This window comes from Salvelinus fontinalis, chromosome 30 (genome assembly GCF_029448725.1).
Source record: "Salvelinus fontinalis isolate EN_2023a chromosome 30, ASM2944872v1, whole genome shotgun sequence".
Taxonomy (NCBI): domain Eukaryota; kingdom Metazoa; phylum Chordata; class Actinopteri; order Salmoniformes; family Salmonidae; genus Salvelinus; species Salvelinus fontinalis.
In genome coordinates, this window is record NC_074694.1 from 35,848,830 (window position 1) to 35,902,619 (window position 53,790).

A 53,790-nucleotide genomic window follows, 5' to 3' on the forward strand; every position below is an offset into this window, starting at 1 on the left:
AGGGTTAAGGGTTAAGAGGGTGTGAACAATGCTGAATGGGGGCGCTCCAATAGTAGAACCAAAACATTGAAAGACAGTTCTCAAAAGTGAGTTTACAAATTGATCAACTTTCAAAGAAGAATTATGTTCCCATTGTTTCTTCAAATGCAGTATATGATATACAATTTTGTAGCTCTGAGTCTCTATTTTTATCCAATGTAAAACACTGAAATTAAAATGTTGCTACATAAGACCGAATCCCGGTGGTGAGTCACAAATGTGACTATAAAACAGCTTAAACAAATGCAAAAGCAGCTACTTTGCTGTTATTCTGGCTAAACTTCTTGACGTTACTGTAAATTAGCCGTAGTTGGCTAGCTAGCAAGCAAGGGATAAGACCGCTGCCAGCCAGTATGGCAATGGAACATTTAGAACGAACTACTGGGTCACGTCCATATATACAGAACAAAAAGACTGAACGACTTGGTCGCGTCTCTAGCAACCCTAGATTTGTGTCTGGACTTTAAGTCCAGACACAAAGTAAACTACCTGCTACTCAGGCCCAGAAGCTAGGATATGCATATTATTATTAGTTTTGGATAGAAACACTCTGAAGTTTCTAAAACTGTTTGAATGATGTCTGTGAGTATAACAGAACTTATTTGGCAGGCAAAACCCCAAAGACAAACCATCCAGGATTTATTTATTTTTTAGGTCACTCTCTTTTCAATGGGCTTTCAATGGGAATCTAGAATTCTAAGGCAGTTGCTTGCAGTTCCTATCCCTTCCACTGGATGTCAACAGTCTTTAGAAATTGGTTGATGTTTTTCCTTTGAGAAATAAAGAAGCATCCCTGTTCAGAACGAGGGTCGAGTGAAGTGTACTGTTAGATAGAGGCGCGTGACCTGAAAAGCACGCTCCACTTTGTTTTCCTCCGGTATTGAACGCAGTTTATTCCGTCTTAAATTTGATTGATTATTTACGTTTAAAAATACCTAAAGTTGGATTAGGAAAGTTGTTTGAAATGTTTGGTTTAAGTTTACAGGTAACTAATTAGATAATGTATAGTCATGTTGCACGAGTTGGAACCGGTGTATTTTCTGAATCATACACGCCAAATAAATGGACATTTTGGATATATAACGGCAGAATTTATCGAACAAAAGGACCATTTGTGATGTTTAATGGAGATATTGGAGTGCCAACAGAAGAAGATATTCAAAGGTAAGGCATGCATTATATGTTATTTCCGACTTTTGTGTTGTGCCTGGTGGTTTGAATTATGATTTTCATATGTATGTTTGCTGGGGTGCTGTCCTCAGATAATAGCATGGTTTGCTTTCGCCGTAAAGTTGTTTTGAAATCTGACACTGTGGCTGGATTAACAAGAAGTTAATCTTTAAACCGGTGTATAACACTTGTATGATTTATGAATTATTATTATTAAGAGTATTTCTGTTTTTGAATTTGGCTCACTGCTATTTCACTGGGTGATGTCAAACAGGATTGGCACGCGAAGGGATCACTAAGAGGATATCTTGTGTAAGGATGAAATAGTATGAAGAAATGTATCAAAATAACATTTATGAAAATATGTCAATCATTATTTGAATATGTTGGTAACCCAATGTAAAAAAGTGATAATGCCCGAGAAGCCGGTGTCCTGGAGGATATATTTGCACGGGTGTTACGAAGTCGAGTATTGCATTGCATAGACCAGCAAATTTGTGTCTGATGACTGCGGAGTTGTATTGTTCCTTCTTCTGTTCGAGAATCCCCAATTACTTCTGGGAAATTGTCCATCTCAGGAAGTGTTTCTTCTCCCTTTTTAGAGGTTTTAGCAACTTCATGTTTATTTTGAGGTTCGGAGTGTGGATGGGGGGGGGAGTCAGGGTTGATTACTGCAGTTTTATAAGAAGTGGACTTTATTCTGTACTTCCCTCATGGGGAAATCAGGAAATGTCTGCATCCTGTCACCAGGGTATTTTGGCACAACTTTAACCTAATTCTAGTAACATTGGAAAGGGCCTAATTAACATGGATACTATTGTCCATATCAGTTGCCACCCGTCATTCAGGGAAGGTGGGACAGAGACACATATTTAGCAACAAAAAAATGTTTGGATGCTTAACATTTTTTAATTCAATATCTTTGTTTTGCATGTTCATTGATTAATTAATCGATCTTATGCTACCCAAATATAAATAACTGTTACCCAAATAATAATCTGTTACTTGGTCTTGTTGCTCCCGTTACTGAAATGGTTGTTCCAGTTTAGATGGTTTCGGTCAGCAATTCTCAACTGGTGGGTCGAGAGGTTTTGAATGGGTCGGGAGTGTCTAAGTAAAAATATATATTTTCTGTTTTTATTTTTTGTATATGATTGTCTTTTATGAAAAATATTCCAGAAACTGTGTAGAAATAATGATGAATCTATATATATTTTTTAAATTTAGCCTAAAAAAAATTCAATCGCAGCAAATTTTCAATATAGATTTCTTAGAAGTGCTCTTTAGTGGATTTGGTTGATTTCGTGGTCTCAAGCCAGTTTGTCACGATCGTCATAGTGATGAGACCAAGGTGCAGCGTGATTAGAATACATTCTTCCTTTTAATAATGAAGAACACTTAACAAACAATACAAAATAACAAAACCGAACGTGACCGCTATAAAACTGAGTGCAAACATGCAACATCAACATAGACAATCACCCACGAAATACTCAAGGCATATGGCTGCCTAAATATGGTTCCCAATCAGAGACAACGACAAACAGCTGCCTCTAATTGAGAACCAATCTAGGTAACCATAGACATACAAAACACCTAGACCAGTAACAACCCCATAAACATACAAGAACCCTAGACAGGACAAAAAACATATATCACCCTTGTCACACCCTGACCTAACCAAAAATAATAAAGAAAAAAAAGAATACTAAGGTCAGGGCGTGACACAGTGAGCTTAACATTCTTTACCAAGAATATGGGCAAAATTGAATTATTGACAATGAAAAAGGTGGGATTGCTGTTTCCTCGTACATTTACTACCACTATTAGTCTTCCCAATCTGAAAGTCATTCTGAATTCAGGTTGTGGCTGAATAAAAATTCCAAGTGTTGGATATCCCCACTCTGGCTGGATTCCAAAAGAAATTCCACATTACTTTGCAAGCTAACATAATGTGACTTGCAGGCCTGAAGTAGTCTGAAAACCACGAGTTTCAGGCCACTGTATTAGGATGAAACTAGACACACAGAATAAGGCCTTATGAAATAGTTGTTTTATTGGGTCATTTAATTTGAACAAAAAATATTTGCTTAGGATCTCACTTAATCAAGGCCACATGACTGAAAGTGGATGGTTGCAACTCTACAATTCACTCGAAAGGCAAGGCACTTTGGGAAATATGTCAATAAGGCTTTAGTTTACGCTAACCAGTGTGTTAACTTAACACTGAAAAGTGTGGAACCATATAGACACTGGACTAGTGTTAAACTTAAAACTCTAAGTGTAAATTTAACACGGGAGAATTTGCTGTGTAGTGAAAGAGGAAAGATTTATACACCGTAAAATATCTCTAGCAAAGATTAACCACACAACTCTCAAACTTTTCTTGTAGAATTTAAGAATTCAAAGGCAAGCCTCTGGCTGTATGGTTCTCATGGGTGTTTTCTCTTCTTCCAAATGTCTTCAGGAAGATGTGTCGTCAAATATCTCAGAACACTTGAACTTGAGCTTACAATTAAATGATCATGCCCAATAAGCCGATGTTTGGAGGATATATTGGCACGGGTGTGTTAGGCAAACCCTGCCAATATATCCTCCAAACACTGGATCCGAGGGCATTATCACTTTTATACAACAGGTTACCAACATATTCAAATAATGATTGACATATTTTAATTAAAAACATTATTTTGATTAATTTATTTCCATTTCCATACTGGCTGGCAACGTTTCTATCCCTTGCTTGCTAGCTAGCCAACTACGGTTAACTTACTGTCACGTCCAAAAGTGCAGCCAGAATAACAGCAAAGTAGCTACATTTGCATTTGTTTAAGCTGTTTTCTAGTGACATTTATTTGGATACAACCATAACAATGAGCTAATGAGGCGTAATTTTGCCTGGCATAGAAAATTTGCTTACTCGCCAGGACACTGTTATTCAAAGAAGCTAGCCAACAACACAGCTACAGTAAAACAATCACTTCAAACTGAAGCTGGAAAGACAGCAAATTAGCTCAATTTCGTTTTACCTTTTTCAATTTACATTTTTTTGTATATATCCATAAAAATGATGCCAGCTGATTTACGATTTCGACTGGCTGAGGAATGCGGCCTGCCTACCTGCTTGTCTGTCTCGTCCCGACTCCCGACACGTTCATTACTATGGGAAAGCAGGAGAGTGAGGCAGGTGTGCCTAGTGGTTAGAGCGTTGGGCCAATAACTGAAAGGTTGCTAGATCGAATCCCCGAACTGACAAGGTAAAAATATGTCATTATGCCCCTGAACAAAGCAGTTAACCCACTGTTCCTTGGCTGTCATTATAAATAAAAAATGGTAATTAACTGACTTGCCTGGTTAAATTAAAATAAGTAGTGGAGATTATGTTTGCTAAGTTTACATACACTTAGGTTGGAGTCATTAAAACTCGTTTTTCAACCACTCCATACATTTCTTGTTAACGAACTATAGTTTTGGCAAGTCTACTTTGTGCAGGACACAAGTAATTTTTACAACAATTGTTTACAGACAGATTATTTCACTTATAATTCACTGTATCACAATTCCATTGGGTCAGAAGTTTACATACATGAAGTTGACAGTGCCTTTAAACAGCTTGAACAATTCCATAAAATGATGTCATGGCTTTAGAAGCTTCTGAAGGGCTAATTGACATCATTTGAGTCCATTGGAGGTGTACCTGTGGATGTATTTCAAGGCCTACCTTCAAACTCAGTGCCTCTTTGCTTGACATCATGGGAAAATAAAAATAAATCAGCCAAGACCTCAGAAAACAATTTGTAGACCTCCACATGTCTGGTTCATCCTTGGGAGCAATTTCCAAATGCCTGAAGGTACAACGTTCATCTGTACAAACAATAGCACACAAGTATAAACACCATGGGATCACGCAGCCGTCATAACGCTTAGGCAGGAGACGCGTTCTGTCTCCTAGAGATGAACGTACTTTGGTGAGAAAAGTGCAAATCAATCCCAGAACAACAGCAAAGGACCTTGTGAAGATGCAGGAGGAAATAGGCACAAAATAATCTATATCCACAGTAAAACGAGTCCTATATCAAAATAACCTGAAAGGCTGCTTAGCAAGGAAGAAGCCACTGCTCCAAAACCACCATAAAAAAGCCAGAATACGGTTAGAACTGCACATGAGGACAAAGATCGTACTTTTTGAAGACATATCCTCTGCTCTGATGAAACAAAAATAGAACTGTTTGGCCATAATGCCCATCGTTATGTTTGGAGGAAAAAGTGGGATGCTTGCAAGCTGAAAAACACCATCCCAACCGTGGCAGCATCATGTTGTGGGGGTGCTTTGCTGCAGGAGGGACTGGTGCACGTCACAAAATAGATGGCATCATGAGGCAGGAAAATGATGTGGATGTATTGAAGCAACATCTCAAAACATCAGTCAGGAAGTTAAAGCTCGGTCGCAAATGGGTCTTCCAAATGGACAATGACCTCACGCATACTTCAAAAGTTCTGGCAAAATGGCTTAAGGACAACAAAGTCAAGGTATTGGAGTGGCCATTACAAAGCCCTGACCTCAATCCCATAGAAAATGTGTGGGCAGAACTGATAAATCTTGTGCGAGCAAGGAGGCCTACAAACCTGAGTCAGTTAAACCAGCTCTGTCAGGAGGAATGGGCCCATATTCACCCAACTTATTGTGGGAAGCTTGTGGAATGCTCCCCGAAACGTTTGAACAATTGAAAGGCAATGCTACCAGATACTAATTGAGTGTATGTAAACTTCTGACCCACTGGGAATGTAATGAAATAAATAAATGCTGAAATAAATCATTCTCTCTACTATTATTCTGACATTTCACATTCTTAAAATAAAGTGGTGATCCTAACTGACCTAAAACAGGGAATTTTTTACCCTGATGAAATGCCAGGAATTGTGAAAAACTGAGTTTAAATGTGTTTGGCTAAGGTGTATGTATACTTCCGACTTCAACTGTAAATGACCTGGCTGGACTGATTTGACAGTGGATTGTGAAGTCAGAAGGAACAGAGTAAATAGACATTGTAACGTTGTAGATTTAGTCGGTGGACACTTGTGGAATAGACAACGGCTGGAATTCGGTTTTAACCAATCAGCAATAACTATAAATGAACATCCTTACACTTCATGGTCTTGAGAAATTCCTGCAAGATACATGAATACATGAGGTTCATTGGCTCAAGAAGCATCAATGTTTCGGGAGTCAATTGACCTTTGTTTGCATGTAAAACAATATTTTTTAGGAATGTGTTTAAAATGAGAGAAATAGGTCATGAGTGGTACAGCAGTCTAAAGCACTGCATCTCAGTGCTAGAGGCGTCACTACAGATACCCTGGTTCGAATCCAGGCTGTATCACAACCGTCCATGATTGGGAGTTCCATAGGGCAGTGCACAATTGGCCCAGCGTCGTCCGGGTTTGACTGGTGTAGGCCATCATTGTAAATAAGAATTTGTTCTTAACTGACTTGCCTAATTAAATAAAGGTTACATTTAAATTCAAATAAAAAAGATTTCCCTGAGGAACCTTTAATATTGGTCTCTGGTGATCTCAGAAAGGATAAATCGCATGCAGGCAGATTTACTATATATACACTAAAATGTACAGGACATATTTGACAGTGTACAGTAAAAACTGCTGACAGATAATGTTAGTCTTGGAGTACATCAAGACCAGGCAAATTCAAATCTAAACCAATTCCTTAAACTGTGTGAAATGTGAATACAAAGAAGTCTTTTCATTGAAGTATGACTCACACCAACCCACACAAACTATGATAAATCCGAGCAGTAGTCAATCATTATTCGCACCATTCTCTATCATTCATATCATCTGCCTAGTACTTTCACAACAATACCCTGCTGTTGCAATGCCTATTACCTTAAAACAGATATTGTGTTGAAATGCATTTTTATGTAATGCTGTTGTTGTAATGCTGAGAAGCTCAAAAACCTCAATGACCCAAACCTTTACAAACCTTTTCTATTTCAAAGGTTTTGACACAGTACCCAACACATTATTCACATTCACTAAAAGCTGTTTGGATCTGTATGTAAAACACATACAGTAATGACTTACAGTAGACACATTGTTTAATTGCATGCATATATAATACTGTGTTCTTCCTCTACTCAGCATATATTCTGCTATATTACGCTGCTTGGTTCTGGATTGGTGGGTGATTCTGTAACGGCTATCCTCCTCTTCTTCATCAGAAGAGGAGGAGTAGTGATCGAACCAAGGCGCAGCGTAGTGAAATGACATGATTTATTGAACACGACGGAAAAACAAACTAAACTTGCATAAACAAACAAAACAAATAAACGATGCAGACAGACCTGAACGACGAACTTACATATAACGTGAAGAACGCAATGAACAGGAACAGACTACATAAAACGAACAAACCGTAAACAGTCCCGTATGGTGCAAACATATACACAGACACAGGAGACAATCACCCACAACGAACACTGTGAAACCACCTACCTAAATATGACTCCTAATTAGAGGAACGCCAAACACCTGCCTCTAATTAAGAGCCATACCAGGCAACCCAATAAACCAACATAGAAACAGAAAACATAGAAATGCCCACCCAACTCACGTCCTGACCAAATAACACATAAAACTAACAGAAAACAGGTCAGGAACGTGACATAACCCCCCCCCTCAAGGTGCGAACTCCGGGCGCACCAGCAGAAAGTCTAGGGGAGGGTCTGGGTGGGCATCTGACCACGGTGGTGGCTTAGGCTCTGGACGAGGTCCCCACCCCACCATAGTCAATCCCAGCTTACGTTTACCCCTTATCATGACCACCCTCTTATTTCCCCCACCTAATTTAAGGGGCAACACCAAGATAAAGTACAGCTCCGGGACAAGGTAGCTCAGGACAGAGAAATAGCTCAGGACAGAAGGATAGCTCAAGATAGAGAGGTAGCTGAGGATAAAGAGGTAGCTTAGGATAGAGGGGCAACTCCGGACTGAAGGGCAGCTCCGGACAGAGAGACAGCTCTGGACTGAGGGGCAGTTCTGGATTACTAGCCGCTTCTGGCTGAGGGGCAGCTCATGGCTGACTGACGGCTCTGGACGCTCATGGCAGGCCGACGGCTCTGGACGCTCATGGCAGGCCGACGGCTCTGGACGCTCATGGCAGGCCGACGGCTCTGGACGCTCATGGCAGGCCGACGGCTCTGGACGCTCATGGCAGGCCGACGGCTCTGGACGCTCATGGCAGGCCGACGGCTCTGGACGCTCATGGCAGGCCGACGGCTCTGGACGCTCATGGCAGGCCGACGGCTCTGGACGCTCATGGCAGGCCGACGGCTCTGGACGCTCATGGCAGGCCGACGGCTCTGGACGCTCATGGCTCGCTGGCGGCTCTGGCAGATCCTGTCTGGTTGGCGGCTCTGGCGGATCCTGTCTGGTTGGCGGCTCTGGCGGATCCTGTCTGGTTGGCGGCTCTGGCGGATCCTGTCTGGTTGGCGGCTCTGGCGGATCCTGTCTGGTTGGCGGCTCTGGCGGATCCTGTCTGGTTGGCGGCTCTGGCGGATCCTGTCTGGTTGGCGGCCCTGGCGGATCCTGTCTGACGGACGGCTCTAGCGGCTCCTGTCTGGCGGGCGGCTCTGTAGGCTCATGGCAGACGGGCGGCTTTGCAGGCTCATTGCAGACGGATGGCTCAGACGGCGCTGGGGAGACGGATGGCTCAGATGGCGCTGGGGAGACGGATGGCTCAGATGGCGCTGGGGAGACGGATGGCTCAGATGGCGCTGGGGAGACGGATGGCTCAGATGGCGCCGGGGAGACGGATGGCTCAGATGGCGCTGGGGAGACGGATGGCTCTGGCCGGATAAGGCGCACTGTAGACCTGGTGCGTGGTGCCGGAACTGGAGGCACCGGGCTAAGGACACGCACCTTCATGCTAGTGCGGGGAGCAGGGACAGGGCACACTGGACTCTCAAAGTGTACTCTATACCTGGTGCGTGGTACCGGCACTGGTGGCACCGGGCTGAGGGCAAGCACATCAGGATTAGTACGGGGAGAAGAAACAGTGTGTACAGGGCTCTGGAGACGCACAGGTGGCTTAGTGCGTGGTGCCGGAACTGGAGGCACCGAACTGGATACACGCACTACAGGGAGAGTGCGTGGAGGAGGAACAGGGCTCTGGAAACGCACTGGTAGCCTAGTGCGTAGTGTAGGCACTGTAGGTACTAGGCTGGGGCGGGGAGGTGGCACCGGAAATACCGGACCGTGCAGGCGTACTGGCTCTCTTGAGCATTGAGCCTGCCCAACCTTACCTGGTTGAATGCTCCCGGTCACCCGACCAGTGCGGGGAGGTGGAATAACCCGCACTGGGCTATGTAGGCGAACCGGGGAAACCATGCGTAAGGCAGGTGCCATGTATGCCGGCCCGAGGAGACGCACTGGAGACCAGACGGGTTGAGCCGGCCTCATGACACCTGGCTCAATGCCCAATCTAGCCCTACCAGTGCGGGGAGGTGGAATAACCCGCACCGGGCTATGCACACGTACAGGAGACACCCTGCGCTCTACTGCGTAACATGGTGTCTGCCCATACTCCCGCTCTCCACGGTTAGCCTGAGAAGTGGGCGCAGGTCTCCTACCTGCCCTTGGCCCACTACCTCTTAGCCCCCCCCCCAAGAAATTTTTGGGTGTTACTCACGGGCTTTTTGGGCTTCCGTGCAAGACGAGTCCCCTCATAACACTGGTTCCTCTCTCTCTTCTCCTCCGCTCTCCGAACTGCCTCCAGCTGTTCCCATGGACGGTGATTCACTTTAGCCCATGGTCCTTCTCCGTTAAATACCTGCTCCCAACTCCACAAGTCCTGTATACTCTCCCGTTGCTCGACATTACGCTGCTTGGTTCTGGATTGGTGGGTGATTCTGTAACGGCTATCCTCCTCTTCTTCATCAGAAGAGGAGGAGTAGTGATCGAACCAAGGCGCAGCGTAGGGAAATGACATGATTTATTGAACACGACGGAAAAACAAACTCAACTTGCATAAACAAACAAAACAAATAAACGATGCAGACAGACCTGAATGACGAACTTACATATAACGTGAAGAACGCAATGAACAGGAACAGACTACATAAAACGAACAAACCGTAAACAGTCCCGTATGGTGCAAGCATATACACAGACACAGGAGACAATCACCCACAACGAACACTGTGAAACCACCTACCTAAATATGACTCCTAATTAGAGGAACGCCAAACACCTGCCTCTAATTAAGAGCCATACCAGGCAACCCAATAAACCAACATAGAAACAGAAAACATAGAAATGCCCACCCAACTCACGTCCTGACCAAATAACACATAAAACTAACAGAAAACAGGTCAGGAACGTGACATAATCATTTTTATGTCAACGATAAAGATAAGTGTTATTGCGCAATGGCAAGGTGTCATGCAGAATTTCATTTCTGCACAGGGGTGGCGTCAGGGTGCTTGGTTTTGGCAAGATGATCAGTATTATCCTTTTGAAAGGCTTCAGGGAAAATAAAGAGGTTGATTGTAACATCTTTGTTTTAGGTCAATGGGCAAAGGAACATTGTTGTCTTACATGAATTTTATCCTATCACTTTTTTATGTTTTTTAGATCACTGTCTGAATTTGCATCTTGTGAGTGTGAGCATCAGTGTATGTGTGTGTGTAAGTGTGTGTGCACGTTGTGTGTGCAATTACACTACTGTATGTTATATATTTTTCTTTGAAATTGATGTTCTCATTTTTTCTGTTTGGAAGGAAAAGTGACAGTATTTGATGTACCAACCAGGTGGAGATAATAAATGACCCTTTCCTCCACTTAATAACTCTACGACGTGTGTTTATGTTCGTAATTTGACTGCTATTATTGGCAGCGTGTCTAATCCTTTAATGTTCCCGCATTAGAGGAATCTGCATATGTCGGCTCAATCGGAAATGACTTAAATGTGACTGGTGCTATAATGCGGATTATAAACGCTACGGATTGAATTCAGACCTTATTTCTGAGCTTTTCTCAGGACATGTTCTTCCAAATTCCAGGAAATGTTGCTAAACTATGGATGTCTTGAAGACAAGCATCAGTTTTATTATTTTCAGATTTAACAATACCAAAACAATGGCAGAGGTCTAGCTACCATCTGTGTTCCATTTTAGTGTTTGTCTGAAGATATTATCGCAAGAGATAAAATTCACATTATTTGTATACAGATTTGTTTGGGGTGGTGGGAAAATGTTGGGGAAAATAGAGAATCTCTTTTTCCTTGTTCAAACATGTGTGTTGATGTAGAAAGTCATGTTTGCTGTCTCGTGGTGGATAAGTGTTTGCGGGATTGGCCATAGGCCACTTGTGTATGGGGAGAGACTGAGTAAGAGAATTGAAAACTGGAAAGCAGTCAACCTCAGACATGTTTGGATCTGTGGTCAATACTAATGCGATCGGGCATTCAGAATATTTCGAACAGTAGTTATATTTTCGCTCTCCTAGTCCACTAATACAGATGTAGGATCTTAATTTGAGCTAGTTTGCTACATCAGGACAATAATCCTACAGCAACAGAAAATGTGAATTATTATGTGGATTATAATTAATGGTCAATCTTTGTAGGGGAAGATACATTTTACGTTAGGGCAATTAGAAATGTACAACTTCAGAAGCCTTTTTAATCCTTGAATACACTACACTTTCGTATATCCTGCACTACAGGAAAATAATTTTCAGCAAAAGAGTGATCAAAATAAGATCCTATATCTGCAAGACTCATCTCAGCCTGAGTACTCACCATCATAGCAAAACCTAAACACCATCATTCTCAGGTATTACCCATTAGCAATGTTGTTCAGATTTGTTTTAGAAAGAGAGAGAGGATCTTAGGATACATCGCACTTCTAGTTGTCTTTAAAAGTGAACCATGGATAGCAAACACGAAATAATAAAATATTCTCAATCTGTGTGGTATTGCTTCAAACAGTGGTTCACCACTTTGTGAGTTCCCCTGTGACTCAGTGATTAAACAAAGCCAGTGCCTCTTCTAACCCCAAAACAGGCTTGACCACAACCCATGGGCCAGTGGCGACCCCCAGTGGGCTGCAAACCACTATCTTGAAAACACTGCTCTAAACGCTATCATAACATTCACAAAGAATCCTACATGTTCACAAAGATATCATCAGAAAATGTCATAGGCCAGGAAATTAGTATCTGATGGCTCTGTTTTGTCTGCAGAATTGTATTGTTCCTTCTCCTGTTCGGGAATTCTCCAATTACTTCTGGGAAATTCTCAATTGTCAATCTCAGGAAGATGTCCTTTTCCCTTTTTAGATGAGGCTTTGGCGAATTCATATTTGGTTTGAAAGTGTGGATGGGGGCAAGGTTGATTACTGCACTTTTATAAATAGTGGACTTCATTCTGTATTTCCCCTCGCGGGGAGGTCAGGAAATGTCTGCATCCTGTCACCAGTGGATTTTGGCACAACTTTCACCTGATTCCAGTAATATTGGAAAGGGCCTAATTAACATGAATACTATTGTCCATATATAGAAATTAAGAAAGAAAACAGGTTGTTAGAAACTCATAAAATTAGTAAATACTACTGTATAAACATTTTGTTCATGTTCAGGTCACATGGTAGAGAAAAAAACGAATGGGATCTTGGAATGAGTATCGACCTCTTTTGTTCACATGATTAACAAAATAGTGCATAGCTTGGATCCCCAGACAAAGTGAATTTGGGATTCATCAAGACTTTCTTGAGAAGAAACCTTCTACTTAGACCACATGATTTATGAGTCATCTGCCTCTTAAAAGTGTCTCGAGCCCTAATGGACCACTAGTAGAAACATGCATCAATATAAATCTCTTTGGTGCACGGTGGCACACTCATGGGTTTCAAATTATTGTACGTAAATTATACTTATGTATATATACATCATATGAAACCCTCATGGTTGTCTTGCATGCAGCATTGCTGTATCTGAAAACAGCCATCTCTATAAATCAACAACATCGTATAAACAAATAGGCTTACGTACAGAAGACTGTAGATTAATGAAAGTGAGCCACACACATATTTAGGTCATAAGTTTTATTACATCTTGTTTTGTAACTAAAATGTTGGGGGTTATCTCTTGTTAATGCTGCATACAGCTTGAAACAGCTGAACATTTTGTTCTGTGATGCTCACCCAGTAGCACTGAGAAGTCAACACAAACATTCGCAATAGTTTTCAGTCATTCAATCCCAGTCAAATTAACTAGCATCACAGCTCTAAACTGGTTAATGTAACTGTTTTTTTATTTTATTTGAGTCCATTGCATGAATCTTTAGAGAGAACATTCATGTACAACAGTCATAGAAAATCTGCTGTCAGGCTATGCCATAATAAATAGCACGTTTAATTAAATAAATAACTTAAATACAGCTTTATCTTTACTATGCTAAATAACATCAGCATATAATACAATATATCACCAAGTGATGCTCTCTGCATCCCATCCTTTTAACATAAAAGATATTCAAGATGTCCAATTGCACTTTCTTCTGTGCACAAATTCAGTCTGAATGCTTGTGCAATGTCCCAAAAACCCTGTCCCAGTGTGTGAAGTACGGAGCATAGTTGGACTTGAACTTCAGATGGTGCAGGTCGTGGTGTGGAGCTCCACCGTAGAGCCCAAAGGGCACCAGTCTATGCGTGGACCAGGGCAGGTCATAGCCAGAGTGGTCCTCCACAGAAAGCCAGATATTCAGAACATAGAAGAGCATCTCTGTCAGGGGGTGGCAGCCAAGCAGCAGAGGGTTGACCCCAGCGAAGAATCCCAGTGACAGGGTTTCCCAGGCCCCAGAGTACTCAGTGGTCAGGGCGAAGGTGGATGTGTGCTTGTGATGCACCTTGTGGAATGTCCGGTACAGCCAGGGCACCTTATGGTGCAGCAGATGCCAGATGAAATATTGAAAGTCGAACAGCAGGAGGCAGGCGACCACGTCCCAGATGAGACGCAGCGTTCCGGGGGCCTCGGGCATGAAGCTGGCTGGTCTCCAGAACCAGTGCAGCACAGTGAGAGGGAAGAGGAACACTACATGGTTGTAGAGGGAGTGAGCCAGGCAGCTCCACATCATGGTCCAGGAGACATGGCTATTCTGCTGGATCTTAAAGGTCCTGATCCAGGCCAGCCTGGGGGAGAGGAGGTCCAGCACCACGAATGGCAGGCAGAAGGTGAGGTAGACACTGAGGGAGAAAAGCACAGGGAAGAAAGGTGATCTGAGCCACACATTATATCCCAGTATGAAGTCCCATAGGCTCTGTAGAAGCATTGTGTTCAGTCTTGTGTGTGAGCTTGACGTGCGTGTTTAAACAACCTCCTGCAAAAGCTCTCCCTTTTTATGAGTTCTCTGTGAAAAGTATCCGCCCACACATGTCCTTATATAGCCTTACTAAACTTCCTGTTGACTTCTTACAGTGTCTTCAGAAAGTATTCATACCCCTTGACTTATTCCACACTTAGCTCCGTTATCTGATTCGGAGTATGATTGTTCTGTGTGCCTGCAATGAAAATCTCTATACAATCAATAAATAAATACATTTATAACCAGAAATGAGTGTTATTCTAAGCTAAGGTATATCAAAGTTTCACTGTATTGCATAATGTTATCAAAGGGAAGAGGGGGACACGGAGGAGGGGTGGGTTGAACATTTTTATTTTGCCAGGAGCAAAGGACGTGGTGAGAGCTGATGGAGGTCTGACCCACTGACAGTCAGAGAGACTTTACCACTGTTACAACAGAGCCGTGACCCTCTGATGACTTAACCTGTGTAGCAGAATTCCTGTGAGAGCTGAGAACTAGGCATAGTGACGATGCAAACAGTAGGTGGTGCTGTTGATTGCTTTCTGTTTCCATTCCACTCATTTGCCTTCTATTCACATTCCAATGAGTGATGAAAGGAACTTTCCATTCATCAGTACTAGGGATGTGTTCCTGAACAGTATTATGTCAGTGCCAGAGGTCAAACAGAAAAGGAAACCTCTCATTCCTGATGTTGAATGGTCGACTGCCTTGGTATTTAGAGTGAATAGCTGGATAATAGACCATTAGTCATTTATGATCTATCAAGCCCTGCTCTTGATAAACATCTGTTCACAAAACCACAGTAATTACAACATTTTGTATGCATTATGAGGATGTCAATAGCACTTTCTGTAAACTGGATGTGGCAACTAACTAGGGGTTAGTTGGGATTAAAGTTCATCCTCATCTCCATTTAAAATTCTATCCACCTATCCTATGAATCACAAGGAGAGAGTTGGAGTGAGTCATGTGGTGACTCTCCCTTTCTGAGTGTAACGGATGTGAAATGGCTAGCTAGTTAGCGGGTACGCGCTAATAGCGTTTCAATCAGTTACGTCACTTGCTCTGAAACCTAGAAGTAGTGTGGCCCCTTGCTCTGCAAGGGCCGCGGCTTTTGTGGAGCAATGGGTAACGACGCTTCGTGGGTGACCATTGTTGATGTGTGCAGAAGGTCCCTGGTCCACGCCCGTGTCGGGGCGAGGGGACGGTCTAAAGTTATACTGTTACATGAGGTAAGGTGAGTTCAGTTCCACTTGTCTTGACTGGTTCTTTGGTGTCAACTGAGACCCTCCCATTCCCGGGGAAATCCAGTGTGTACTTTCCAAGCTTATCCCACGCACAATGGTTACATTCCTAAACCTCAATTCTGATCATATCTGTGGCAGTGCCGACTGGATCTATGGGTTTACTTTGGCTCCCCCCTCCGTCACACAATCTGCCTTAGTGAACCACTTTACATGTATCATGTTACACAGATGTTGATCTATACACAGCAAATTGGCCAGTGTTAACTAGTGTTGATTTTTCAGTGTAACATTTACATTTACATTTAAGTCATTTAGCAGACGCTCTTATCCAGAGCGACTTACAAATTGGTGCATTCACCTTATGACATCCAGTGGAAGAGCCACTTTACAATAGTGCATCTAAATCTTTTAAGGGGGGGGGGGGGGGGCAGAAGGATTACTTTATCCTATCCTAGGTATTCCTAACATTAACATTTCTAGTGTTGATTCAGGTGTTACATGAAGTCTGTAAATCTGTCCTGTACAGCCAGGGCACCTTGTGGTTCCATTGTTGTGTACATATGTGTGTATGGTATGCTTGAGATACTATTAATAGGATGTTGCATACACGTTATCTAAATTTCGATTCAGTTGTTGATAGTAGGCTGTTTTTTATTCACATAAAAAATACTTTGTTACATGATAAATAGCTATTTGGCAGAATAGAAACTCATGGCAATCACGTATCAGTTTCGTTTTCGTCTCTGCAAAATATAAATAATATGCCAGGGAGTGGCTAGTTCAAGTGTCTGTGCCAATTATTTCTATATACACTACATAACTTCCAGGGGGCGCTGTTTCGAAGCCTCCATCTTGGCACTCCACCGATGTAAAAAATATTTAGGAAGCTATAGAAATGCATTTATTGTCTACATTCATTTTTGCCATAAATGCATTATATTACAGACACTTTAATGCATACTTTGAAATTATATTATGTGAGCTAACATTAAAAAAAACACAGATAAATATATATAAACATTTTCGTTAAAGTACATTTTTTGAGATAACTAATGTACTGTTACCATTACAAAAACAAAAATACTTAAATACATGTAATTTTGTCCTTGAAACATTGAATTGAAATACTGTAAAATTCCATTAATTCCTATGGAGGACTGCTCCTACTGGGGAGTGCCAATACTGCCAACCGGTGGCTTCAAAGCCTCTCAATGGTCAATACATAGAAAAATCACAATCCAGGGTTTATATACATTATTGGTTTGCACTAGTCTCAGATTTTTATTACCTCAATACTGTGGTCATATATCTTAACTGCCATCGAAAATAAAACGAGGTAAGAATTTGACACCAATTGTAAAATAATTTAATTACATGCACATAATCTATCTCTCTGAACTACTTGATATCACAATAACAAACAATGCTGTTGTGTTGAAGATAAGGATTATTATGACTGTTAACAATGATAAAAATGTTGGGCTAGTAATAATATAATAACTTATAATTCATATTTTTTCCTTTTTCCTCACAGAGGTCAAAGCAGATAGCAAGCAAGCTGAAAGCACTTGAACGTCACTTTACACGGGGAATAAAAAAGGCCGACATTAAGGATAAAAGCGAAGGTGGAGGTCTGCATCTGTCACTTCTCCAGAGCCGTGGAGCTGAAGCCCTCCAACATCCATGCCAGGGTGAACCTGGCTGAGGCCTACGGGAACAACTACCAGCTGGAAGAGGCGATGAAGATATTCACTGTCCTTTTAGAGGACAAGTCCCTCAGTGACTCAGACAAGCAGCTCTGCTATACCGGCTTTGGTATAGCAAGAAGAGAGACGGGGATGGCGCTGTGACATAGGTCAAAAACGCCTACCAGATTCGGATTGAGAGTTGGGACAGGAAGAGACTGGCTGGGAAGAGGCACCTCTCAGCGGATCACAGAGGTGGCAGGATAACAAGAGAGTTGGCGAGGCCTCTGAGATTTTGTCGTTCCACAAACAGGAAAGGTAGCCTGAGGACACAGACGACCTGACAGATTCTTTCGGCAAAGGATTGGAACTCAAATGATATGCCTAACTATAACACAATGCATGGCTTACATGGCTTACACTGCTGCATGCATTTGAATGTTTTTAATGGTGAAGTGAAAACTAAAGTTTAAGTTGGGAGTACGCATCTCTGGCTGCACTCTTCTTTTTATTTTGTGTAAAAGTTGCAAAGAAAATTTGAGTTCAAATGTATTACTTTTGGAAAAGATATATGTTTATATGTCTTAAGGTGTCAGGTAGTGTCACAAAGTTCAGTTGTCTGAGTAAAATTGCACCATGTGGCTGCATGATACATCTTGCAATAAAACAACTAGGCCTATAAAAAAAACTTGAAAGTATTATTCTAATTTCTAAAGTTGATTATTCATCATGTACATAAGCATTGTTCAGAAACAATGAGTGAGTATAGAGTCACGAGTGTTGAGAAAACTATTTGAATATATACTCGATGGAAAATAATATTTCTACAAGCATCTCCTCTCTACCCATTATATGACCTTCTCCTTTCCCCCTTTATATAGTACACAGCGCGATCTCAACCTTGGCAATACAGCTACGCATCAGTTCCGTTTTCCTTTAATTTAGTTGTAAACTTGCAGGTCTATATATAGCCAGCGAGTGAGTACGTGTTGGCTGTGTGGCCTATTCCACGTACTTGGGCGTTACAAAAAACAACTCGCTGTATTCAACAAGATGAGGTGAGAATATTAGACAGGATCTCTATGTGGGATATAAATATATGTTACATTGTTATTGTATTTAATCAATTAATTGAAGGCACAATTTGGCATCACCTGTGATATTTCTCGTTGAAATCATGATTCATTTAGCGTATACTACAATTTGTGTAATTTCGTATTGTTAATAATACCTGTCCTGAATGTGACAAGTTTATTTTTGGATGCAATATTCAGACATTCACAGAAGTAATGACCGCATAACACAGTCATCCAAACCGGAAAATGTCGTTTACATTAGCTAGTTTACAAACACAATTAGTTAGTTGACAAACACAATAGCTAATATAGTTAGTTGACAAACACAATAGCTAATATTTAGATATCTCTCGGCTGACAAAAAACACCATGTGAATTAGCTAATAGTAATTACTATGTATAGTTAATCATATCACGGGTGAGCTCAAAATTGATCGAAATAATTGAGTAAAACACTTTCTAGAAATCAAAAATAATCCGATGATGGGTGGTTCGTGCGCGCCGCCTTGTTTGTTTTTCGCGTCAACCAAAGATAATAAGAGGAGACAAGATGAGTTTGGTCCGTTTCCAATACGCATGTTGAAGGGGGTGTGTCGTTTACCATAATTTACTTCCCTTCATTCACTTACGGAAGTTTACCCGAATGACGAGTAAACCATTCCTTCGCCTCATTATAACATCTTTCGTCTGACAGACGTTCACGTGACATCCAGAATGCATTGTCTAATGTCAACGAACATGGCGCCACACACAGCTAGCAAATAGCTTAGCATTAGCTCATTATAATCAGTACAACCTTCAAAAAAGTATTTTACACACATCATAGGTGTCCATTACAATATATGCAATAATCGGAATGCATTATTTGTTACTAGTACTTGAAAACGTGAATAAGACTGTACATACATTATGCTTCATACATACATACTTCATGCTACGGTAGAAACGACAACACGATATACAGATAGGCTGAAAAATTGCAAAATAACTTTGGGTGAGCTGGAACACTAGCTCGAGCCCAGAGAAAATTACTGGAATCGAACGTTCGCCGAACCTCTTCGGACTGGAGTGACGCTTAGAATTCAATTTCGCCCAAATGGTACCAACAAATGTATCCCTTTTTATTTTACCCCTACAACCTGTTCTTAGAACAAAACTGAAAAATAACAACTCGTGTAGAAAGTAAACATCCGCACCTCGATAGTGCCAAGTGTGCTTATGTCTGCATAACGAGGAAGTAGGGGGGAAATGACAACTTTTTACTATTTCTGGTCTAGCGATCATGGCAGCAGAGTACGCTGCCCAACCTTATGTAATTAGAAAGAGGTTATCCACCTAGGTAAAGTTGGTTTTATATTCCTGTTTTGATTTTATATAAATAGATCAAATCTATATAATGCCATTTAAGGAGGTATAAATCAATAACTAATTCACAGTTTGTCACAGAAGCATCAAACTAGGTATGATTTATTCTAGAAAGGTCTAGCATACTTTTACAACCTTTGTTTTGAATAAAAATTCCAGTTGACTTGATAGAAATACATAACATATTTAAAATGCCATTTAAAGCTATATAAATCAATAACGTTTCACTGATTATGACAATCATCAAACTAGGTATGATTTATTCTATAAATGTCTAGTATACCTTTACAACCTTTGCTTTGAGTAGAAATTCCAGTTTTGATTTGATAGAAATAAATAAAATCTCAAATATTGCATTTAAAGATGAAGAAAGAAATAACTAATTCAGTGATTGTCACAGAAAAAAGTGAAAATATTAATTTATTTGCAATAACTTTAAATAAATGTTAATTTCAAGTGAAATGTGTTCTATATGAAGTTAGAGAATGTTTACATAAAGTTGTACAATGTTTACAATCTTAAATTGTATGTCAAATCAATGTTTGCATTTTTAGTGCAACAGTTCCACATTTTAAAGTAGTTACAAGGCACAACAGTCATGTATTTATACATCTCTAATTTATCAGCGAAGAGGCCCCTTCCAATCATTTTCTATTTTGGCTTTGTTGAAGTCCTTATTTGTCATCCCCAGACAAGCTGAATGGTACCATCTCCTGAGGTAATAGATTCAACTGTTCAACACTTATAGCCAAATGTTTAATACCCCGGCTATTCCCAGAACACATTCTGGAAAGTCAATAGATACAGTGGTCACTTTATTAGGTACAACCCCCTTTGCATCTGGAACAGCGTGAATTCAAAACTGTTGATGAAACTGGAAAAGGAGATAGACTGTTTTTAAGTCCAGTTGGAGTTTATTACAGTCAGTACACACTTTTCTGAGTTACAGAAGACCATCACAGACTGTGCTGTCATTTTGCACATTCTAAAGTTCTAACAAACAGTAACAGAATACCTGAATACTTCTCTGCATGCTTTAGTGTCTAGCAAGCCATGACCATGGGACTTGGTGTATGTACTGTAGGAGTAATTTATTTTCATGAATAGGATGGTGAACCTACTAAAGTGGACACTGAGTGTAGATATCACAAATAACTAATTTTTGAGCAGTTTCTGTATGTTATACGTTTGATCAATGGAAATAATGGTAAGTCTGATCCCCAAGGTCTTCATAGGCTCACTTGGATATATAGAGTTGGAGGTAAAGAAAAAAAAAATGAAACTAGGACTTTAAAACACTGGCAGAATTCTTTCATCCACATAATTCACATAAAATATGTATTTTAAAGTATAAATACCCTTCTAAGTCTTTCTGGATGTTTTAAAAGGTTTGCAAATAGTTCTTTCTGCAAGGAATGTGAATTGAAAGGGATATGGCAATACCTATGTAGGTGATATAATTTCTCCACTGGTATAATGGGTATAATGTGTGGTAGTTGCACACCTCCCTGCTGAATTATGTAGAGCTGATTTGGGCCAGTTGATATTTTTTTCCATGATCTTTTGTGAAAAAACTAATTTTCACGTAGGCTTTGTGCTAGCATTTTAACAGAGAAAGAGAGCAAATAGCATAGGGACAGCCTGGTTGAAGTCCTAGTTTTTAATGGTTAGTGCCAGTAGATTGCAGAAGGGTTCACATACAGTTCAGAGGCAAATCATAATGTATACATTTAGCCCAAAAACAAAACATGTGCCGTCCACTTCTTATATTAGTACTTTTTTTTGTTATCCACCATCTGGTATCTTTCAATACCCATGCTAATATATATATATATATACATACAGTATATACGTACACTACCGTTCAAAAGTGTAGGGTCACTTAGAAATGTCCTTGTTTTTGAAATTAAAGCAAAAAAACATTGTCCATTAAAATAACATCAAATTGATCAGAAATACAGTGTAGACATTGTTAATGTTGTAAATGACTATTGCAGCTGGAAATGGCTGATTTTTAATGGAATATCTACATAGGCATACAGAGACCCATTATCAGCAACCATCACTCCTGTGTTCCAATGGCACGTTGTGTTAGCTAATCCAAGTTTATCATTTTAAAAGGCTAATTGATCATTAGAAAACCCCTTTGCAATTATGTTAGCACAGCTGAAAACTGTTGTGCTGATTAAAGCAGCAATAAAACTATCCTTCTTTAGACTAGTTGAGTATGTGAAGCATCAGCAATTGTGGGTTCAATTACAAGCTCACATAGAATATCCTTCTTTTCTCAGAACAAGAATAGACTGATGATGTTCAGAATAAAGTTTTGTTTCTGGCCATTTTGAGCCTGTAACAATGTCTACACTGTTATTTTAATGGACATAAAAATGTGCTTTTCTTTCAAAAACAAGGACATTTCTAAGTGACCCCAAACTTTTGAATGGTAGCGCATGTTATGGTTCACTTTTAGTTTTCCTCATCTCCACTGTAGAATGTCCATGTTGATCCTCTTGGTTGTCTTGGTCCTCTAGATCCATCCATCGGTCTTCTTCGTTAGTCAGGCCTGACCACTTCATTCCGTAGTTTTTTCCTGTAATCTAATTTAATATGACTTCAGATGCAGAATTTTCTGTCAGGCCCCTTCTAATAGGGTATAACAGACTCGTTAGAACTTTGAACACACACCCTCTAGATGGACTACAAGCCCTCTATTAACTAAAAACTGGAATTTTTACTCAAAACAAAAGTTATAAAAGTATGCTAGACATTTATAGAATGAATCATATCTAGTTTGATGATTGTGACAAACGGTGAATTAGTTATTGATTTTTACATTTTTAAATGGCTTTTGACGAATGTCTGTTGAATGTCCGAATATGTGAATATAAAACCAATTTTACCTCGGTAGATTATCCTGATTAAAATGGTGTCCAATTTGAAAAAAATCTGAATATACACATTGCGAGATATTTGGGAAAATAGACAGACATGCCTATATTTCCCTATAGGAAACAATGGGACAACCTCAGAGTACCATGAGTCATTTTTTGTTATTTACATTTTTAACTACCAGCAACGTGGGCAGGTCTCATTGCCAACAATAGCAAAGTGGGGATTGTGACGTAGAACAGGGTGAAAAATGCCCTAAAGGCAGGCCTGTTTTTTCGTGACTACTTCAAAACTACGGCAAGCAGCTGGGACATATGGTAATATTATGAAACGGGGCTCCACAGCGGATGCAATGAACTAGTTGTTATCAGAAAAAACATTGTTAAAAAGTTTAAGAGACCGAAAGAGAAATTCATGTTCAATTGTGTCAAAGGCTTTACAGAAGTCCAAAAATAAAACAACAGCATCTGAGTCAATTGCATCTGAATAATCTAAAAGGGCTAAACGAATGTTGGAGTTTATGTGACGGCCCTTCATTAATCCTGTTCGGGTCGCATTTATAATTGTATCTATTCCTTTCTTTAATCTATTGGCATAATCCAGAGCAATCAATTTGTAATCAATATTTAATAACATAATTGGTCTCCAATTGTCAATGAGAGAAGGGCCTTATCAGGCTTCGGAATCAGTGAAATAAGGCCCTGTTTCATAGTGGAGACCATTTAATCATTTTCAATGCAATGTTGAAACATGTTAAAAATAGGTCTTCTAGTAACTCCCAAAACTGCCTATAGAATTCAACTGACAGGCCATCAGGGAATGTCTGCATACTTGATCTGCGGAAACATTGGTGAAGTGCGTGGGCTCTACTCGACGGGAGAAGTATGTCTGGCTCATTGTAGTTAAAATGGTAATAATGGTATTTTTGCCTTTCTCACAGTGCCTCGGTCAAAGCAGATATGGAAGTCAAACTGAAAGCACTTGAGTGTCACTTCACATGGGGCATAAGGAAGGCTCACATTAAGGACCTGGACAGCCTCCCTGAAAAGCTCCTGGATCGCATCATGAGGTTTACCACGCCGAAATACCATGCCACATATTTCAACTTACTTGCGTTCCTGAGCCACCTGGAGGAAAATAATGTTAGTGCTCTTGAGTATCTCCACAAGGCTGAGAGTGCATTGAAGGACAGACAGGATGATACAGAGTTACTGGTTACCTATGCTAACTTTGCATGGGTTCACTATCACTCAGGAAACCTTGATGATGTGGATGCCTACATTGGAAAGCTGGAAATCATCAATGAGGGAATTCCAAGTGCCTTAATTATTCAAGGCAGCTTACCTTCCGTACATGGTGAGAAAGGTTGGAGTCTTCTCAGGTTTGGGGGATTGTTTTATATGAGGGTAAAAGAGAGCTTCCAGAAAGCTCTTGAGGGGGAACCAGACAATACTTCTTTCAATATGGGCTATGCTCTGGTCCTGTACAGGTTGGAGTGCATGGTCAAGAATAAGAGAGTGAGTTCAGTGATGACTGCAGCTGCCAACCAGCTAAGGAAGGCCTTATCCTTGGAGCCTGATAACGCTGAACTTATGGTCATCCTAGCTCTGAAACTTCAAAAAAATCAAGAAAACAAAAGTGAGTCCTTGAAACTCACCAAAGAGGCCCTCAGGCTGTCACCTGACGTGCCTCATGTACTGCGTTATGTGGCCAAATATTTCAAAAATGAGGGCTCCATCAATGAGTGCCTACAGGTTTTGAGGAAAGCTCTGGAACTGTCTCCAAACTCTCACTTCCTCCATCACCAAATTGGCCTGTGTCACAAACAGCAGCTCATCCAGATGTTCGAGCAGAAAAGGGAAGGGGGAGATGTGAAAGTGGGACAGATAAAAGCAAAAGTGTTGGCCTGTATCCGTCACTTCTCCAGAGCCGTGGATCTGAAGCCCTCCAACATCCACGCCAGGGTGAACCTGGCAGAGGCCTATGGGAACAACTACCAGCTGGAAGAGGCAATGAAGATATTCACTGTCCTTTTAGAGGACAAATCCCTCAGTGACTCAGACAGGCAGCTCTTCTACACCGGCTTCGGCACGTTTCTTTACTACAGGAAGATAGACGGGGATGGCGCTGTGACACAGTTTAAAAATGCCTACCAGATTCCAATTAAGAGTTGGTACAGGAAGCAGGCTGGGAAGAGGCTGAATCAGATCGCAGAGAGGTGGCAGGCTAACAAGAGAGTTGGCGAGGCCTCTGAGATTTTGTCGTTCCTCAAACAGGAGAGGTAGTCTGAGGACACAGACATCCTGACAGATTCTTTCGGCAAAGGAATGAAATTCAAATGATATACGTAGCTATAACACAATGCATGGCTTAAATTGAAACACTGCTCAAATCAAACTTTATTTGTCACGTGCCGAATACAACAAGTATAGACTTTACCGTGAAATGCTTACTTACAAGCCCTTAACCAACAGTGCAGTTAAATGCTGGATGCATTTTCATGTTTTTAATGGTGAAGTTCAAGTTGGGAGTACGCATCTCTGGCTGTACGCTTCTTTTTATTTTATTTAAAATTTGCAAAGAAAATTTCAGTTCAAATGTATTACTTTTGGAAGACATATGTTTCTATGTCTTAAGATGTGTCATGTAGTGTCACATGTAGTGTTGTACAATTGTACCATATGGCTTCATGATAAATCTTGCAATAAAAAAAAAGACTTGAAAGTGTTATTCTAATTTCCAAATGTGGTTATTCATCATGTAAATAAGTATTGTTCCAAAACAACGAGTGATTGTGTAAGAAATTGTAATAGATACTGGAAACTAGTAATAACAACATTTCAACATAAGCCATCTTTTATACAAAATACACATACTCCTCATTTCTCTTGGGCATATGCTGGACTTATTTAGACACCAACTACAGACACACACAATTCCCCTCCCCCATGATAACCACAGACACACACAACTCAAGGTTGGAGCTCAAGACAAAGAACTATCTCAGGAACCAATGGAACGTTGACACCAGGCCTGTTCAGGAGTACCCAAGACCCAGATCGACCAATCGGAAGGCCAGACTTCCAGATCAACCTACTTTGCTTGTTGTCTATATAAAACTGTACAACTGTTTAAACTACCTCTTTCCGGACGAATCCATAAGAATCAGACAGAAAGAGCCTTGCTGCAAGATTTTACTAAGATATCTTTACATGTGATTAAACGGCCTTATTATAAAATTATCCACCTCGTCATATGTCTCCTCTTGTCCTCCTGTCTCCAGTAAACGTTTTATCAACAATTGTAGAGTCGCTAGTGTTGAAAAAACAATTTGAATATATACTCGCTGGAAAATAATATTTCTACAATCATCTCCTCTCTACCCCTTTTATGACCTTCTCCTTTCCCCTTTATATAGTACACAGCGCCAGTACATGGTCAATCATTGCATCACAGGAATTATCTTCATGCAGGTTTGAGTAAATTGTTGATAGCACTGCTTTTCTATTCACGGTTTGAAAACTTTTGTCACGTTATGATCGCAGGTCAGTAGACTATATACCACCATCTTTGTTAGGCTACAGTGCAAAATGTTAATAAATTACCTATTGTCACTTGTCAGAATGGAAACTTTGGCAATACAGCTACGCATCAGTTTCGGTTTCCTGTCTTTTGCGAATTGCAGAAGGCCTATATATTGCCAGGGAGTGAGTTGTTGAGGCTGTGTAAGCTACGTCCGCGTACTGGTGCAATACAAAAAACAACTCGCTGTATTCAACAAGATGAGGTAAGAATTTTACCTCCGAAAATTAGACAGGATCTCTTGGTGCGAAATAAATATATATTACATTTTTATTGTATTTCATCAATGAATTGAAGGCACACTTTGGCATCACCTGTGATATTTCTGTCTTTGAAATCATGATTTATTTAGCGTATACTACCATTTGTGTAATTTCGTATTGTTAATAACTAGAATTTGTATAATCGATTTGACATGACACAGTAATAATCCGTGTGGTGTGCTGCTTCAGTTTAATTTACATTTTATTTATCCAGAGTGACAATTATTGCTGGAAATTAAAGGTGACAGTTGACAGGTGGACTCCACACGAAAAATGATTAATATAATTACCACAACATATATGAAGAAAAAAAACATCACGAAAATAGGACATTCGTGTAAAGCATTCGTGTAATTGGTGTGAAAGGATAGAGAGGAGGCAGATAGTGTTACCCTAATTTCTGAAGTTGGTTGTTCATCATGAAAATAAGCATTGTTCAAACACAACGAGTGATTGTAGAGTCATTAGTGTTGAAAAAATTTGAATATTTACTCGCCGGAAAATTATATTTCTACAAGCATCTCCTCTCTACCCCGTATATGACCTCCTTTATATAGTACACAGCGCCAGTACGTGGTCAATCATTGCAGCACAGGAATTCTCTTCATGGAGGCATTCTTACTGAATAAGGTGTTGATAGCACTGCTTTTCTATTCACGGTTTAGAAACGTTTGTAACATGATGATCGCAGGTCAGTAGGCTATATACCACAATATTTTGTATGCTACAGTGCAAAAGGTTCATAAATGGCTTATTGCCGGAATGGAGACTTTGGCAATACAGCTACGCATCAGTTTCGCTTTCCTGTCTTTTGCAAGTTGCAGAATGTATTGCCAGGGAGTGAGTACGTTCGGCTATGTAGGCTACGTAGAGTACGTCCGCGTACTTGTGCAAAAAACAACTCACTGCATTCAACAAGATGAGGTAAGAATTTTACTCCGAAAATTAGACAGGATCTCTTGTTGCGATATAAATATATTGTAATGAAACAGCAGGGAGCAGGTCTTTTACTTATTTATTTCCCCTTTATTTAACTAGGCAGGTCAGTTAAGAACAAATTCTTATTTTCAATGACGGCCTAGGAACAGTGGGTTAACTGCCTTGTTCAGGGGCAGAACGACAGATTTGTACCTTGTCAGCTCGGGGATTCGAACTTGCAACCTTTCGATTACTAGTCCAACGCTCTCCAACGTTACAATATGTAAATTTTTTATTGTATTTCATCAATGAATTGAAGGCACACTTTGGCATCACCTGTGATATTTGTCTTTTAAATCATGATTTATTTAGCGTATACTACCATTTGTGTAATTTCGTATTGTTAATAACTATAATTTGTATAATCAACTTGACATAACACAGTAATAATCCGTGTGGTGTGCTGCTTCAGTTTAATTCAATTTACATTTTATTTATCCAGAGGGACAATTATTTCTGGAAATTAAAGGTGACAGTTGACAGGTGGACTACACATGAAAAAGGATTAATATAATTACCACAACATACAGAAAAAAAAACATTAAGAAGAAAATACTGTAGGTCATACTGTATACTCACACAAAGCAACTTCGATAGTGCAATATTAATGTTTGGGCAGTAAAGGGAGCTAGGCATTCGTGTAAGTGTGTGAAAGGATAGAATAGGCAGATAGTGTAGGTCAGGTCTCAGGGGAGAGGGTGTTGATCAACCTGACGACCTTGGGTACAATTGTGATTATGTGACCCTCAGCTTCATGGTCCGACACCTTGGGAGGCAGAAGTGACAACAACAGTTAAAATGCTGGGTGTTAATAATGGTATTTTTGTCTTTTTCTCACAGCGCCTCGGTCAAAGCAGATATGGAAGTCAAGCTGAAAGCACTTGACTGTCACTTCACATGGGGCATAAAGAAGGCTCACATTAAGGACCTGGACAGCATCCCTGAAAAGCTCCTGGATCGAATCATGAAGTTCTGCCCTTCAAAATACCATGTCACGTATTTCAACTTACTAGCGTTCCTGAGCCACCTGGAGGAAAATAATGTTAGTGCTCTTGAGTATCTCCACAAGGCTGAGAGTGCATTGAAGGACAGGCAGTATGAGACAGGGTTACTGGTGACCTATGCTAACTATGCATGGGTTCACTATCACTTAGGGAACATGGATGAGGTGGATGCCTACCTTGGGAAGCTGGAAAACATCAATAAGGGTATTCCAATGGCCTCAAAGATTCACGGCAGCTTACCTTCAATACATGGTGAGAAAGGTTGGAGCCTTATCAGGCTTGGGGGATTCTTTTATAAAAGGGTAAAAGAAAGCTTCCAGAAAGCTCTAGAGGGGGAGCCAAACAATGCTTCTTTCAATGTGGGCTATGCCATGGTCCTGTACAGGTTGGAGGGCATGGTTAGGGATAACAAGGTGAGGTCTGAGGAAAGTGAAGCTACCACTCAGCTAAGGAAAGCCTTATCATTGGAGCCTGATAACTCTGAGGTTATGGTCCTCCTAGCCCTGAAGCTTCAGAACAAAAATAAACAAGAGTCCATGAAACTCATCACAGAAGCCCTCAGACTGTCTCCTGATGTGCCTCACGTCATGCGTTACGTGGCAAAGTTTTTCAGATACGAGGGCTCCGTCAATGAGTCCCTACACATTTTGGGGAAAGCTCTGGAGCTGTCTCCAAACTCCCACTTCCTCCATCACCAAATTGGCCTGTGTCACAAACAGCAGCTCAGTCAGATGTTCGAGCAGAAGAGGAAAGGGGGGCGAGTCAATGGGGGCCAGATAAAAGCAAAGGTGGAGGTCTGCATCCGTTACTTCTCCAGAGCCGTGGAGCTGAAGCCCTCCAACATTCACGCCAGGGTGAACCTGGCTGAGGCCTACGGGAACAACTACCAGCTGGAAGAGGCAATGAAGATCTTCATCAACCTAGTGAAAGATGAATCCCTCAATGACTCTGACAAGCAGCACTGCTACACCAGCTTCGGCCTGTTTCTGTTCCACAAGAAGAAAGATGAGGGCAGGGCTGTGACACAATTCAAAAAGGCCTACCAGATACAGAATGAGAGTTGGGACAGGAAGGAGGCTGGGAAGAAGCTTAAGCAGATAGCAGAGAGGTGCCAGACTAACAAGAGGAGAGTTGGCGAGGCCTCTGAGATTTTGGCGTTCCTCGCCACTGAAGACAAAGAGGAGCCAAGGAGAGTCAATGTGCACTCTCCAGACACAGATGACCTTACAGATGCCCTAGGCAAAGGAATGAAACTCAAATGATATATTTTATTGTAACCCAACGCATGGCTTACATAAGAATACTGCTACAAGCATTTTAATGGTTTTAATCGTGGAGTAACATTTACTTCAAGTTGCATGTATGCTTCTTAAGTTTGATTTACTGTAAGAAATTGCAAAGAAAATTTGAGTAAGATTCTATTACTTTTGTAAGATTTTTTTTTAATGTCTTTGGATGTGTCCCCTATAGCGTAGATGGTTAGATATCTTCATTGACTGTTAAACTGTTGCTTGACCTGACATTAACATTCTGAAGAGGTAATAAAACACAGTACCAAAGTCTTGATTATCTTTTGTTCTTGTTAAATTGCAATGTTTTTTTCTACTTAGTTCCTAAAGCCAACATTGCGTAATAAAGGGGAACCACGTCAGATATATACATTTCCTGTTGTTCCCTCTAAGAATCTCCATGCTTGCACTTTGATTGAAGTTTGGAGGGACTCACTCGAAGTTTGACAGACAGTGAGTCTACCTACCACTTACATAACAGGGAACAATAAGAAATGTACTTATTTTTACATTGTTTAATAATAATTCCATAACAAAATTAAAAGTAATTTAATTTCAGATATATAAGGTCCAATGCAGCTGTTTTTGTCAGTTTTTTTTCTCAATATCAAATCATTTCTGGGTAACATTTATGTACCTTCCTGTGATTGTTTTCAATTAAAATGGTCAAAAATAAACAATTGCTTCATAGCAAAGAGCAATTTCTCAAGAAAGAATTTTGCTAGGAGTGTCTGGGAGTGGTTTGAGTGGGGAGGGGAAAACTGAAAATGTTTGAGAGAGGTTTGGAGCTCTTTCTTATTGGTCTACTAACTAATTTACCGCATGGTGATGTCACCATGGAAGGCCAAAACTCCCACCAAAACAGGCATTTCAGGCAGTCTTTCCAAACAGGTCTTACACTAATTTTCACAATTTCACAGTACTATTCCAACCTCATTGTGTGGAAATATATATAAATCACAGGAAAATCATGTTTCTACTGCACTGGGCATTTAACAATTGTAGTGAGTAGGCTTCATATAAGGGGTTAGTTAGGCTATGGCTCATGTGACAGTAAAATTGCAAAGTTAGGAAGAGATTTTCAATGTACCGATTCGATGGTTTATGAACTGATACACAAAACACCGGATTCAACTTAGATTTGTATGGCCTCCCGAGTGGCGCAGCGGTCTAAGGAACTGCATTGCAGTGCTTGAGGCATCACTACAGACCCGGGTTTGATTCCAGGCTATGTCACAACCGGCCGCGACCAGGAGTTCCATAGGGCGGTGCACAATTGGCACAGCGTTGTCCGGGTTACGGGAGGGTTTGGCCAGGTGTGCTTTACTTGGCTCATTGTGCTCTAGTGACTCCTTGTGGCGGGCCGGGTGCCTGCAGGCTGACTTCAGTCATCAGTTGAACAGTAACACAGCTGGATTCTGGGTTAAGCGGGTGGGTGTCAAGAAGCACGGTTTGGTGGGTAATGTTTCAGAGGACACATGGCTCGACCTTCGCCTCTCCTGGACATGTTGCAGTGATGAGACAAGATTGAAAAAGGGGGTAAAATAAAAATAAACACCTTTTTATATACAATTCTTGCTCCCAATAGAATGTTATATATATATATGGGGGATACAACCATCCTAGCTCTGCAGAATGTGCTGTGAAGAGAGAATCATTAGATCACTTGTTTTGGTACTGCCCATATGTAGCTTGTTTTTGGTCGCAGGTTCAAGAATGGCTAAAGAATTACAACATTTACCAGGATCTAACTCTGCAAATAGCACTGCTGGGTGATTTCAAAAGTCATAATCAATCAATAATATAATAATACTCCTTAGCAAAACATTTGATCTTTAATTCACAATCTGTAGAAACTATGAGAATATAAAGGTACAAGTCTTTTGGGAAACACCACAGCACAGTTGAAAAATATATGACTAATAGAAATCAAAACTGGATGGTGTTCAGAGATAGATGGGAGGGGTTGAGTGGAGCTGAAGGGTGGGACTAAATATAACAAAAACAATAATATGAAAATAAAATGTTCTAAAAAATGAAAGCATAGCCTAAGAAGAGTATTCGTGCCAAGTGAAAAACACAAATTAATACATGCTGATGGATGGAAGTACTCTGATGCATTTTTTTGCACAGGTAGTACTTTAAAAACTTAGAATACTTTGACAATAAAGTTAAGATTTCGAGAATAAAGTAGAATTTTCTTTTTATAAAGTCAAATTTAAATGCCGTGAATAAAGTGACAATATTTCGAGAATAAAGTGGCAATATTTCGAGAATGAAGTCGACATTTTGAGAATAAAGTCGCAGTTTCAAGATTAAAGTAGGAGATTTGGTTATTAATGATTAATGCATCCCTGGCTCCTGGTTGCTTGGCGCGCCACGGTTAAAATGCCTGAGTTAGATGACTGGTGAAACTAGACTTTAGAATTTGCTTTAGTAACAACGAAATCCTTGCACTTTGTAGCACATAATAGCCATATTATTATAAGTATAAGGACCTGGTAGAGGGTGTGCCACAAATTGGGTATTTTCAGGAGGAACCACACGGACTTGGAAGAGGTATTTCATCCAAGTCCGTGTGGTTACATACACATGTAGAGACGGGTCGGTTGTGTGTGTTCGTGGGCGGTAAAAAGTAAGGGCAAAACAAACAAATGGCCATCAATCTAATGATCTAATACACGCGATCAAACAGGTGTCACTGCACATTCATCTTTATCAATCTAATGATCTAATAACTCGTTCAAACAGGCGTCACTGCACACTCACAGACAATTAATGTAGAATGTGGGTGGTAAAAAGTAGGGTGGGAGAAAAAAAAGGCCATCAATCTAATGATCTAATACACGCGATCAAACAGGCGTCACTGCACATTCACAGACAATTAATGTAAAATATACTGGTGTTAGAGGAAAATAATAAAGGAAAATATATATAAAAATATATATTTACCAAAAAATATATATGGGGGATTGGAAATGATAAAGAGTATTACATTGATAGAAGCCACAATCTATCTGCAATATTAATGCTGATCTACCCTCTAAAAAATATATAACAAAAAACCGTTCTGCTGTCTATCACACTCGATCAAACAGGCGTCACTGCACACTCACGTTTATCAATCGAATGATCTAATAACTCGTTCAAACACACACCGTATCCCCTAAGCAATAACATTCTAACCGCCATGTTGACTTGTCAGTCTGCGAAGAAACATGGAGTTGGGTGCAGACATGGTGCCCTTCGATTTCGCAACAATGTTATTTATTCTCAATCCCCTGCGTATGCTAACACCGTGCATTGCATATGTCAGAGAGTAACAGGCCAGCAGCCTATATGTCTAAACGAAAGGTTAACTAACAAGTTTGTACGTAATGGCATGGTGTTTATGTACGCTATAATTCCAATGAAGTAGCCTCATAGGCCTATGGTATTATCTTTTCAGTGTAGGTTACAGATTGCGCGGAGAAGGATTGCGCGTCCTGCTGGACCCAAGCGCTGCGCCTCAACCCTGTCATGAACCTTGCCACAGAGCAAGGTGGCAGGGGTTTGGATAAAGCCCCGTCTGAGACAGTAATTTTACGTTCCACTATTTTAATCTAACAGCCAACAGGTTTAGCTACTAGCCTCTATAAAGTGAACAAGAGGTAGCCTTAACGGTATAACTCTGACAAATAGCCTGTAGAACGGAGAAGATGCCCATGTTTTGGGATAACCTATGCATCCTTCATTCCTCCCATCCTTGAAGACCGATAGATGAATAGTGAAATTAGATATTACGTTAGGCTACCAACCAAGTCATGTCAGATTAGTGATTGTTTCTTTATAGCCTATATAGCCTATCATCACTATCTAATAGGGCTATATTTAGATCAATAATATTTCAAGAAAGGGTGAATGCAACCATGAATATGTTTAAATAGCACCTCAGATTAGCTGGTTTGCACATGCAGGAGTGGTCCTCTCCTCCCACAGACACTTGCGTAAAACCCCTGTTTCATTGTTCATTCCTCCCGCAGCCATTGGATAGTCCTATAATTTAACTCTCCCACTGTAATATACGATACATTTACAGATTAGGGTACTCAATCTAGTGGGCGCTACAGGTTTATAATGTGCTGTAAAATAGCGTTGTTGTAGCGAATTTGGAGAACAGTTTGACATGGGACATACACACGCATAGCCCCGGTCTCCAGGATCCCCAAATAATTTGTTTTATTGGGTGTGCTCACTTAGCCTACTAGCCTAGTTGTTAGAAGGATAGTTACCATAAGGGGGAAATACCACCGTTAGTAAAGGACCATGGATAAAGTCGTTAATAGTTCTCATTATGCACAGATTTTTTGCAAGGTGTTCGCCTAGGCTACGCAGCAGAACGTTGTATAGTGAATTCGAAGGGCAGAGTGACAGGGACTCAAACCTAGTTCACTTTGCATTCAGTGACAGTGCCAAAAAAGTATTTTGTTTGCGCTCATAATGCACCATAGCCGTTAGAAGAGTTAACGCCTATAGTCTGAAATGACCAGGTGGAAACGTGTGTGTGCGTGCGTGCGTCTGCGAGTCATTCGATCATTAGATTGATAAACGTGAGGGCGCAGTCACGCCTGTTTGAACAAGTGTATTAGATTGTTAGATCGATGGCCATTTGTTTGTTTTGCCCCTGCTTTTTAGCGCCCACAAACACACTGCATACACACACAACTCACCCATCTCTACATATGTATGTAACCACAGTTCCTCCTGAAAATAATCTGTGGTACAACCTTTTCCAGGTCCTAAAAATTATAATAATATCGTTATGTGCTAAAGAGACACTCCATTTAGTATGATATGTTGTGTTTGGCATGGTTTCAACTGTAAAAAACAGGCAATATACAAAATGGATAAATCCGAATACCAACATTACATAGACGGTGTTAGTGACAATTTACATCAGCCTCGTAAACTATGGAAAATTTTAAAGGACACTGGCTCAAAAACTCCCCATAAAGTAAAATCCTGTAGTATTGGCCTGGATATTGATGATATTTTATGCTATGACCCATCAAGGGTTGCTGATTATTATTATTCTTGTTTTATCACTATAGCCTTATCTCTGGTTAAGACGTTATGGACCTGCTCTGGACAGTATTCATTAAGAACTTTTACCGTAGCAAAGGTATCAGAAATGTTTGTTTGAGCTCTGCATGGTAACAAAGGACAACGTTTCCAACCTATTATGCTTAATCAAATCAAATCAAATGTATTTATATAGCCTTTCTTACATCAGCTGATATCTCAAAGTGCTGAACAGAAACCCAGCCTAAAACCCCAAACAGCAAGCAATGCAGGTGTAGAAGCACAGTGGCTAGGAAAAACTCCCTAGAAAGGCCAAAACCTAGGAAGAAACCTAGAGAGGAACCAGGCGTGGCCAGTCCTCTTCTGGCTCTGCCGGGTGGAGATTATAACAGAACATGGCCAAGATGTTCAAATGTTCATAAATGACCAGCATGGTCAAATAATAATAATCACAGTAGTTGTCGAGGGTGTAGCAAGTCAGCACCTCAGGAGTAAATGTCAGTTGGCTTTTCATAGCCGATCATTAAGAGTATCTCTACCACTCCTGCTGTCTCTAGAGAGTTGAAAACAGCAGGTCTGGGACAGGTAGCACGTCCGGTGAACAGGTCAGGCTTCCATAGCCGCAGGCAGAACAGTTGAAACTGGAGCAGCAGCACGACCAGGTGGACTGGGAACAGCAACGAGTCATCAAACTCCCTCGGAGTTTCCCTTCCACTTAGTCGAAAATGAATAATAAGAAACAAAAACATTTAGAAGTTTTTCACTTTTAAATATAAATTCCTTTACGAAATAAAACATTCTTCATTACAGATATTAACAAGTGTAGTGAGTTGACTACATATAAGGGGATAGGTCATGTCTCTGGTGACAGTGAAATTGTAGTGCTGATTATCAGCTTTTGAAGATAGATATTATCATGGCTGACATCATTCAATGAAAATAAGTCATAGAAGTCATGGACCTGCAGCCACTCCCCGAATACACTCTCTCTCTCCCATTCCCTTTGTGTGTGATTGTGTGGTTGGAGACAGGTGTGCTGGAGTCAGAGCGGATCCACACCAGCTGCAACCCGTTCCATAATCAAGACCTCTACAAATGCTCAGTCCTACCACTTCCACTTTGCCAGATCGTATTCGCCATTCAGTCAGTCATGCGTCTAACAATTTGTTATCATCTAAGATCCTGTATCCTGTTCTGACTGATTCCCTGCCTCACGCTGTTTATCCTCTCACTGCAGTTTTGCTGCTCTGACTCTGGTTCCTGTTTCCTGTTCCACATCTCACCACCCTGCTACCCTGTTCTGGATTCAGCTCACCATCACTCCCTTGGATTCCCCTCTGGACCCGTTTACTCTGTCCCAACCCAGCTCACTCCAACCTCAGCCTCCACATCTGGTTTCCTACAACGTATCCGAGCTTCCACGGATCTGCACTCCATCTCTCCCTGTGTTACAATAAATATCTTGGTTCATTCATCCCTGTTTCCTGGTCTGAGTCTGCTCTTGGGTTCCCCTGTGCTGCTCCGCCTAACAGGTATTGTATGTACGATGCAACTTCCCTGGGAATTCTTCAAAGCCATTAATAAATTAAAGCTATCATCAGAATTAAAGTCAAAGTGAGGTATCATGAATCTCTTGTCTTAAAGAGGCAATCATCAGTTGGAACAAGGAAAAAAGCCTGTTTGGAGCTGTGACAAACAAAGATATCAATCTGTGTGGGAGTTTGGAGGAAGCCTTAATTATATTTTCTGCATGGAACAGCTAGTAAGGCTATAGGTATTTACTTTGAAAACAGTTAAAAGCATGTCCTCAGTAAACAAGGCTTTGAGGACCAGATTGTGCAAAACCCTATTCCAGTTATAATGTATATCTCTGGGGACGCGCACGTTACTCGTCACTCTATGTGAGGTAATTGTTCACTGGCTGAGAAGAAACAATATTAATGCCACAAACCTGGTAGTGGTAACTAGGAAACGCTTAACTTTCAACTTGCTAACTGGTGGTAGTTCTACACATGCCTCGTTCAACCAATTAGCAAGTCGGACATTTCTGAATTTCATAGTTCCGACTAGCATGTGAATTTTGCATTAGGCTACTATATGCAACTGGGAAAAATGGTATTGAATTGGTCGTCCAACTCAGATTTCCAAGTCGGCAATTCTGGTATCTTTCTAGAGCTCCGACTTTCCAACCTGAGAATCACTGACGTCATGATTTGACTTTTTTTCAGTTGTCTTGAATGCACCATAATTGTTGGACTAATGCCACGTTCAAAACAACTGGGAACTTCGAAAAATACAAGGTGAAATTATCACTTCAGTGATCTTCATGTCGTAAAGTTTCAGTTGGATGACCGTTCAAATCTTTTTATTTTTTTCCCCCAGTTGGAGCTAATTTATTTTCCAGAGATCCCAGTTGTTTTGAATGCACTGAAGTGGGAGATTCCGGAGTTCCCAGTTGGTTTGAACGCTGCATATCTTCCAAAGTGAAGATGCTTGCAGACTATTTTTTATTTTTTATTAACTTGAGTCGCTATCCAGTCGATACTTTAAAAAAGTACATTCTTAAACCCCTACCATGTGCCTTTCTTTGTTTAAAACGTTAATAGAAAACACCCACCAACTTTCCTCATTGCTGCATGTGCCAATTGAATCTCAACAAGGAAACAGTCAGTGGTTGTAGACCTTTTTTGATTAGCATTTTATTGAAAGGTATAGATTTCAGCAAATAAAGGCACGCAACAACAGAGGATAAACATAGGTACAAGGTAAAGGGTTTAAGAATTTAAATTTTGAAGTATAGACTGCATAGCGAGCAACTCAGAGGAGTCAGAGGCAAAAAAAAATAATTAAACTCTAAGGAAAGTGGTAGGGGTTGCAGGGTCATTCAGCTTTCTTGCCAACATCAAATACCTGAAGGGTTACCCAGAGGAGGCCGTGGCTAATTTGTTAAAGGCTGAGGAGCTCACAAGAGAGCACTATGGGGAGAACTGTGAGAAACATCTCAGTGTCACCTATGGAGACCTCCCCTGGTTATATTACCATGTGGGTTTACCATTACCATTACATCAAGTGCCAGAGCTACTTAGAGAACTGAAGATCAAGGAGAAGTTTCCAACTGGTTCCACAGCTGTCTTGTACCCTGAGGTCTATCGGGGAGAAAGGCTGGACCTACCTCAAGTTCTCCTATAACAACTATGACAAAGCTGTAGTGTGCTTCAACAAAGCTCTGGAGCTGGAGCCTGAGGAGAGTGAGTAAAATGCAGGCTATGCAGAGCAAGAGCGCTCTAATTTTGACTCGCCAGCTATCAAACAGCTGAGACGCGCCCTAAATATCAACCCACAAGACGCAGTCCTGGTGGTCCTACTGGGCCTGAAACTGGCTGCCTATAAAATATTTGGGGAGACAGAGGAGCTAGTGGAGAAAGCTCTGGAGATGTCCCAAGACTGCATGCATGTGACACGATATGTAGGGAAGTTTCTCCGACCAACAGGAGTACGTTGGCAAGTCCATTGATCTGTTGAATAGAGCACGAAAGCGTACAAGCCAGTCTGCCATAATACATCCTCAATTGGCTTTCTGCTACAAAAGGGAAAATATCGTACTATGCTAGAGTGGAAGCTTCCATGGAAAGGGTGCCGAGATCCAGCAGCTACTCCGTAAGTGCATTTATCATCTGAAGATGTCTACTTTACTGAAGTCCTCCTTACTACGGAGAGGATAAAGACACTGCCAAGGCAGAGGAACTGTTCAAGAAAGTCTTAGACAAGACTGACATTCTGCAAGTGGTCAACCTATACTACGGCCAGTTCCACCAGTATCACAACAAATGTGAACCTCTGGCCATCAAGCACTACAAAGAAGGTTTGGAGCTGCAGAAGGACACTGCTGAAGAGAAGAGATGTATCCAGAAACTGAAGATGATCGCAGAGAAGCCTTTCTCCAAAGACCCCACAGATGAAAAGGCCTGTGGTATTCTGGGGGTTGTGTATAAAATAACAGGGAGAAACAGCAGGCCATAGAGTGGTATGATATGGCTGTGGTGTATGATATGGAGAATGACAAATACCTCTCTGTGCCCTGTGAGCTTCGTCTCTCACTGCAGTAATAATATACCAGAGTAAAACAGTCATTTACAAAGTGATCTAGTAATAAATCCTGCAAGGGTGCATGCATCAACTTTATTAGACATAGTTTAAATTCTCCCTGAGTGGAGAATGATATGTTTTATAATAGCTTAAAAAAATATATTCTAGCCAATGTATTTATTGAAAAGGAAAATGCGCAACACTTGCACACGATAACAAAATATTTGTTTTATTAAGCAAGGTTCAAAAATAAAAGCTTCGGCCTTCAATGGTTTTCATCTGAATAATCACACAAAAGGAATGAACAACATCGTATACAGTGGTGGAAAAAGTACTAAATTCTCATACTTGAGTAAAAGTAAAGATACCTTAATAGAAAATGACTCAAGTAAAAGTGAAAGACACCCAGTAAAATACTACTTGAGTAAAAATCTAAAAGTATTAGCTTTAAATATACTTAAGTATCAAAAGTAAATGTCGTTGCTAAAATATACTTAAGTATCAAAAGTGAAAGTATGAATCATTAAAAATTCCTTATATTAAGGAAACTATTTTTATGGATAGTCAGGATCACAATCCAGCACTCAGACATAATTTAGTGAGTCCGCCAGATCAGAAGCAGTAGGGATGACCAGGGACGTTCTCTTGATAAATGTGCAAATTGGACCATTTTCTGTCCTGCTAAACATTCAAAATGTAACAAGTACTTTTGGGTGTCAGGGAAAATGTATTGAGTATAAAGTATATAATTTGATTTAGGAAAGTAGTGAAGAAAAAGTAAAAGTAGTCAAATATAAATAGTAAAGTACAAATACCCCCAAAAATGACTAAGGATTACTTTAAAGTATTTTTTACTGAAGTACTTTACACCGCTGACAATTGGGGAGAAAACTCTTCAGCTGGAGGTGCTAATGAGAGAGTATGTGGTAGACTACACATGTTGGTCCTCAGGGTGAGGGATACTGTGGACTGTCTCCACCTGGTGGTAAAATACAGAAATGGAACCAGTAAAACAATAATTGGGAAGACAGCATATTTCAACCTGCAGGATTTATAATTGATGTAAAACCATTACTACAGAAAACATGTTGAATGTTAGGTATTTGAAAAAACAATGCTAAGCAAAACTAAGGATATTAAAGGGCCCCTTCTCTTTGTTAGGCCAGTGACAGCCAAAGGCCGAATTTTAGCATTCAGATTTATTTTTATATTAGTCATATAGCAGATGCTCTTATCCAGAGCGACTGACAGTTAGCGCATCCATCCTAAGATAGCAAAGTGGGACAACCACATATCACAGGCATAGAAAGTACATTTTTACTCAACGTAGCTATCAGCAGTCAGAGCTAGAAGGGTGCAAGTTAAAGTGCTGGTTAAGTGCTTTTTTTTGGGGGGGGGGGGGGGATTATTTAAGATACTGTTTGAAGAGGTAGGGTTTCAGATGTTTTCAGAAGATCGGCGGGACTCTGCTGTCCTATCGTTAGGGGGAAGCTAGTTCCACCGTTGGGGTGCCTGGACATAGAAGATCTTGGACTGCGCTGAGCGGGAGCGGCCTACGGCAGGGCCATGAGACCTGAGGTGGCAGTGCTCGGGTTGGGGTGTAGGGTTTGAACATAGCCTCAAGGTAGGGAGGGGCAGTTCCTCTTGCTGTTCTGTAGGTAAGTACCATGGTCTTGTAGTGGATGCGAGCCTCAACTGGAAGCCAGTGGAGTGTGCGGAGGAGCAGGGTCACATGAGAGAACTTGGGAAGGTTGAAAACCAGGCGGGCTGATGCGTTCTGGAGAAGATGCAGGAGTTTGATGGCACAAGCAGAGGGCCCAGCCAACAGCGAGATGCAGTAGTCCAGACTGGAGATGACAAGTGCCTGGATTAGGACCTGCGCCGCATCCTGTGTGAGGTAGGGTTGTACTCTAAGTACACTACCAGTCAAAAAACCTACTCATTCAAGGGTTTTTCTTTATTCTAACTTTTTTCTACTTTGTAGAATAATAGTGAAGACATCAAAACTATGAAATAACACATATGGAATCATGTAGTAAGCAAAATATATATTTGAGATTTTCGAAATAGCCACCCTTTGCCTTGATGACAGAACCCTTTGCCTGGTTGAGAGAACGCACACTCTTGGCGTTCTCTCAACCAGCTTCACCTGGAATGCTTTTCCAACAGTCTTGAAGGAGTTCCCACATATGCTGAGCACTTGTTGGCTGCTTTTCCTTCACTCTGCGGTCTGACTCATCCCAAACCATCTCAATTTGGTTGAGGTCGAGGGATTGTGGAGGCCAGGACATCTGATGCAGCACTCCATCACTCTCCTTCTTGGTAAAATAGCTCTTACACAGCCTGGAGGTAGCCTATGCCGCATTGACATTGCTCATCCATATATTTATATTTATATATTCTTATTCCATTCCTTACTTAGATTTGTGTGTGTTAGGTATTTGTTGTGGAATTGTTAGATATTACATATTAGATATTGCTGCACTGTCGGAACTAGAAGCACAAGCATTTCGCTACACTCCCATTAACATCTGCTAACCATGTGTATGTGACCAATACAATTTTATTTAAGTTGTTGTGTCATTGTCCTGTTGAAAAACAAATGACAGTCCCACTAAGCCCAAACCAGATGGGATGGCGTATCGCTGCAAAATGCTGTGGTAGACATGCTGGTTAAGTGTGCCTTGAATTCTAAATAAATCACAGACAGTGTCACCAGCAAAGCACCCCCACACCATAACACCTCCTCCTCCATGATTTACGGTGGGAAATATACATGCTGAAATCATCCGTTCCCCCACACCGCTTCTCACAAAGACACGGCGGTTGGAACCAAAAATCTACAATTTGGACTCCAGACCAAAGGACAAATCTCCACCGGTCTAACGTCCATTGCTCGTGTTTCTTGGCCCAAGCAAGTCTCTTCATATTATTGGTGTCCTTTAGTAGTGGTTTATTTGCAGTAATTCGACCATGAAGGCCTGATTCACATGGTCTCCTCTGAACAGGGAAAGGGGGGAGACCTAGACAGTTGTACAACTGAATGCCTTCAACTGAAATGTGTCTTCCGCATTTAACCCAACCCCTCTGAATCAGAGAGCCAACTGACATTTACTCCTGAGGTGCTGACTTGCTGCACCCTCGACAACTACTGTGATTATTATTATTTGACCATGCTGGTAATTTATGAACATTTGGACATCTTGGTCATGTTCTGTTATAATCTCCACCCGGCACAGCCAGAAGAGCACTGGCCACCCCTCATAGCCTGGTTCCTCTCTGGGTATCTTCCTAGGGTTCTGCCTTTCTATGGAGTTTTTCCTAGCCACTGTGCTTCTACACCTGCATTGCTTGCTGTTTGAGGTTTTAGGCTGGGTTTCTGTACAGCACTTTGAGATATCAGCTGATGTAAGAGGGGCTATATAAATACATTTGATTTGATTTGAGGTGTGGGGGGATGCCTTAATCGATATCTACGTCTTCGGCGCCTGGGGAACAGTTGATGTTGAGAATGTGTCTGTTACTTGAACTCTGGGAAGCATTTATTTGGGCTGCAATTTCTGAGGCTGGTAACTCTAATGAACTTATCTTCTGTAGCAGAGGTAACTCTGGGTCTTCCATTCCTGTGGCGGTCCTCATGAGAGCCAGTTTCATCATAGTGCTTGATGGTTTTTGCGAGTGCACTTGAAGAAACTTTCAAAGTTCTGGAAATGTTCCGTATTAACTGACCTTCATGTCTTAAAGTAATGGATTGTCGTTTCTCTTTGCTTATTTGAGCTGTTGTTGCCATAATAAGGACTTGGTATTTTACCAAATAGGGCTATCTTCTGTATAACCCCCCTACCTTGTCACAACACAACTGATTGGCTCAAACGCATTAAGAAGGAAAGAAATTCTACAAATTAACTTTTAATAAAGCACACTTGTTATTTGAAATGTATTCCAGGTGACTACCTCATGAAGCTGGTTGAGAAAATGCCTAGAGTGTGCAAAGCTGTCATCAAGGCAAAGGGTGGCTATTTGAAGAATCTCAAATATAAAATATATTTTGATTTGTTTAACACTTTTTTTGCTTACTACATGATTCCACATGAGCCTCTATTCCCACAAAACATGCCTCAGATAGTTATTTTGTCCCACCTGCGGTGACCTCAACCAGCATAACTAGTGCGTCCAGAGATGCAACCTCTCTTATCGTCACTCAATGCCTAGGTTTACCTCCACTGTACCCGCACCCTACCACACCCGTACATTATGCCCTGAATCTATCCTACCACACACAGAAATCTGCTGCTTTTATTCTCTGTCCCCAACGCACTAGATGACCAGTTTTAATAGCCTTTAGCCGTACCCTTATCCTACTCCTCCTCTGTTCCTCGGGTGATGTGGAGGTTAACCCAGGCCCTGCGTGTCCCCAGGCGCTCTCATTTGTTGACTTCTGTAACCGTAAAAGCCTCGGTTTCATGCATGTTAACATCAGGAGCCTCCTCCCTAAGTTTGTTTTACTCACTGCACACTCCGCCAACCCTGATGTCCTTGCCATGTCTGAATCCTGGTTTAGGAAGGCCACCAAAAATTCTGAGATTTCCATCCCCAACTACAACATTTTCCGTCAAAATAGAACTGCCAAAGGGGGAGGAGTTAGCCTGCAAAGTTCTGTCATACATTCCAGGTCTATGTCCAAACAGTTCGATCTTCTAATTTTTAAAATTAATCTCTCCAGAAATAAGTCCCTTGCCACCCCATCTATCTTCAGAGTTCGTTCGGTTAGGTGACCTAAACTGGGATATGCTTAACACCCCGGCAGTCCTACAATCTAAGCTAGATGCCCTCAATCTCACACAAATTATCAAGGAACCTACCAGGTGCAACCCTAAATATGCAAACATGGGCACCCTCATAGATATTATCCTGACCAACTTGCCCTCCAAATAGACCTCTGCTGTTTTCAATCAGGATCTCAGCAATCACTGCCTCATTGCCTGCATTTGCTATGGGTTTCGCAGTCAAACGACCACCCCTCATCACTGTCATACGCTCCATGAAACACTTCAGCGAGCAGGCCTTTCTAATTGACCTGACTCGGGTTTCCTGGAAGGATATTGACCTCATCCCGTCAGTAGAGGATGCCTGGTCGTTCTTTAAAAGTAATTTCCATCACCATCTTAAATAAGCATGCCCCTTTAAAAAAATGTACAACTAAGAAAAGATATAGCCCTTGGTTCACTCCAGACCTGACTACCCTCAACCAGCACAAAAACATCCTGTGGCGAACTGCACTAGCATCGAATAGTCCCCGCGATATGCAACTTTTCAGGGAAGTTAGGAACCAATACACGCAGTCAGTCAGGAAAGCAAAGGCTAGCTTTTTCAAACAGATATTTGCATCCTGTAGCTATTACTCCAAAAAGTTTTGGGACACTGTAAAGTCCATGGAGAATAAGAGCACCTCCTCCCTGCTGCCCACTGCACTGAGGAAAGAAAACACTGTCACCACCGATAAATCTACGATAATCGAGAATTTCAATAAGCATTTCTCTACGGCTGGCCATGCTTTCCTCCTGTGTTTATTTTTATTTGTTATGTTTGGAAAGTTGAGTGAGTGAGTAATGAAATATTTGCATATCCCAGAGCCAGTGTATTGCTGTGGGCCGGGTATGAGAGGGCTTTCAATGTTGTTCAAATGATGGATATACTTTTATAATGAATTATACGTCTTATTTATTTATTGTCCTATCATGGGGAACTACATTTTTAAAATAAATTATATCTAATTATTTATTATCCTATTTTAATGGTACGGTCCATGGCCCTATACCCTAGACACCCACATGAATGGCCCAGATACTAAGGAGAAGTCCCTAACTGTTTTATGTGCATGCTGTAAACGGTCTGTATGCAGCCAAAATGAGGACAGGGACCATGAGCAGCACTGCCCCCTCAAGATTCTGAGCTAGCTTGGCAGGGTTGGTCCTGCAAAGCCAAAGCCCCCTAAAGGGAGAGCATAATAAACAAGGAAATTCTCAAAGCTGCTAATGAGAACCTTGACGACCTTGTTCCTAGCCGGTGGGGATTCCGGTGGGGTGCCCCCACCCAGGCAGTGGCAGTGCTGGCAACACTAGCTGCAGTAACCCATGGGGAGGGGGTCACACTCGGACATTCAGAGAGGGGGTATATTATTGTGGCCCTGGTGGCACGAAACCAATCGGACTGCATGGAGATGCTTGGGAACATGGTCAAAATGGATGACCGTATTGTGGGTGTTTCAGGAAGAAGGTGTACATTTGACCTCCATCATCTAGGATGTGACAATGGTAAATAAATCTCTACATTTATGCTCATTTTTTGCGCGGTCTTGCAGGCCTTCTCATGCAGCTGCAACTGCAAGTACATTTGTAAATCATGACCCATCTTGAGTTAGGCTCTGGGATGGTGCAATTGTTGAGAGGGTGAGCTTATGGTTGTGTGGGGGTAAGGGCTGAATGTGTGTGGGTGTATGTGTGTATCCCACAACTGTTGCGAAGGAAGAAGTAAAAGATGTTAGGGACTATAGAGGATGATTCACAGCAATATGTAATAAAAATTGAGGTGAGGGCGATGGAAATGCATTTGGCAATGGATCTGCTTCGGTTCGGTGGATGGTGCTGTGTGCACTTTTCGAAGGATGGATCCCAGTCGGTCCGGGGCTGTGCGATGCGGGGGGTCGGGGGTGGTCTGCCGGGCATTGGGATGACAACCCAACTCGAGATGGGGGCTTTTGGCGGGTGGAATAGTGGGGACCAATTGGAGGTTTGCTTAGTGGAGATGCAAATGTCATGGTACAACTATATAGACACCCAATCATTATGTTACTTTTTAATAGGACGTTTACAAACATATATTTTGATAAAAATAATTGAAAGGTGTGTCTCATTATGGTAAGTGGTGAAATAAGTATAGCCAGTTACAATTGTAATGGCTTAGCAGATAATAAGAAAAGACGATCAGTATTTACCTGGCTAAAAGAGAAGGATTATAATATCTACTGTTTACAGGAAACCCATTCGACAGTTTTAGATGAAGTTTTGTGGAAAAAGAACTGGGGGGGCAAAATATATTTCTCCCATGGGCAAAGAAATTCAAAAGGGGTGATGGTTTTAATTAATAATAACTTTGATCCAAATGTGCAACTTGTCCAAACAGATCCTCAAGGTAGATGGATTATTTTAAATATGTTATTGGACAATAAACATATATGGCTTATTAACCTATACGGTCCGAATAATGATGATCCAAGCTTCTTTGACAATATATATAAGAATGTATCAACTCTACAAGCAACACTAGACTCTATTATTATAGTGGGAGATTTTAATACGGTCTTAAATACCTCTATGGACCGGAAAGGAAATCACACTACAAACTATCACCCTCAGGCACTTAAGGAAATCAGGAATGTCATGGATGTATTGGAATTAGTGGATATATGGAGACTTAAATACCCTGACCTAGTGAGATATACATGGCGGAGGCTTAATCAAGCTAGTCGCCTTGACTACTTTCTTATATCATTCTCTCTGGCACCAAAAGTTAAAAAGTGTTTGATAGGGGACAGAATGCGGTCGGACCATCACATAATTGGCATATATATTACTCTTACAGAATTTCCACGTGGACGAGGATATTGGAAATTTAATCAAAGCCTACTAGATGATAAATTGTTTAGAACTAGGACAGAAGAATTTATAACTGACTTTTTTAGACATAACATAGGTACAGCAGATCCCCATATTGTATGGGACACTTTTAAGTGTGCCTTTAGAGGCCATGCAATTCAGTACTCATGTATAAAACAAAAGCAATTTCGATCAAAAGAGTCCATATTAACAAAGGAAATTGAAGGACTAACAGTACAGTTAGATAACAATAAAAACGGTATCACAGAGGCACAGAATAAGTTAGAGGAAAAACAAAAAGAAATGGAGGAACTTATTCAAGAAAGATCCAGTGTAATATATTACAAAAATAAAGCGAACTGGATGGAATATGGGGAAAAATGCACCAAATTATTTTTCAATCGTCAATATAGAAATGCTACCAAAAAAAAAACGTATTAAAACTTGTTACAAATGATGGAGTCACGCATGATTCACCAAATGATATTTTGAAAGAGGAAGTAAAGTACTTTAAGAATATATTTTCGTTTCAGGCTCCTCCATCTCCACTAACTGAAACTAATTGTATGTATTTTTTCCCTAATAATAATGTAAAATTAACATCTGTACAGAAAGACTCATGTGAAGGCCTAATTACATAGGAGGAACTACTTGATGCAATTGGGGCCTTTAAGGATGGGAAAACTCCAGGACTGGATGGCATACCAGTGGAAGTATACAAACATTTTTTTGATATACTCAAAGGACCATTATTAGCTTGTTTTAACCACTCCTATATAGATTATCAGACACGCAACAAGAAGGTGTGATATCATTATTACTGAAACAGGACCCAAGTGGTATATATAAAGATCCAGTCCATTTAAAAAATTGGAGACCTCTTACACTTCAGTGTTGTGATGCAAAAATCCTAGCAAAATGCTTGGCGCATAGAATAAAAAAAGTTTTGTCAGATATTATTCATCCTAATCAGACAGGTTTTTTACATGGACGATACATTGGAGATAATATAAGGCAAGTACTGGAAACAATGGAACACTATGAAATATCGGGGACACCAGGCCTGGTTTTCATAGCTGATTTTGAAAAGGCTTTTGATAAAGTACGACTGGAGTTTATATATAAATGCCTAGAATATTTCAATTTTGGGGAATCTCTTATAAAATGGGTAAAAATTATGTATAGTAACCCTAGGTGTAAAATAGTAAATAATGGCTACATCTCAGAAAGTTTTAAACTATCTAGAGGAGTAAAACAAGGTTGTCCACTATCGGCATATCTATTTATTATTGCCATCGAAATGTTAGCTGTTAAAATTAGATCAAACATTAATATTAAGGGATTAGAAATCCAGGGCCTAAAAACGAAGGTGTCATTGTACGCTGATGATTCATGTTTTCTTTTAAAACCACAACTAGAAACTCTCCACGGCCTCTTAGAGGATCTAGATACATTTGCTATCCTCTCTGGATTAAAACCAAATTATGATAAATGTACCATATTACGTATTGGATCACTAAAAAATACACATTTTACATTGCCATGTAGTTTACCAATTAAATGGTCTGACGGTGATGTGGACATACTCGTTATACAAATCCCAAAAGAAAGAAATGATCTCACTCCAATAAATTTTTATAGAAAGTTAGCAAAAATAGATAAGATCTTGCTACCATGGAAAGGAAAATACCTGTCTATTTGTGGGAAAATCACCCTGATTAACTCTTTAATCATATCACAGTTTACCTATTTGCTTATGGTTTTGCCTACACCTAGTGACCTGCTTTTTAAATTATATGAACAAAAAATATTCAATTTTGTTTGGAACGGCAAGCCAGATAAAATTAAAAGGGCCTATTTATATAACGAATATGAATTCGGAGGGCAGAAATGATTAAATATTAAAGCATTAGACCTCTCACTAAAGGCATCAGTCATACAAAAGTTATACTTAAATCCAAACTGGTTCTCTAGTAGATTGGTACGAATGTCTCATCCTATGTTCAAGAAGGGCCTTTTTCCCTTTATTCAGATTACACCTGCTCACTTTCGGTTGCTTGAAAAGGAAATAATTTCCAAAATATCTTTATTTTTTAAACAAGCCTTAGAAAGTTGGTTGCAATTTTAGTTTAATCCACCTGAAAGGACGGAACAAATAGTACAACAAATCTTGTGGTTAAATTCAAATATAGTAATTGATAAAAAAACTGTATTTATCGAAGAAATGTTTAAAAAAGGTATAATTTTTGTGAATGATATCATAAATAGGACTGGTGGAGTAATGTCACACATGCAGCTAACACAGACATATGGAAATGTCTGCTCTACCCAAAATTACAACCAATTAATTGCGGCATTACCACAAAAATGGAAGAGGCAGGTGGAAGGGGATAAAAGTAAGGAACTTGTATGTCGGCCTTATATTAAAGAACATAAATGGTTAAAGAAAAGTGTGATAAATAAAAACATATACCAATTTCATTTAAGGACCAAAAAACTTACAGCTGTGCCATATAAATTGCAAAATAGTTGGGAAGAGATTTTCGATGTACCCATTCCATGGCACATGGTTTATGAATTGATACGCAAAACAACGCCGGATTCAAAACTTCGAATTTTTCAATTTAAATTATTGTACAAAATTCTTGCAACTAATAGAATGTTATATATATGGGGGATACAATCTTCCCAGCTCTGTAGATTCTGCTGTGAGGAGGCAGAGTCATTAGACCATTTATTCTGGTATTGTCCGCATGTAGCTCGTTTTTGGTCACAGGTCCAGGAATGGTTGAAGAATTGCAACATTTGCGTAGAACTAACGCTACAGATAGCAATACTGGGGGATTTGAAAAGCCATAGTCAATCAATCAATAATATAATAATTATTTTAGCAAAAATGTTTATTTTTAATTTACAATCCGTGGAAGCTATGAGAATAGGAAGATTCAAATCTTTTGTGAAGCATCACAGCACAGTTGAAAAATATATGGCAAATAAAAATCCGAAATGGATGATGTTGGAAGATAGATGGGAAAGGTTGAGTGGAGCTGAAGGGTGGGACTAATAACAAGATAAACAATGTAGGGCATACGGGATCTGTGAAATGTGTATAGGTGCGGAGCTATTATGAAATAGCACAGTTACAAGTGGAAATCAAACTGGATGGACAACAGAAATAGAGGAAGGACTAAGAACAAACAAGAGAGAAATATTATAAAGTAGACTGTGTCTGTAAAATGTGTATAAGATGTATAAATTGAAGGTAAAAACAGAAATGTTTATCAGTTTACTCCAATTGGGGGATCGGTGGTAGGGTTTGCGGGGAATAATAATAAAGGTCTACTTTTTTTTAAAAGTATGTATGTCTATGTAGGTATGTATATATGTGTATATGTATGCATACGTGAATGGATATATATATTTACCCAAAAAAATATGGGGGATTGGAAATGATGCAGACAATTACATTGGAAGCAACATTCTTTCCGCAATATTAAGCTGATCCACCCCCCCAAAAAAAAAAGAAAAAAAAAAAAAAAACACCCCGGCAGTCCTACAATCTAAGCTAGATGCCCTCAATCTCACACAAATTATCAAGGAACCTACCAGGTGCAACCCTAAATATGCAAACATGGGCACCCTCATAGATATTATCCTGACCAACTTGCCCTCCAAATAGACCTCTGCTGTTTTCAATCAGGATCTCAGCAATGTAAGTCGCTCTGGATAAGAGCGTCTGCTAAATGACTTAAATGTAAATGTAAATCACTGCCTCATTGCCTGCATTTGCTATGGGTTTCGCAGTCAAACGACCACCCCTCATCACTGTCATACGCTCCATGAAACACTTCAGCGAGCAGGCCTTTCTAATTGACCTGACCCGGGTTTCCTGGAAGGATATTGACCTCATCCCGTCATATACCAAGGTAGCTTAGCAGTTCAGACGTATTTTTCCGTGTTGTCGTGTCGTGTCCTGTATATATATATATTTACACCTTTTCTTCACATATCTTTTATTTTATTATCCAAGAACTCAACTACAAAAGCTTTCCTGCAAAAGCTTTCCTGCAACCCGCTTCACCAATTACAATAAGTACTATTCACCTCAATCTGAAAATCCATCGTGGAAGATAGCCAGGGGCTAATTCAGAAGCTAGCCTGAAAGCTAATCCAGAAGCTACTCCGATAGCTAGCCAGAAGCTAATCTGTAGCTGCCCCGAAATTAGCCGGTTTGCTGGCTAGCGTTGGTGTTTCAGCTGCCCACGTTTTGCGGTCATCAGCTATTCCTCTAGCTCGATAATCTACCGGCACTTTAGTGCAACGCGACTCGGACCGGAGCATTCCGGGACTTTTTTTCTCTCAGTTTCCCCGGATTCCAACCGCAGCCTCAGCCTCTATTTTGCACCTTGATTTCGCAGCTAGCTAGCTGCATACCGTGTGACTATTGGCTTACGTCGACCCCGGAGCTAACTCAAATCATGCTGGAGCTAGCCAGCTGAGGAGTTCCATCACCATCCGGACCCGCTTCTTTGTTGCTGCTGCAGATACGGAACCCCACCGGGCCTTCACGACTGACTGCCGACGTTATCTGCCCGAGGGATTTATCCAACCGGCACCTCCGTCCCGGCGTTACCTGAACGCTCATCTGAGGCCCGCTAATCGTTAGCTGTCTTATCGGCTGCTATCTGAACAAAACCCCACTACACGGAACCTACCGACGGAAACGCACGAGGTATCTACAAACAGACCTCCATCCTATGCTGCTACCGATAGCCATATACCCGGCCAGCTGTCTGGATCGCCACGACCCCAACCAACCTCTACTCACTGGACCCTTATTTATCACTCGATTAAGCTTGCCTCTCCTTAATGTAAATATGCCTTGTCCATTGCTGTTCTGGTTAGTGTTTATTGGCTTATTTCACTGTAGAGATTCTAGCCCTGCTCTCTATACCATATCCAACCCTGCAGTTCCACCACCCACATATGCGATGACATCACCTGGTTTCAATGATGTTTCTAGAGACAAGATCTCTCTCATCATCACTCAATACCTAGGTTTACCTCCACTGTATTCACATCCTACCATACCTTTGTCTGTACATTATTCCTTTAAACTATTTTATCGCCCCCAGAAACTTCCTTTTACTCTCTGCTCTGGTAGCTCTAGGCGACCAATTCTCATAGCTTTTAGCCGTACTATTATCCTACTTCTCCTCTGTTCCTCTGGTGATGTAGAGGTGAATCCAGGCCCTGCAGTACCTGGCTCCACTCCTATTCCCCAGGCGCTCTCTTTTGATGACTTCTGTAACCGTAATAGCCTTGGCTTCATGCATGTTAACATTAGGAGCCTCCTCCCTAAGTTTGTTTTGTTCACTGCTTTAGCACACTCTACCAACCCGGATGTATTAGCCGTGTCTGAATCCTGGCTTAGAAAGACCACCAAAAATTCAGACATTTTTATCCCCAATTACAATATTTTCAGACAAGATAGAACGGCCAAAGGGGGCGGTGTTGCAATCTACTGCAAAGACTGCCTGCAGAGTTCTGTTATACTATCCAGGTCTGTTCCCAAACAATTTGAACTTCTACTTTTAAAAATCCACCTCTCTAAAAACAAGTCTCTCACCGTTGCCGCCTGCTATAGACCACCCTCTGCCCCCAGCTGTGCTCTGGACACTATATGTGAACTGATTGCCCCCCATCTATCTTCAGAGCTCGTGCTGCTAGGCGACCTAAATTTGAACATGCTCAACACCCCAGCCACCCTACAATCTAAGCTTGATGCCCTCAATCTCACACAAATTATTAATGAACCTACCAGGTACCACCCCAATTCCGTAAACACGGGTACCCTCATAGATATCATCCTAACAAACTTGCCCTCCAAATACACCTCTGCTGTTTTTAACCAAGATCTCAGCGATCACTGCCTCATTGCCTGCATCCGTAATGGGTCAGCGGTCAAACGACCTCCACTCATCACTGTCAAACGCTCCCTGAAACACTTCAGCGAGCAGGCCTTCCTAATTGACCTGGCCGGGGTATCCTGGAAGGATATTGATCTCATCCCGTCAGTAGAGGATGCCTGGTCATTTTTTAAAAATGCCTTCCTCACCATCTTGAATAAGCATGCCCCATTCAAGAAATTTAGAACCAGGAACAGATATAGCCCTTGGTTCTCTCCTGACCTGACTGCCCTTAACCAACAGAAAAACATCCTATGGCGTTCTGCATTAGCATCGAACAGCCCCCGTGATATGCAACTTTTCAGGGAAGCCAGAAACCAATATACACAGGCAGTTAGAACAGCCAAGGCTAGCTTTTTCAAGCAGAAATTTGCTTCCTGCAACACAAATTCAAAAAAGTTCTGGGACACCGTAAAGTCCATGGAGAATAAGAACACCTCCTCCCAGCTTCCAACCGCCCTGAAGATAGGAAACACTGTCACCACCGACAAATCCACTATAATTGAGAATTTCAATAAGCATTTTTCTACGGCTGGCCATGCTTTCCACCTGGCTACCCCTACCCGGGACAACAGCACTGCCCTCCCCTTTGCTACTCGCCCAAGCCTTCCCCATTTCTCTTTCTCCCAAATACAGTCAGCTGATGTTCTTAATGAGCTGCAAAATCTGGACCCTTACAAATCAGCCGGGCTAGATAATCTGGACCCTTTCTTTCTAAAACTATCTGCTGAAATTGTTGCCACCCCTATTACTAGCCTCTTCAACCTCTCTTTCGTGTCGTCTGAGATCCCCAAAGATTGGAAAGCAGCTGCGGTTATCCCCCTCTTCAAAGGGGGGGACACCCTTGACCCTAACTGCTACAGACCTATATCTATCCTACCCTGCCTTTCTAAGGTCTTCGAAAGCCAAGTCAACAAACAGATTACCGACCATTTCGAATCACACCACACCTTCTCCGCTATGCAATCTGGTTTCAGAGCTGGTCATGGGTGCACCTCAGCCACGCTCAAGGTCATAAACGATATCGTAACCGCCATCGATAGGAAACAAT

General features: G+C 40.9%; 3 protein-coding genes and 1 pseudogene across 6 annotated transcripts; 3 read left to right on the forward strand and 1 right to left on the reverse strand.

The window, feature by feature from the left end:
- Nucleotides 1–13,334: 13,334 nt before the first annotated feature.
- On the reverse strand, nucleotides 13,335–14,584 carry LOC129829131 (cholesterol 25-hydroxylase-like protein). Its single transcript, XM_055890688.1, has one exon. The coding sequence runs from the start codon at nucleotides 14,555–14,557 to the stop codon at nucleotides 13,799–13,801; it is 759 nt and encodes a 252-aa protein (XP_055746663.1). The 5' UTR covers nucleotides 14,558–14,584; the 3' UTR covers nucleotides 13,335–13,798.
- On the forward strand, nucleotides 13,877–26,106 carry LOC129829130 (interferon-induced protein with tetratricopeptide repeats 5-like). Of its 2 annotated transcripts, XM_055890687.1 has the most exons (3): nucleotides 13,877–15,108; nucleotides 17,372–18,580; nucleotides 23,793–26,106. In XM_055890687.1, exons 2-3 carry the CDS (start codon nucleotides 18,576–18,578, stop codon nucleotides 25,135–25,137), a joined length of 1,350 nt encoding a protein of 449 aa, XP_055746662.1. In that variant the 5' UTR covers nucleotides 13,877–15,108; nucleotides 17,372–18,575; the 3' UTR covers nucleotides 25,138–26,106. The 2 variants fall into 2 exon arrangements, with proteins under 2 accessions (XP_055746662.1, XP_055746661.1); XM_055890686.1 differs by having other exon boundaries at nucleotides 14,533–18,580.
- Nucleotides 26,107–26,298: 192 nt separating this feature from the next.
- Nucleotides 26,299–30,238, forward strand: LOC129829129 (interferon-induced protein with tetratricopeptide repeats 5-like). Of its 3 annotated transcripts, none has more exons than XM_055890685.1 (2): nucleotides 26,299–26,397; nucleotides 28,516–30,238. In XM_055890685.1, the coding sequence occupies exon 2, from the start codon at nucleotides 28,535–28,537 to the stop codon at nucleotides 29,939–29,941; it is 1,407 nt and encodes a 468-aa protein (XP_055746660.1). In that variant the 5' UTR covers nucleotides 26,299–26,397; nucleotides 28,516–28,534; the 3' UTR covers nucleotides 29,942–30,238. The 3 variants fall into 3 exon arrangements, with proteins under 3 accessions (XP_055746660.1, XP_055746658.1, XP_055746659.1); XM_055890683.1 differs by lacking the exon at nucleotides 26,299–26,397 and adding an exon at nucleotides 26,420–26,639; XM_055890684.1 differs by lacking the exon at nucleotides 26,299–26,397 and adding an exon at nucleotides 26,889–27,621.
- Nucleotides 30,239–37,355: 7,117 nt separating this feature from the next.
- Nucleotides 37,356–39,135, forward strand: LOC129828517 (interferon-induced protein with tetratricopeptide repeats 5-like; annotated as a pseudogene).
- The last annotated feature ends 14,655 nt before the right edge of the window (nucleotides 39,136–53,790 follow it).

Coding starts and splice junctions, on each gene's coding strand:
- LOC129829131 (XM_055890688.1), bottom strand. CDS start 14,557: ATGCTTCTACAGAGCCTATGGGACTTCATACTGGGATATAATGTGTGG.